Genomic DNA, 72,089 nt, shown 5'->3' on the forward strand with positions numbered 1-72,089 from the left:
CTTCTTTAAGCCCATTTTAAAGGCTTAAACTATAGTTGCCATGTCGATGTTGGGGATACTTAGAGCATCCCTGCCAAACATGTTCACAAAAGTCCTAAGTGATTCCTTAGGATCCTGGACCACTCGATAGAGATCACTAGTGATCTTTTCCAATGTTATGCTACAAGAAAATTGATTGTTAAATAAATTAATTAAATGAGCAAACGATGTAATAGAGTAAGGAAGAACGTTAAAAAGCCATTTTAGAGCTGATCCTGTGAGGGTTGAACCAAAACCCTTGCATACGCAAGCTTCTTTAAAGTGAGTTGGGATAGGAATGGTCTCCAACTTTTCCCGGTATTATGCCATGTGCTCCTCAGGATCTGTTGTCCCGTCATAAGGCTTCATGTTGGGGGTCTGAAAGCGCTTTGGGACTTCGGTATCAACTATCGCCGAAATGAATCTGGAGATCCTGTGGCTTGTGGGGGATACTTCCGGTACATGTTGAACTACTCCAAGCACGCTTGAGATCTTTTTCCTTAATTGCTGAAGCTCCTTATCCATGATCGGGCTTAAACCTGTATCAAGGTCCATAGAGTTAGTGGTAAAGATATTATTATTGACGAGGTTACCAGAATCCTTGTTTTTGGGAGTAACAAAGGCTTCGTTGGGATCCTGGGTCGTATGGGCTTGTTCTCTTGGAGTCGCACCCCAGACAGGAACAGAGGCCGGTATTGAGGATCCTATCTCGCGGAGAATCACTGAAAATCACGTTTTGTCAAAGTTCAGGATCTTGGGATGCAAGATCGAGGGTTCTGCTTCTTGAGGCTTATGGATTTCTGTCCTCATTCTCTCCACTTCCTTGAGAATTGTCCTTTTATCATCCTGTTGTTGGGTGACTTGTCGTTCTAGTCTCTTCATCGTGGCGAATATTTCATTGTTGGAAATCAGCACAGGGGGATCCTGGAGTCCTTGGGTAACGACCAGAGAAGTGTTTTTCTTCAGTGCTTATGAGGCTTTCTTGGGAGCTCCAGCTGGAGGTGGTGGAAGGTTTTTGGAGGAAATGGGAGCAATTGAGGAAGAGGACAGGGTCGATTGTGTAGACATGATTTTAAAAAAAAAAATTAAACACCACTGCCCCACGGTGGGCGCCAAGTCGAAAAATGAACAATCAATAATCAACCAAATTGTATGAGAGGCTGTGATGTTCAAGGTAAAGCAAGTAAGAGATGATAATCAAAGTGACTCAAGTGATTTACAAGGAAATCCCTTGATCCTTGTTACGATCTCCGGCATAAAACCTTGGGAGGTGATAATGATCACCTGCCTTGATGATTTTATTAATTGAAGAAGTTGATTATAGAGAAATGTAAAGAATGTAAGTACAAGTACCGTACATAAGCTAAGTGTGTCTGTAGTGTGATGAATACATGTGTTATTTATAGTCTAAAACTAATAACAAGAAGTCCGATAATTTTGGGATCCTCCGATATCAGCTTATAGACGTTATTTGACTTCGTATTCCGGGTCTTTTGCATGGTCAAGATGATTCTTTGTTGAGAATAAGTCTTTAGCTGACTATTTCATGCGCATGTGAGAAAAATAAAGAAGCATATAACTGTTATATATGTTAGGAAAATAAATGATAATAATCAGTATCCTGAAGTATGTTTAAAGATCCTGAGCTTTGACGATCCTGAATGTAATTCTGGGATCCCAACCCTAACATGAACCAAGATCAACAATAAAATCACAAGCACTAGTAGACTTTATGGCTAATTTCAGTGATGATCTGCAACCCGAAGCATAACTGGAAAGCAAGGAACTACAAAAAGAAGAAAGCATGGGAAGATGGACACTCTTCTCTGATGGAGCTTCCAATTTTTGAGGAACATACCTAGGGATCATACTAAAATTGTCAGAGGGGGCATCCTACCCCCAAGCAGTCAGTTGTGAATTTGATGCAACCAACAACGAGGTTGAATATGAAGCACTATTCATGGGATTACAGGCCAAAGATCTTCAAATCAAGGATCTTCAGGTATTTGTTGATTCTTTATTATGCAGTAAAAGGCAAAAAACTAGCACTATACCTCTAGATCCTCAAAAAATTAGCCTCCAAATTCGAAGCTTTTAGCCTAAGTCAAGTTCCTATAGAAGAAAACGCCGAGGCATACGTATTGGCCAACCTAGGATATTCCCTCAAGATCCCACTAGAATTCAGGATCCCTATAACCCATATATTAATCCCAACAATAGAAGATCCCTCCAAGAAACCAGACAATCCCAATGACCATGATCAAACAACCAACATAGCAACAATCGAAGATCTCGATCCTCAATCACTTCCTTAAGATCCTAATCGTTAGGATCCCGACATTCAGGATCCTCCGCAAAGCTCGAGATCCTAGACTCAGCCCATTGTGGAGTATCTCCAGAATGACACGACTCCCAAAGAAGAGAAAAGCGATAAAGCATTCCAGATAAGGTTCTCACAGTTTGTGATGATTCGAGGGAAATTTTATAAGAAATACATGGTTGGACCATACTTAAGATGCTTGGAAATTCATGAAGCTATCGAAGCACTAAAGGACATACACGAAGGAGATTGTGGTAATCATGCGCGAGGCAGATGCTTATGCTCCAAAGTGCTAAGGACGAGATACTACTGGCCAACGATTAAGAAAGATGCATTCTTATACACACAAAGATGTGATGCTTGTCAAAGTCATAGTAATATCCTTCATCAACCTGAAGAACCATTACATCCTATCATTTCCCCTTGGCCATTCATGAAATGGGGAATGAATATATCTGACAAGTTACCAAAAGCTCCTGGTGGAAAGGTCTTCATGCTAGTAATGACTGACCATTTCTCAAAATGGATAGAAGCTGAAGCCTTTGTTCAAATACGAGACAAGGAGGTATTCTTATTTATCAAACATAATATCCTGACCAGGTTCGGGATCCCTGCCGAGATCATATGCGACAATGGATCCCAATATATAAGCAAAAGGACTAGAGGCTGTGATGTTCAAGGTAAAGCAAGTAAGAGATGATAATCAAAGTGACTCAAGTGATTTACAAGGAAATCCCTTGATCCTTGTTACGATCTCCGGCATAAAACCTTGGGAGGTGATAATGATCACCTGCCTTGATGATTTTATTAATTGAAGAAGTTGATTATAGAGAAATGTAAAGAATGTAAGTACAAGTACCGTACATAAGCTAAGTGTGTCTGTAGTGTGATGAATACATGTGTTATTTATAGTCTAAAACTAATAACAAGAAGTCCGATAATTTTGGGATCCTCCGATATCAGCTTATAGACGTTATTTGACTTCGTATTCCGGGTCTTTTGCATGGTCAAGATGATTCTTTGTTGAGAATAAGTCTTTAGCTGACTATTTCATGCGCATGTGAGAAAAATAAAGAAGCATATAACTGTTATATATGTTAGGAAAATAAATGATAATAATCAGTATCCTGAAGTATGTTTAAAGATCCTGAGCTTTGACGATCCTGAATGTAATTCTGGGATCCCAACCCTAACATGAACCAAGATCAACAATAAAATCACAAGCACTAGTAGACTTTATGGCTAATTTCAGTGATGATCTGCAACCCGAAGCATAACTGGAAAGCAAGGAACTACAAAAAGAAGAAAGCATGGGAAGATGGACACTCTTCTCTGATGGAGCTTCCAATTTTTGAGGAACATACCTAGGGATCATACTAAAATTGTCAGAGGGGGCATCCTACCCCCAAGCAGTCAGTTGTGAATTTGATGCAACCAACAACGAGGTTGAATATGAAGCACTATTCATGGGATTACAGGCCAAAGATCTTCAAATCAAGGATCTTCAGGTATTTGTTGATTCTTTATTATGCAGTAAAAGGCAAAAAACTAGCACTATACCTCTAGATCCTCAAAAAATTAGCCTCCAAATTCGAAGCTTTTAGCCTAAGTCAAGTTCCTATAGAAGAAAACGCCGAGGCATACGTATTGGCCAACCTAGGATATTCCCTCAAGATCCCACTAGAATTCAGGATCCCTATAACCCATATATTAATCCCAACAATAGAAGATCCCTCCAAGAAACCAGACAATCCCAATGACCATGATCAAACAACCAACATAGCAACAATCGAAGATCTCGATCCTCAATCACTTCCTTAAGATCCTAATCGTTAGGATCCCGACATTCAGGATCCTCCGCAAAGCTCGAGATCCTAGACTCAGCCCATTGTGGAGTATCTCCAGAATGACACGACTCCCAAAGAAGAGAAAAGCGATAAAGCATTCCAGATAAGGTTCTCACAGTTTGTGATGATTCGAGGGAAATTTTATAAGAAATACATGGTTGGACCATACTTAAGATGCTTGGAAATTCATGAAGCTATCGAAGCACTAAAGGACATACACGAAGGAGATTGTGGTAATCATGCGCGAGGCAGATGCTTATGCTCCAAAGTGCTAAGGACGAGATACTACTGGCCAACGATTAAGAAAGATGCATTCTTATACACACAAAGATGTGATGCTTGTCAAAGTCATAGTAATATCCTTCATCAACCTGAAGAACCATTACATCCTATCATTTCCCCTTGGCCATTCATGAAATGGGGAATGAATATATCTGACAAGTTACCAAAAGCTCCTGGTGGAAAGGTCTTCATGCTAGTAATGACTGACCATTTCTCAAAATGGATAGAAGCTGAAGCCTTTGTTCAAATACGAGACAAGGAGGTATTCTTATTTATCAAACATAATATCCTGACCAGGTTCGGGATCCCTGCCGAGATCATATGCGACAATGGATCCCAATATATAAGCAAAAGGACTAGAGACTTTTGCATGAGCTGGGGAGTTAAAATGATATTTTCCACTCTTATTCATCCTCAAGCTAATGGTCAAGCTAAATCCAACAACAAAATTATAGTCAGTAATTTGAAGAAAAGATTAGACGGAAATAAAGGAAGATGCGCAAAGGAACTCCCTTTCATCCTATAGGCGGATAGGACCATTTCAAAAACAGCCACTAGCCAAACTCCATACTCCTTGGTGTTTGGAACAGAAGCCATGATCACTACTGAAGTGGTGATCCCAACGGTAAGATAACAATTACAGGATCAAGAGAACAACGATAGGATCCTAGCCCAGGATCTGGACATTATCGATGAACTCAGGGATCTTGTTAGGATCAACATTATTGCTTATCAGTAGAGGATCATTAAAGCATACAATCAGAACATTAAAGTAAGAAGATTCCAAATAGGTGACTTGGTCCTTAGGAAGGCATTCCAAAATACCAAGGATCCCAATACATGTAAATTGGCACCTAAATAGGAAGGACCATATCTCATCAATTCAGAAGCAGGAAAGGGGGCATATTGGCTAGCTACACTTGAAGGAAACGTCTTTCCAAGATCCTAGAATGTTATACATCTAAAATCATACTTCATGTAAGTAGTTTTAATCATTTTCCAACAAACTCAAGGTACACACTCTCTACCTGTTACTTTTTTCTAATTCTTTCATTTAAGTTTTTTAAAGACCATTACTGACTTAAGAATTGGAGAGGTGTTAGACAAGCTAACGCCCACCCCAAGATAATGTTTGCAACGTGCAAGAATCTAAGGATCCTAATAACCACGAATAGAGACTGTTCATCTCTCCTACAATTAAGGGTACTTAATCCCTTCTAAGGTTTAAAGAGTTAATGACCTCTTTCACACGATTTAAGGTTTCTACACCTCACTTGAACGCACAATGTCTAACTATGGGATGTGATTAAAGGGTTCATTTCACGTTTTAGTGACTTGGCAACCCTCTTATTTCTAAACATATGCTAAGCTCCTAAAGTTTAAATCTATGGTTTATAACATTGGCATGTTATAATGACCCATTGACCAAAAAAACGCTTTCTCTCTCTACTTTTTCTCTCTCTTTAATTCTATCTGATCGACAATGCGTTTTCAGCTTGATTTCATCGTTGTTTCTTCGCCGGTGAGTTGTCCCATCTTAGGGCTGAAGGATTTTCTCATCTAATTCCATTGTTGTGATGGGAGCTTCACCCAAACAGGATTGATTGAAGGATGTTAAGGTGAAGCCTCCGGATAAGAGTGTTGCGATTCATTATGTTAGAACGGAAGTAGATGTGAATGAAGTTGTTCCTCCAGGGGTTGTGGAGCAGTCCTCAGCTACAATCTATTGGGATCGTCGTAAGCGTAGTACGACTGGAGGTGTAGCTACGGGAATTGGAAAAGCTGAGTGGAAATTGGAAGGGAAGGCATGAAGAGTGAAGAATAGGCGTAGAAATGATATTGATCGCATTTCCCCTATGGAAGCTGAAGGGTACTACGTCAATGATGTGACGGAAGAAGAAACGGAGGTGGAATCTGGGAGTGAAGGAGTGTGGGAATCGGATTCGAGTTTTCAAATGAGTGCTGGAAACGATTCAACTAAGGTGGTGTATCCAAATGCTGGGCAAATTCATACTGGAAGTAGAGCTATAGTTGTTCCTGATGTTCAAATTCCTACAGGTAACACTGCTTCCTTGTCTAAAAAATGGGGTGGTACTATGAGTGGTGAAGAGATCTTAAGTCCGAATGTTGAATTGAAACACATTACTAATCAGATGAGGTCTATTAATGTCACACCCCGCTAAAGCGGAAACACGAGGCGTGGCAGTATAAAGGGTCTCATAGCAAAAGCTTAAAGACAACACCAACCATAGTATTAAAAATCATTACAAATTTACAATGAGTTTGAACAAATTTTTAAAAGAAATTACAATGTATTTAAAAGTCAACACATGTAAATGTTCCTACAAGTGTTCTGTCTCTACGTGCCTCTTACTAGATGATTCCTGAAAAAGCATGTAAAACGAGCGTCAACTATAAAAATAGTTGGTGAGTACTCACAGATTAAAAATAATATTGGTTTCAAGAATCGAAATAAAAGTTTTGATAAAAGTTTCCATAAATAAAAGTATATTGCTAAAATGAGCTTTCACGAATCGAAATAATATTCGTTGTTACAAGGAGCAAACAATTTCATTGCTAAGACAAGTATATAAGTTTTTAGTAATAAAAGTTCGTTGCTATAATGAGAAACAAAGTTCGTTGCTATAATAAGCATAAAAGTTTCGCTGCTAAAATAAGTATACAAGTTTCATTGCTAAAATAAGTATACAAGTGTCATTGCTAACATGAGAATACAAGTTTCATATGTGCATAAAGATTCGTATGTGCATCAAGTTTCCATTCACGAGTTCACAACCCAAGCCTAATGACCGGATCGTGCCCTATTGACTACTATGTGTATCGTGTCACACCCCAAAACCGAGAACGGCGGAATACGTTCTGGGGTGGAGGACGTCATGTACAGTATCATAACAAAGCATAATAGTAAAGACAAGCAACAACATCCATTGCATTAAGATAATAATTGTAATACAAACGTGTTCAGTACAAATGTTAGACACCAAAAATACAATCAAAATAAAGTGGAGTCTTATGTGTGCTCCGTCTTCTCAACAGCGGCATCCGTACCTGTCTACTGATGACCTGAGAATACAAGTTATTTTGAAAACGTTTATCAGCATAAAGCTGGTGAGTTCATAAGTATTTAGTGTCATTTCCTGTATAAAAATATTCACATTTATACATTGTAAAAGAAAATTTCGGTGTTTGAAAATAGTATGAGCCCTAGAAAACCCTATGTTTTCCAGAAAAGTAGTCTTTTCCAAGACCCGATGGTTTGTTTGTTCCTTCGAAAATGTACAAGTTTTTCCTAGTAGTTATTAGTATGAAAATATAGTTTTCAACTTTATTCATGTATAGTAATGAGAAAAATGTTTTACCCCAACAGTATCACTGTCGGCCATATGTAATGAAATGCAGGCTCCAGGTAGTATTAAATGTACAATACTCCTCAGGGAGTCTGTTGCCTTTAATTTTTAAAGTATTAATTAAAGGTTTGAATGTGAACTCGTACGTAACCATGCTGATTGACGATCGAATCCCTTTGACCCTCCGAGTCATATGTAGATGTGACATTTTGTCACCCCTGGGCCTAGACGGCTCGGACTGTAGCTAGCAGTCGGGATGTGGGAGTGTCTGTCCCGTATAGATCTATACACATAATGCCCGCTCTCCCTCCAGGAGACTCTGGTTACGCGGTGATAGCACAAAGATGTGTTGTATCGAGAAATACTATGTCACATTCTATTTTAGTAAGTTCTCTTGTATAGTATGTAGTGTTCTCTTTGTATAGTATGTAATGTTCTTCTTGTATAGTATATAGTGTTCTCTTGTATAGTACATAGCATATATTGACTCACAACTGAACTGACTCTGGTAGTTGTCATGGCAATAGTAGCATTGAGTAGTATCCCTTAACTATACCTATTATAGTTAAATAGTGTTGTTGGTTGCATGTCTTTGATATCCAAAGGCATTGAACTGATATGTAAACTTTTATATCTGACACAAATATATAAGATATATAACTAAGAATTCAACGAGAGTCGGACTAATAACAAAATACCCTAAGCCCACAATCAAACAAGAACAGGAAATAAGGTGAGCTATTAGTCCTAAGTCCTTCAAGTCTTACTTATATAAATATATTGGTGTAGATACCTATTATAGTTAAATAGTATTGTTGGTTGCATGTCTTTGATATCCAAAGGCATTGAACTGATATGAAAACTTTTATATCTGACACAAATATATAAGATATATAACTAAGAATTCAACGAGAGTCGGACTAATAACAAAATACCCTAAGCCCACAATCAAACAAGAACAGGAAATAAGGTGAGCTATTAGTCCTAAGTCCTTCAAGTCTTACTTATATAAATATATTGGTGTAGATATGGTTTGAGACTAAAAATTTGTTTAAACGAATTTTGGAAAAATAGTTTTATAGTGATTTAACACGAAAATGAATTTAGTACGCATTTGAAAACAGTTTAAATGGGCAAGATAGTTAAAAATATAGAAAATCCCTTTTTGATGGTAAAAAGCAGTTAATAGTGTAGAAAATCCTTTTGGTTGCAAGTTATACTTCACATGCGATTGTGTACTATAACTTAGTTGGTTCAACTTGTATTCCCCCCCCCCACAAAACAGTTAAAAACATTTAAAAAGGTTCATTTAGGGGTATGAACTCACCTGTAGTGAGTGAAGTGAATGGAAACGCCGGGTAGGATGGTAGGTGTCAAGTGAGGACTTGAACACACACACGGATCCTATGTAACATGTAGTGATGTATAAAGTATCTAATTAGTTGTGTAATCACTAATTAAGTGAGTAAAGGTACTTTAATGTATGCAAACACTTTGTTTCAAGTGTTAGGAGTGCTAAAGGTGGCATCTAAGGAGTGTATGGCCTCACTATGGAGTTTACACTTCACTTGGCCACACTTAATCGTGTTTACGGTTGGGAGACCATTTCCCCCATGAGTTTACGGCCGTAAACTCATGGAAATGGTGAGTTTGTGTGTCTAAAGGTCTCATGCATCACAAGGAAGGCTTCTAGGATCAATTCGAAGGCTTGGGAAGTGATTAGGGTTCAATTGGGTACTCCCTTGGAGTTTACGGTCCTTGGACCACTCCTGGGGAGTTTACGGTCGTAAACTCCAGGAGTTTACGGTCGTAAACTCTAGGGTTTACGGCCGTAAACCCTTGACCACTTCAACCATTTCATGTTTCAAGGTCCTAAGCTCATTTACACTAGTTTCTAGTTCATCAAACAAGCTAAGGAAGGGTTTAGGGGCATCAAAACACCATTTGAGGTGTTTACGGTTTTTGGGTTTACGGTTTTTGAATGTTCAAGAACCGTAAACTCAAATTTATGGCCAAAAAGTCACGATCTTGGGTTCCTTTGTCCATGCATGCAAGTATCTAAGCTATATCTAAGCATTAGAGAAGGTTTGGAAGTGTTTTTGGGGCTTCTAAACCCGTTTTTTGGGAGTTCATAGTTTTGGGAGGCTCCCCAAACCGTAAACACATGCATGTTAAGGCATTTGGATGATTCAAACTTGAGATGGCATGAATACTAAGTTAAACAACAAGTTAGGAAGATTACCTTTGATTTTTGAGCTTGGATGAGGTGATCTTTTGGCCAAATCCGATTTTAGAGAGAGAAAGTAGAGAGAGAAAGCTCCAAGGTGGGAAAAGGCTCTAAAGGTGGACACTCCTCCCTTATATATGGCTGCCTAGTGGGAACCCACCATACACTGTCGTTTAATCGGAGCTAAATGTTTTTTACCGGGTAAACTAACCGTAACCCGACTTAGTTGTTTTTATTCCGTCATTATATATTATTTATTTTAATAACTCAAAATGAATTATTTTAATAAATAAAAGTTAACGGAAAATTTTAATAGGACTAACTTTTATTAACGGAAACGGGTTACAGTGACGGAGTAAATTTCGGGTTGTCACATCATCCCCCCGTTAGAGGGAATTTCGTCCCGAAATTCAAAATTCGAGTAGTTACGTTATTACAGCACAACTAAGCAAAGAGATGAGGATAGTTAAGTTTCATTTGATCCTCGCGCTCCCAAGTGAACTCTGGTCCTCGTTTGGCGTTCCAACGAACCTTCACAATCGGGATGCGGCTTTGCTTCGTTCGTTTGACCTCTCGGTCCATGATCTCCACAGGTTCTTCCACGAAGTTGAGGCTCTCATTGATCTCGATTTCATCGAGTGGAATTATGAGAGTCTCTTCGGATTGGCACTTTTTCAAGTTCGAGACGTGGAAGGTAGGATGCACATTACTAAGTTCGCGGGGTAGATTGAGTTCGTAAGCTACGGGGCCGATTCTAGCGAGAATCTCAAAAGGCCCTATGTATCTTGGATTCAGCTTTCCGCGCTTTCCGAAGCGTATCAAGCCTTTCCAGGGTGAGACTTTCAAAAGGACTCGGTCTCCCACCTGGAATTCCAAGGGTTTCCTCCGTTTGTCTGCGTAGCTTTTCTGTCGGTCTCTTGAGGCTTTAAGTCGTGCTCGGATTTGTACGATCTTTTCGGTGGTTTCGCGGATGATTTCTGGACCAGTGAGAGTGCTGTCAGGAAGTCGTCCCTTAGCTAATTGAGTGTCGCCTACCTCGGCCCAGCACAGAGGGGATCTGCACTTCCGGCCGTATAGGGCTTCGAATGGGGCAGCTTTGATGCTTGTGTGATAACTGTTGTTGTAGGAAAACTCGACTAGGGGTAAGTGGGTATCCCACGCCTTACCAAAGTCGATTACACAGGCTCGCAGCATATCCTCCAAGGTTTGAATAGTTCTCTCACTCTGTCCATCGGTTTGAGGATGGTATGCTGTGCTCGTATCCAGCTTAGTTCCAAGAGCCTTCTGTAGTGACTGCCAGAACCTCGAGGTGAACCTGCTATCCCGATCGGAAATAATGGACACAGGTACACCGTGCAGTCGGACTACCTCTTGGATGTAAATTCGCGTGAGTCTCTCCATTTTGAAATTTTCCTTGATAGGAAGGAAGTGGGCGGATTTGGTTAGCCGGTCGACAATTACCCAAATGGTGTCGTACCCACTCGGAGATTTGGGCAATTTGGTAATGAAATCCATAGTAATTCTCTCCCACTTCCATTCAGGTATCTCTGGCTGTTGGAGAAGACCCGAGGGTTTCTGGTATTCGGCCTTGACTTTAGCACAAGTAAGGCACTTATTCACGAAGGTAGCGATTTCCGCTTTCATGTTAGGCCACCAGTACGATCTCTTGAGATCCAGGTACATCTTATCTGAACCTGGGTGAATGGAATATCGAGTGTTGTGCGCTTCTTTCATGACCAAGTCTCTGAAGCCACAGTGTCCCGGTGTCCAGATCCGGTCCATGAGGTAGTAAGCTCCATCATCCTTGACTACCAGATTCTTATCCATTCCTCGCAGGGACTCTCCCGCCACATTTTCCGGTTTCAAAGCTTCAAGCTGTGCTCCCTTAATTTGTGCGGGTAGATGCGAATGGATAGTCATGGTTAGGGACTTGACTCTTCGCCCAGAATATTCCTTCCGACTTAGGGCATCTGCTACTACATTGGCTTTACCCGGGTGGTAGCGAATTTCACATTCGTAGTCATTGAGTAGCTCGACCCATCGTCGCTGTCTCATGTTGAGCTCTTTCTGGTTGAAGATGTGCTGGAGGCTTTTGTGGTCGGTATAGATGGTGCTCTTTGTACCATACAGATAGTGTCTCCATATTTTTAGGGCGAACACGACCGCTCCTAGCTCGAGGTCGTGCGTGGTGTAGTTGACTTCGTGTGTCTTCAGCTGCCTTGAGGCGTAGGCGATGACCTTACCTCGTTGCATCAGGACACAGCCGAGCCCCTGATTGGATGCATCGCAATATACTACGAAGTCTTCTGTCCCTTCGGGGAGGGACAGTATCGGAGCGGTGCACAGGGCTCGCTTCAGGGTTCGGAATGCCTTCTCTTGTTTTTCTCCCCAGTTAAAGGCCACGCCTTTCTGGGTCAATGCCGTAAGAGGCTTCGCAATCCGAGAGAAATTCTGAATGAATCTTCGGTAGTAGCCAGCGAGGCCTAGAAATTGGCGAATTTCTGTAGGCGTCTTTGGTGCTGACCAGTTCTCAATAGCTTTAATCTTGGATGGGTCCACGTGGATTCCTTCTTTGCTAACCACGTGTCCTAAGAATTCGACTCTTCGGATCCAAAATTCGCACTTTGAGAACTTTGCGTAAAGCTTCTCCGATCGTAGAGTTTCCAGGACCTGTCGCAGATGATCGCCATGCTCTTCCTCACTTCGCGAGTAGATAAGTATGTCATCGATAAAGACGATGACGAACTGATCCAAGTAAGGACGGCATACTCTATTCATCAAGTCCATGAACACTGCGGGTGCATTGGTCAGTCCGAACGGCATCACTACGAACTCGTAGTGACCGTAACGAGTCCGGAAGGCTGTTTTCGGAACATCTTCTTCGAGCACTCGCAATTGGTGATACCCGGACCTTAGATCAATTTTGGAAAAGTAACTCGCCCCTTGTAGTTGGTCAAATAAATCGTCTATCCGAGGAAGAGGATAACGGTTTTTGATTGTCAGCTTGTTGAGTTCTCTGTAGTCGATGCACATGCGGAACGATCCGTCTTTCTTCTTTACGAACAAGACTGGTGCTCCCCAGGGTGAGAAGCTTGGTCTTATAAAGCCCTTGCTGAGCAGTTCGTTAAGTTGGCCGGATAGTTCTTGCATCTCAGCAGGCGCTAGACGATAGGGCGATTTAGCTACGGGGGTAGCTCCTGGAATTAAATCGATTCTAAACTCGATTTGACGTTTGGGAGGTAGGCCTGGCAGTTCTTCTGGAAAGATGTCAGGAAAGTCGCACACGACGGGGAAATCTTTGAGTTCTTTCGTTTTCCGGCTCGTGTCGACAACGTGTGCAAGGAATGCGCGATATTCCTTGCGCAAGTATTTCTGAGCTTGAATGCTCGAGATGACGCGAAGGCTCGTACTGGATTTGTCTCCGTAGATCATCAATGTTTCGTTGTTGGGCAAGTTCAAATGGATGGCTTTGTCGAAACACAGGATGTCGGTACGGTGGAGACTCAACCAGTCCATGCCTATGATGACATCAAAGCTCTTGATCGCTACCGGTATGAGATCGATAGGAAACGAATGATTATCTAGTGTGAGGGTACAACCTATGTAGATTTCGTTAGAACTTTCCGTCTTGCCGTTAGCCATTTCTACGACGAAGGTTTCTTTCAGTGATTGCGGTGATTGTTTGAGTAAGTGTTTAAAGTTTTGATTTACGAAACTTCTTTCTGCCCCACTATCGAATAGAATACAAGCATAATAGTTATCGAGAAGGAACGTACCCGTGACTACGGTGGGGTCTGCTACAGCCTCATTATGGCCAATAGCAAGTAGTCTACCTGCTCCTCCCGCGTTGCCAGTCTTTGGACAATTTCTTTTGAAATGTCCGACTTCGCCACAGCCATAGCAGGCCTGGCTCGCTCCCGAACTGGGAATTTGGGAAATGGGTTTGGGAGGTGCTCTGCAGAACCAGATGGTGTGGCCCTTCCGGTCGCAATTGGCGCAATGCATTTCACGGCATGGGCCGTTATGATGGAAGGCGCACTTATCGCACTTGGGTAGATTCCCCGCATATGTTTTGGCGGGTACCGGGGCAGTAGGAGTAGTGGCAGCATGGACAGCCACTATTTGCTGGTTACTGGAAGAGGATTTGACTGATTTACCCTTCTTTCGATCTCCCCGCTTTCTCTTGTTGTCGGAGGCGTGAGTTGGAGCAGTAGTGATGGTTGTAGTTGTTGATGGAGCACGGGGAACTTCATGATCGATAAGCATTTGGGCCAACTCCTTGGCACTTTCAAAGGTCGTTGGTCTTGATGATAGAACGTTCCCACGATACGGAGGCACTAGGCCCCCGATGTATCGTTCAATCTTCTTGGCTTCCGAGGGGATCATGTTAGGGCATAGGGCTACCAGCTCGCAGTACCGGGTTGTGTAAGCTACTATATCGGAACCCTGCATTTTGAGACTCCAGAGTTCCTCCTCCAATTTCTGAATTTCTCCCTTTGGGCAGTACTCTGTCATCATTAGGTCTTTCAGTGTATCCCAACCCATGGCGTTAGCTGCTACCAGGGAGAGGGCTTTGACATGGCCATTCCACCATGTTAGGGCCCTTTGGGTAAGGGTACAAGTAGCAAACTTTATCTTGCTCCCTTCGGGGCAGGAGCACATTTCGAATACTGCTTCGGTTCTTTCGAACCATTGGGTTAGGGCGAGGATTCCCCCGGTCCCGTTGAAGTAGGTAGGCTTGCAACTGATGAAATCTTTGTAGGTGCATTCCCGAGCACGGGGGTGGGTTTCACCCTGGCTAGAGTTAGTTCCCAGTCCACCTCCACTGGCACCACCAGAATTGACTTGCGCCAGAGCGGCGGTCACGGCTGCAGTCATGGCTGTTTGGAACAACACCGGGTCGAACTGCGGAGGAACCGACGGTGTAGGTGGTGGGGGTGGAGTTCGAGTTGCGGGAGTTCTCCTGGTTGGACGCTTGCGAGGCGGCATCCTGTACTGAAAGATTACGAAAACGATGACAATAGTAAGAATCGATTTGTAAACATGATAAGAGTGTTTCTTGGACTAACTCTCTATAGTCTAACAAGCAAAGGGAAATGTACTGCTAGGTTAGGGGCACCCAAAAGTACAACTTTCCCATCGATTAGACCCTGCCAATAGTACTGGTATTACTGATGTGTAATGAGTTCGAGAAAGATAATGACCTAGCAGTAGGTCTTACATCAAACCATCAGGGAAAATGTTGGCAGTTTAGTAGTCTAGCTCGAGTACTTCCAAAGTTAGGAATGTTTACAGGCATGTACTCTATTGACTATAGAAAGAAAGCTATTCCTTAATCAAAAGAGAGGGATGAGTTGGCATCTTTTACTGGCGACGGGGATCCTTTGGGGCAAACCCTAAGATCAGCCGGTTGGCGCACAACTCCCTGAAGATGTCGCTCGTGCGTCCTCTGACGTGTTCGGAGTTCCATGACTTCCGCTCGGGATGCGGTTATGCCATTTACGCGAGAATGGGAAAAGAAAATTGATAGGCGCGCTAATCTATGATACTTATAAGATGATCGTTATTAGTCGACCCAATATTTGCATAGTGCATACCAATTACATGTAATCGAAGCAGAATAGACCTTCGAATAAGTGACCCTAACTCCAAGCCCACAATCAAACAAGAACAGGAAATGAAGCAAAGGTCACAGATTCTAAGTCTATAACGCCTTAGTCACATGTAACCGTGGTGTATCCACTCAGCAACTATTGCCCTACTAGTAACGACCCTTTTAGTTCTCACATATGTTGTAACTAGAATGCAGAATACTCCTATAGTATTCTTGTTCTGATGTTCTTGTAGCAGTATTGGTAAGTTTTAGACTTGTTGCAACACCACAACCATTCTTAGGCACATGCTAGCCACTCCTAGGAAAAATGTAGTTGATCAGGCTACATCCGCCTAGTTTTGGCCATATGTCTCTAAGCCTAACTGTGCTGTTCAACAATCTTAATACTTTTGTTCTGTTCTAGTATGATACTGACCCTTTGTATGAATGAATGTATATATATACTTAGTTAAATATTTTATTATTTAAAAGTATATATTCTTGTTCAGAGTGTTTTAGTCCCGATGTGTTTATAGTTTGTATATCTTTTATGGGTTGATATACTTGATTCACTATAAACAGTGCTCTGATACCAATCTGTCACACCCCAAAACCGAGAACGGCGGAATACGTTCTGGGGTGGAGGACGTCATGTACAGTATCATAACAAAGCATAATAGTAAAGACAAGCAACAACATCCATTGCATTAAGATAATAATTGTAATACAAACGTGTTCAGTACAAATGTTAGACACCAAAAATACAATCAAAATAAAGTGGAGTCTTATGTGTGCTCCGTCTTCTCAACATCGGCATCCGTACCTGTCTACTGATGACCTGAGAATACAAGTTATTTTGAAAACGTTTATCAGCATAAAGCTGGTGAGTTCATAAGTATTTAGTGTCATTTCCTGTATAAAAATATTCACATTTATACATTGTAAAAGAAAATTTCGGTGTTTGAAAATAGTATGAGCCCTAGAAAACCCTATGTTTTCTAGAAAAGTAGTCTTTTCCAAGACCCGATGGTTTGTTTGTTCCTTCGAAAATGTACAAGTTTTTCCTAGTAGTTATTAGTATGAAAATATAGTTTTCAACTTTATTCATGTATAGTAATGAGAAAAATGTTTTACCCCAACAGTATCACTGTCGGCCATATGTAATGAAATGCAGGCTCCAGGTAGTATTAAATGTACAATACTCCTCAGGGAGTCTGTTGCCTTTAATTTTTAAAGTATTAATTAAAGGTTTGAATGTGAACTCGTACGTAACCATGCTGATTGACGATCGAATCCCTTTGACCCTCCGAGTCATATGTAGATGTGACATTTTGTCACCCCTGGGCCTAGACGGCTCGGACTGTAGCTAGCAGTCGGGATGTGGGAGTGTCTGTCCCGTATAGATCTATACACATAATGCCCGCTCTCCCTCCAGGACACTCTGGTTACGCGGTGATAGAACAAAGATGTGTCGTATCGAGAAATAGTATGTCACATTCTATTTTAGTAAGTTCTCTTGTATAGTATGTAGTGTTCTCTTTGTATAGTATGTAATGTTCTTCTTGTATAGTATATAGTGTTCTCTTGTATAGTACATAGCATATATTGACTCACAACTGAACTGACTCTGGTAGTTGTCATGGCAATAGTAGCATTGAGTAGTATCCCTTAACTATACCTATTATAGTTAAATAGTGTTGTTGGTTGCATGTCTTTGATATCCAAAGGCATTGAACTGATATGTAAACTTTTATATCTGACACAAATATATAAGATATATAACTAAGAATTCAACGAGAGTCGGACTAATAACAAAATACCCTAAGCCCACAATCAAACAAGAACAGGAAATAAGGTGAGCTATTAGTCCTAAGTCCTTCAAGTCTTACTTATATAAATATATTGGTGTAGATACCTATTATAGTTAAATAGTATTGTTGGTTGCATGTCTTTGATATCCAAAGGCATTGAACTGATATGAAAACTTTTATATCTGACACAAATATATAAGATATATAACTAAGAATTCAACGAGAGTCGGACTAATAACAAAATACCCTAAGCCCACAATCAAACAAGAACAGGAAATAAGGTGAGCTATTAGTCCTAAGTCCTTCAAGTCTTACTTATATAAATATATTGGTGTAGATATGGTTTGAGACTAAAAATTTGTTTAAACGAATTTTGGAAAAATAGTTTTATAGTGATTTAACACGAAAATGAATTTAGTACGCATTTGAAAACAGTTTAAATGGGCAAGATAGTTAAAAATATAGAAAATCCCTTTTTGATGGTAAAAAGCAGTTAATAGTGTAGAAAATCCTTTTGGTTGCAAGTTATACTTCACATGCGATTGTGTACTATAACTTAGTTGGTTCAACTTGTATTCCCCCCCCCCCCCACAAAACAGTTAAAAACGTTTAAAAAGGTTCATTTAGGGGTATGAACTCACCTGTAGTGAGTGAAGTGAATGGAAACGCCGGGTAGGATGCTAGGTGTCAAGTGAGGACTTGAACACACACACGGATCCTATGTAACATGTAGTGATGTATAAAGTATCTAATTAGTTGTGTAATCACTAATTAAGTGAGTAAAGGTACTTTAATGTATGCAAACACTTTGTTTCAAGTGTTAGGAGTGCTAAAGGTGGCATCTAAGGAGTGTATGGCCTCACTATGGAGTTTACACTTCACTTGGCCACACTTAAGTGTGTTTACGGTTGGGAGACCATTTCCCCCATGAGTTTACGGCCGTAAACTCATGGAAATGGTGAGTTTGTGTGTCTAAAGGTCTCATGCATCACAAGGAAGGCTTCTAGGATCAATTCGAAGGCTTGGGAAGTGATTAGGGTTCAATTGGGTACTCCCTTGGAGTTTACGGTCCTTGGACCACTCCTGGGGAGTTTACGGTCGTAAACTCCAGGAGTTTACGGTCGTAAACTCTAGGGTTTACGGCCGTAAACCCTTGACCACTTCAACCATTTCATGTTTCAAGGTCCTAAGCTCATTTACACTAGTTTCTAGTTCATCAAACAAGCTAAGGAAGGGTTTAGGGGCAGCAAAACACCATTTGAGGTGTTTACGGTTTTTGGGTTTACGGTTTTTGAATGTTCAAGAACCGTAAACTCAAATTTATGGCCAAAAAGTCACGATCTTGGGTTCCTTTGTCCATGCATGCAAGTATCTAAGCTATATCCAAGCATTAGAGAAGGTTTGGAAGTGTTTTTGGGGCTTCTAAACCCGTTTTTTGGGAGTTCACGGTTTTGGGAGGCTCCCCAAACCGTAAACACATGCATGTTAAGGCATTTGGATGATTCAAACTTGAGATGGCATGAATACTAAGTTAAACAACAAGTTAGGAAGATTACCTTTGATTTTTGAGCTTGAATGAGGTGATCTTTTGGCCAAACCCGATTTTAGAGAGAGAAAGTAGAGAGAGAAAGCTCCAAGGTGGGAAAAGGCTCTAAAGGTGGACACTCCTCCCTTATATATGGCTGCCTAGTGGGAACCCACCATACACTGTCGTTTAATCGGAGCTAAATGTTTTTTACCGGGTAAACTAACCGTAACCCGACTTAGTTGTTTTTATTCCGTCATTATATATTATTTATTTTAATAACTCAAAATGAATTATTTTAATAAATAAAAGTTAACGGAAAATTTTAATAGGACTAACTTTTATTAACGGAAACGGGTTACAGTGACGGAGTAAATTTCGGGTTGTCACATATCGCAAACATAGTGTATAGAATGGTAAAATGCACTCAAGCGAATCGTGCGAGTGAGGAGTTGTCTACCTCCTGATAGCGCTATCCATAATAACCATAGGCTCAAAAGAGTTAATGAGTTGTGTCTAGAGATTCCAGGGACTTAACCACGATACAGTCCTCATGAATTAAAGTAACATACACATACATACGAAATATAGCAACCAAGTTTCATACGAGTCAAAATAAATACAACGAACATAAAAAAAGTTTAGGACATGCTTTTCCACCCCAAAACATTTAAAAACCGAAAATAGGGGAGTGGTGAATACTCACAATGTATTGAGATGATGCAAATGATGCATTGATCTAAGTTCCACTTGTACCACTACCGAATCCTACAATAATGATATACGCTAGTGAGTCTCTAATCGAAATCTGACACTAGTATACTTACTACTACAATAGAATTATGCCAATATTGTGTCAAAATTACTATTGATAAATTACAAACATATTTCTGTGAAAATTAAATTTCAATGAATCAATTGTTATATAACAATTTAAGTGGAAAATTCCCATTATTGAAATGTTAATATTTAACATTTTAAGAGGTGTTCCAATGATTAAATATTCAAAAACTAAATCAATTTACTTCTAAACTTTCTCAAACTTTGCATTTCAGTTTTAATTGAAGTCAAAGACCTTAAGATAAATTTTCTTGAATTTTTGATTTGTCTAACTATTTTTCACCATTTAATTCCTTGAATAATCATAAAATCATGGAAAAATAGTAAACAGTTAATCAAAAAATTACCAAACTTCAGATTTTGGTTCTAACTACATTAAAATACTTCCAGATAAATTTTCATGGTTTGTAGATATGTATAACCATTTTTCTTATATTTAATTCTCTAAATAGATAAAAATTCATGAAAAATAGCAATCAGTTAAGAAAATTCCCCAAACTTTTTATATTACTGCCATTACACATACTTAAGCTGGGAAAAATATAAAAATGTATTTATAAACTGTTTAATGCAATTTTATGATTTTTGTGCATTTATTCTAATAAAAATGGAGATAAATAGAAAACAGTTTCCAAAATTACCAAAACGTTTTATATTACTGTTATTAAACATTCTTAAGTTGGGAAAAATATAAATATGGATTTATAAACCGTTTAACCCAATTTTATGATTTTTGTGCATTTATTCTAATAAAAATGGAGATAAATAGAAAACAGTTTCCAAAATTACCCAAACTTTTTGTATTACCGTTATTAAACATTCTTAAGTTGGGAAAAATATAAAAATGGATTTATAATCTGTTTAACCCAATGTTATGAGTTTTGTGCATTTATTCTAATAAAAATAGAGATAAATAGAAAACAGTTTCCAAAATTACCCAAACTTTTTGTATTACTTTTACTAAAAATTCTTAAGTTGGGAAAAATATAAAAATGGATTTATAAGCTGTTTAACCTAATTTTATGATTTTTGTGCATTTATTCTAATAAAAATGGAGATAAATAGAAAACAGTTTCCAAAATTACCCAAACTTTTTGTATTACTGTTATTAAACATTCTTAAGTTGGGAAAAATATAAAAATGGAGTTATAAACTGTTTAACCCAATTTTATGATTTTTTTTGCATTTATTCTAATAAAAATGGATTTAAGTGTATTTAATCTTGGGAAAATAGAAGAAAAATAGCATACAGAGGAGAAAAATCATCAAAAATTTTATGTAGCATCTTAATATATTATAAGGTGTTCTGGTAAATTCTCATTAATTTTGTATGAGTAAAAATATTTTTCCCATTATTAGTCCATTATAAATACAAAAATCGGGGAAAAATAGGAATGCATTATGACAAATTCTGAAAATATTTGTCTAAGTCTTACACATTGGGTATGAGCTGCGAAATATGTTATATAGCCTTTTCAAATTGTCTAAAGTGGTTTTATGATTTATTGGGGCTAAACAAAAAGAAAATTTAAAACCACGTTAAACAGTAACAAAAATGATGAAACTTGATGAGAAGTCATTAGTTATCATATAGGTTATCCACAAATTTACCTAGGATTTATAGACCTCATAAAGTATTTTATATGATTTATTGCCCTATATTATTGCAATAATTATAATAATTCGAGAAAAATGAATTATTTTCTGAAAATTTGTAGAACATCTCATTTTGTTGGTGGGAATATGGGAAAAATCGGATGTGGTCAGAAAATGAGTTTTAGATATTTATTTGGAAATAAATCCTTCATGAACATATTTGAAAGCTTTTAACAACATACTTTGATGATCTAGCTTCTAAGCTTGAAGATAATCACATGAATGTTTGTTTGAAGACCATTCATGAGTTTGAAATGTTCAAAATTCGTTTTTGAAAGAAAACTTTGGATGCATGTGGTGTTTTTCCACCAAAACATGTAGAAAAGTGCATTTCCTTGATTTTGACTTAGGTTTAGGTCATGGGACTTCACCATCTACAACATGCATGTTGTTTTCGGATGAAATCCTACCAGCATCATCATCAAAACCGTTTGTAGGTGCAAGTGTTCATGATTTTACAATAGAATGGAGTAGAAGATGGAGAAAATCCATGAAAAACAAGTAGAACTTGAAGGAATGGTGAAGTAGAAATCGATTTTTACCTTTAAGAACACCACATGATGATGAAGATTTTGAGTTTAAGGTGTGTTCTTGGACTCATTTTCTGGAATAAAATTCGTGAGTTTGAGAGAGAGGAAGAATAGAGAGAAGATGAAGTGAAGGAGTGTGAGAGAGAAAGTGAAGTATGGAGAAATGGAGAGGAATTGATTGAGTGTGTTGGGAGGAGGAGAGAGAGGAGAGAGAGAGAGAGAGAGGAATCCGACTTTTCAATGGAGAGAGGGTCTCCCTCATTTAAATTTTATAAATATAACTTTATTTTATAAAAATATCAAGTTTTTTTATAAAATATGCACCTTATCCTAATTTTCATTCACAAAACCTTGACTTTTGGCTTAGAAAATAAAGTTAAATACTAATGACTTAAATTTTATTTCTCCTTGGTTATATTTTACTAATTTGAGTTATTTTAAATTGATATTATAAAGTCCATACCAAATTTTATGGATTTTTAGGTGTTAGAGTTTATAAATTTGAGTTTTTAGGGTTTTTAGGGTCTTGAGATTTAATGAATATTTAGATATCAAAATGAATTGAATTATTTGAGATTTCAATTTATGTTAGAGTTTCATAACTCTTTTCTAGTTAAAAATAATGTTTGTAATTTATTTTTATCGATTTATTGTCATTCTATGTAGTGGTTTCGAGATTCAAGCGAAATTGAGGAATCGAGTATACTAGTCCTAGTCTTGAACTTTGACTTAAGTTTCTATAAGACTTTGACCTAATTTCTACTTTTAAGTCAAGTGCATGATGTGTGTATATGATTCATGAAAATGTGTTTGAGTCAAAGAGTGACCCGAATATGGATAGTCTCTACAGTTAAGTAGTTATAGAATTCACATATCAATGTGAAATCTAAGTATACTATCCATTGATTCTAATTGTTTCCAAGTTTCTAGTAGGTTATAACTTAGTTTCTAGTTACTAAGTCTAGTATGTGTCGTGCCTACATGTACAACTAAGTTTATTCAAATCTAGAACCGACTCGAATTTTGACGGTTGTCACAATTAATCCATCGATTGCAGTTAGTGATGTTATTGACCTTAAATCATCTGGTAGTGTTGAGTGTCATGATGATGCTACTATAATTAGTAATGTGGAAATTGGATCTAATGACCGAAGTGTGATGGATAAGAAGAAGAACAACATAGTTTTTGAGATATTTGTGCCTGGAGTGAGATTTTCCTTTTTAAAGGACTATAATCTGAATCAAGAGGAGAAGGAAAATAAGTTTAAATCTGATGAAGTTATTTTGGGTAATGGAGGATGCTAGTAATGGTTCTAATATGTATTGGGATGAAAATAGGAATCTGATTAATACTAAGGAAGGCGTATCAGAGTCTGAAAATGAAAGTGTTGATAGGATTCTTGATCCAATGCAGAATAAAGACACAAGTAGGGTGAGAATTGTTATTAATAACATTAATTTGGAACCATCCTTGTTGGGTACTGCTGGAAAGGGGAATGGTAATGTTGTAATTGATAATAATGGGAAAGGGAAACAAAAAATGTCATATGCTGGTGCTTTAAGGGGAGCAATGCATAAAGGGAAGATAGAAGTTAAGTATATAGCTACAGGGGATGGAAAGGATGATGGGCCTGCTATTATTCCAATTGAGAATCTACAAAAAGCTAGTATCCCTTATTCCAATACTCTGTATGGTTATTTGATAGATAAGAAGATTTCTTTTCCCGCTATCCAAAAGGAATTAAAACGTATGTGGAAGAATGTGGGATTGGAGGATATGTTTCTGAATAGCAAGGGATTTCTGTTTTTTAAATTTTCAAATGAATAAGAGATGCAAGCTATTTTGGAGGGTACCCTTGGTTAATGTTTAATAACATTCCTATATTTTTGCAGAGATGGAGACCTGGTCTTACACTTACTAAAAACAGTCATAACAAGGTACCAATATGTATTAAAATTTATGATCTTCCTTTGGAAGTGTGGAGTGGAGAGAATCTATGTATAATTGCTAGTAAGTTGGGAATTCCTTTGGCTTTTGATTCTTATACGGAGGAAATGTGTCTTGAACATAAAGGTAGGAATGCTTATGCTAGGATCCTAGTTGAAATGTCAGCTGAGAAGGAATGGAAAAAGAGTATAGAGGTGACAACTTGGGATTTTGTGCTGAATTGTGTTGTTACGCCTTTATAGTGGAATATGTTTGGTATCCTTCTCGATGCTCACACAGTAAAGTTTATGGACATTCTGAGAAGATTTGTGTGGCTGCTATGAGTGAAAGGAAGATTGTTAAGGAGTTGAAGGATAAAGAGAATAATCAAAATTCTAAAGGGAAAGGAGTTATGGATAATGAGGGGTTTATTGAAGTGTTAAGAAAAGGTGGTAATGGTGGAGCTAATTCAGCAAGTACTAGTGGGGTGAATGGAATTGGGGGGAATAAACAATATCAAAATAACTAGGTTAATTATGGGAATACTAGTAAAAGGAATGTCAATAGAGGCAATGGGGGAAATAAGGGTAGCTATGGGAAAGGGCAAACTAGGAAATGGGTGAATAGAAGTGTTAGCCATTGGAATAAGGATAAGAAATTGGCATTTAAAGCTGCTAATAGTACTGTTCAAGTGGAATTGAAGAGTGGACAGAATGGTAATAGTAAAATTGATGTTGTCATTACTGGGAAAGAAAAAATAGAAATAAAAAAGAAGTAGAAAGGTGATAATTCAATGAATACATAAGCAGAAGATAAGAAAAGCAACATGAATAGATTTGAAGTTTTGGGATCAGTTGTTGAAGATTTTGTAGAAAAAATGGAGGAAGATACTATTAATGGTAGTTTGGGTGGGTCTAGATCACTGGGTGGACCAGTTGATGATGATATACTTGTAACTATTGATAAGGAAAAGGTTGGTAAATTAAATAATGAAGGGAATGAAGTTGGGTTGGGTAACATATGAGATTCGATTCTTGATGGATCCCATCAGAACATGGGGGAATATAGTAAGGCTCTAAATAAGGATGGAGTTATAGTATCTCAGGCATTTGAGGGGAGGAATGCCAAAACCTCCAATATTATCCAATGATGAATATAGGTGCTTGGAATATTAGGGGTATGAATAAAGGTATTAAGAAAACTGAGGTGGTTGAGGTGATTAGGGGTAATAAGCTTGGTTTATGTGCTATTTTGGAATCTCATGTTAGAGATTTGAAGCTGGCTAGAATTTGTTCTAGGGTGTTTGGGAATTGGGAATAGGTTTCCAGTAATTCTTCTTGTGTTTGTGGAGCTAGAATAATTATTGGTTGGAATCCCAACATTTTTGATCTGACAGTGTTATCTCATACCAATCAGGTTATGCATTGTGTGACACCAGTCAAATTTAGGTCAAAAATAAATTGATCAATAATCGTAATTGGGATGAACAAAGTAGTAGAGATTGTAACAAGGTTTCCAAAAATATAAAGAACACTGAAATCCGAGTTATAACGAAGAAGTTATGACCAATCGAAGATCCGCGACAAAACCGGCAAAACACTGTTCAGTGTAAAATGTTAATTTTCGATAAACGGATTTTTAGCCTTAACAATCTAAATGAAAGTTGTAGAATATGTTAAACCGAGAACGTTCATAAAAAGAACGAAAAAAATCTGACTTCGTATGAGGAAGTTATGATTTTTCTAAGTTTCGGTTTAGCAGTAGACAGCTAAAAATTCGAAATATAAATCGATCGATATTTAGCCGACACAACTTAAACGAGAATCGAAGGTCTCGTCAAAATTAGTACAATGGTAAAAAGACAGACGAAAACGGACGTCGGATGAAGAAGTTATGAATTTTTAACGGATTTCCTGTCCCGGTCTGTTAAAAATAATAATATTAAAAATAAATCAAAATTAGCCGACGAAGTCTAAACGAAAGTCGTAGAGTATAATTTACCTACACGTGCATATAAAGAACGCCAAAAACGGAGCTCGTATGCGAAAGTTATGAATTTCGCAAGTTTTTGGCACGAAAATTAAAAAAATCTAGAAAACTGGGAAATTTCGCATGGACCCTCTTCGGCCACGTCACCCTCGCATGCGAGGCTTCCACGTGTCCGCTACGTGTCGTCTGCTGATTGGACCGAAGTCTCGCGTGGCATCTCCTGATTGGACCAAAGCTCGGTCCACTCCTGATCCGACACCATTGAGGAAGCTTCCGAGACCGCCTCCAGCTTCGCTTCTCCTTCTGACGTGTGCCCTCCTCGCATGCGAGACACCTGTCCGAGCCCTCGCCACCTGTCCGATGACTCACCTCCTCGGCCGAGCCCTCGCACCCCTATATAAAGGGTGCGAGACTTCTCGGATTTGAGAGGTTTTTCACCCCATTTTTCACCCTTTTTCACCTTTTCACCCCTAAACTTTCTTACGACTCCCCAAGGCCCCGATATCGTATCTAAAATCCGAAGCAAGCCCCGAATCCCCGGAATTCTCGAGAAGATAACCTCTTTCCAGTCGAAGTGCTGCCCGCATAAAGCCCGATTTTTACTCAAAAACTCGCGGTTTCTTTGAGACAGATCATCTATAGAAACGAAACGCTGCCCAAATCACCACTTATCAAGTGAGTTCATACCCCTATAATTTACCTTTTTAATGGTTTTTAAATGCTTTTTAGGGGGGAATATAAGTTGAACACAATATAAATTGTGTTAATAACTGTATGTAATAATAATCACACAAAGGCTTTCCTTATGCTTTTAAGGATTACCAAATATTTCCAAAATGACTTAAAGCCATGTTAAATATTTAAAGTCATGTAACTCCATTAAATTCTTTGAAAAAGGTTTTATAAATTATTTCAAATTATAATCGTCAAAATCATGTTTATATATGTATAAATATATAAATAAGATTTGAAGGGCTTAGGACTAATGAATTATCTTATTTCCTTTTCCTTGTTTGGATGTGGAATTAAGGTGGTGTTATTTGTCCGAAGGTCGTTTCCTTCTTAATTATATATATTATACATATATGAATATAAAAGGTTACTTCATTCGGTATCATTACCTTTGTATCATGCTGAGCAAATGTGTTCATCCATGAGAAATCATGCTAATCAGATAGAACATATAAAGTATAATAAGTATAATTTATGATTCAAAACTAAATATACAAGTATGATTCACGATTGTATACTTTCCAAGGAAATTACCAACAATTCATTTATCTATACCAGGATATGTATAATACTTTTAATATATGAACAACATATTAAAAAAGTAATAATACATCATACCAGATTTGCATTAACAAAGGTACAATACAGAGTACCAGGGTTAGAAAACACGGGGTAATAATACATCATACCGGGTTGCATTAACAAAGGTACAATACAGAGTACCAGGGTTAGCAATCACAGGGTAATAATACATCGTAAATCTCGTTGAAACAATAAATTTGTGAGACTCTTCATGGTGTACTTATACTAAGTACGACCTTAAGTCCTGACTTATTAACCAGAATCTCCTGTAGGGAGGGCGTGAATTTGTGTATAGATCTATATGGGACTGACAATCCCGCACCTTTACTGTTCGCTACAGTTTGGCCGGCAGGCCTAGGGTGTCAAATATCATATCGTTTCCGACGCCTGAAGAACGTCGCAGCAGGCACATCAGTCATATCAGTATCGTTAATAGAACTCACATGGATAAAACAACGAGTAAATTACTAAGTAATATACTTCTCTTAAAACAGTAAGAAAAGATAATTACATCCTGACCAAATATACCTTCGGTTAGTTTTTACTTACAGTAAAAACTACGTATCATGAAATCAAGTATGATAAATATACTTGTACTTCTGGTTTTGGAACATTTAAAACCACCAAGCAGTATTATGGATAATATAATATTTTCCAGGATTAATACTAATGTTTTACTATAGAACAAATATAACTAAGAATACTTTTACAAAGGAAACGGTTTATGGGATTAAACCACTTTTAAATATGAAACGGTTTATGGAATTAAACTACCTTTACAATTGGAACTTAGTCAACTAATATAACATAAAGGACCTTTAGTGGTTAATTCTATAATTCCTTAGTTATTACATCAGAGTTATACATAAGTAATATCCGATTGATAGTGAAATGTGTGACTTCCGCCTTACTTCCTGTTCCTTGTTTGGTTGTGGGCTTAGGGCAGATACACCCATTTAACTGTCCATTTGATATTGGGTTATATATAATTAGTATAAACTAAGTAATTACAGAGGGAAACTATTGAGGTTATCAGTCTATCACCTCAGGAGATATAGGATTTTCTGGAGGAACCAGTGAACTTTTCCAAAGAACTTAGAGTATACTTAACAGAACTAAAATACTTATGAACTCACCAGCTTAAATGCTGATCTACTCTTTCAAAATAACTTGTATTCTCAGGAATCCAGTAGACAGGTACACTCCCGAAGCTTTTGAGAAGACTACCTAGTACCGTACCGCGGCTCTTGTCTTCTGCTGTACCTACTTTAGTGTTTGAATATGTATTGTTTAAACACTTATGTAAAAATTATACTTATTAATGCAATGGTTGTTTGTACTCTGATTACTATATTGCATGTGTTGTGATACTTACCTGAAGTCCTCCGCCCCCGAACGTTTCCGCCGTTCTGGCTTGGGGGTGTGACACATTGCCTTATTAGATTCTTAGAAACAAATTGTGAATTTTATATTTCTTTTGTTTATGCTGCTTCGCAGTATATTGATAGAAGAAGTCTTTTCGATAATTTGGGTAAACACAAATTGTGGTTGACAATAAAGCTTGGGCTTTATTGGGTGATTTTAATGTTGCTATGAAGCTCTCAGAATGCTCCATTAGCTCTTCAAAAATCCCTGAAGGAGTTGCTGATTTCCTGGATTGCATTAATTTGATAGAAGTTGATGATGTTAACTGTTCTGGACTTCAATTTACTTGGTACAAGTCTCCTAATGGGGTGAATGGTATTCTTAAAAAGTTGGATAGGGTGATGGCTAATTTGAAATTCTTGGAGGAATTTCCTTTAGCTCATGCTATATTTAAACCCTATCGGATTTCGAATCATAGTCCTGCTATTCTGACTATTCCTTTGAATATGTCTAGAAGAACACATCCGTTTAAGTTTGTGAATTATGTTCTTGATAAAGGGGAGTTTTTGCCGGTGCTTAAAGATGTTTGGGATAGTAATATTGAAGGAGGATTCATGTATAGAGTTACTCAGAAGCTCAAATTGTTAAAGAAGCCTTGTCGAAATCTGTTTAATGTCTTTAAATGTTCTAGGAAGAGGTTGCATGATTTAAGGAATTCGTTGGATGCTTTACAAGTTGAATTAGATAAGGATCCTCTTAATCCTGGAATTAGAGAAGATCACGCTAATATTTTGTTTGAGTTTTTTGAAGCTTGTGAGGATGAGGAGAAGTTTCTTCTCCAGAGGTCTAAAATTAAATGGCTGGAGGAGGGTGATAAGAACACTAATTTTTTTCATAAAACTGTTAAAAGTCGAATGACCAAGAATCGTATTTATGTGGTTCTTGATGAATAGGGTAGATGGGTTCGGGGTAAAGCCATGAATGGGAGATTTCTAGATCACTTTAGAGCTTTCTTGGGTTCTGAGCATGCCGTTGATGTTGACAGATTTGATGTTGATCTCTTTAACAATAGGTTGGACCCTAGAGATGCTCTTGACATGATTAGAGTTATTACGGATGATGAAATTAAATTGGCTATGTTTGATATTAATGACAACCGTGCTCTAGGACATGGTGGATATTCTTCAAAGTGTTTTAAAGCTTCTTGGAGGGTTGTTGGGCCTGAGGTGTGCAAAGAAGTTAGAGAAGTTTTTTGGACATGGAAAATGGTGAAGTGTGTTAATGCTACTAGAATTGTTTTGGTCCCAAAAGTTGATTGTCCTAGGAAAGTCACTGACTTTTGTTCGATTTCATGTTGTAATACGATCTATAAATGTATTAGCAAGGTGATTGTTAATCGGATTAGAAGTTGTTTGGGGGAAATAGTTGATATTAATTAGTCAACCTTTATTCATGGGAGATCCATTTTGGATAACATTCTGCTTGTTCAGGAGTTGATGGTGGGATATAACAAGAAGGTTGGTGCTCCTAACTGTGCTTTAAAAATTGACATCCAAAAGGCCTATGACACGGTTAATTGGAGTTTCCTTGAGAAAGCTTTGATTGGGTTTGGATTTCAACCCATTATGGTCCAATGGATTATGATGTGTGTCTCCACTCCTTGGTTCACAATAAGCATTAATGAAGAGGATAATGGATTTTTTGAGGGTAAACGGGGGTTAAGACAGGGTGACCCCTTATCCCCATATTTGTTCACGCTTGTTATGGAGATTTTTAATCTGATTGTTAAAAGGAATATTGAGAATTGCCCTCCATTCAAATATCATAGCAAATGCAGGAATCAAAAAAAATTACTCATTTATGCTTTGTTGATGATTTGTTGGTTTTTTGTAGTGGGCATTGCAGTTCTGCTAGGGTGATTAAAAACTCGCTGGATTTGTTTAGGGATATTTCGGGCCTTAATGCTAGTATGACCAAAAGCCATATATTCTTCAGCTGTGTCAAACCGGAGATGAAGAGAACTTTGATTGGTATACTTCCTTTTGAGATTGGTAAGTTTCCTTTTAAATACTTGGGCGTTCCTCTGTCAGTAAATAAATTGTTTATACCGGATTGTAAATTGCTGGTAGATAGAATTAAACTGCGAATTTTAAGTTGGAAGTGCAAAACATTGTCTTTTGTTGGCAGGCTTCAACTTATTATTTCTGTGTTGAATTCTATGAGTGTATATTGGGCATCGGTCTTTATAATCTCGGTGGCTACCATTAAGGAAATTGATAAAGTTTGTCGTGGTTATCTGTGGTGTGGTGGTGAGATGGCTAGGGGTAAGGCTAAAGTTAACTGGAAAGTTGTTTGCACTCCTAAATGCTATGGTGGTTTGGGGCTGAAAGATTTAAGAAAGTGGGATGATGCTTTAGTGTCAAAACATGTGTGGAACATTGTGAATAACCGAAATTTTTTGTGGGTGAGGTGGATTTATCAATTCCATATTAAAGATAGAAGTTTTTGGGACATTTTTTTAAGGATAATCTGAATTGGACTTGGAAGAGATTTTTAAATGTCCGGAAAAGTTTAAGACCTCATATTGTTTCGAGTATTGGAAATGGTGAAAATACGTCTCTATGGCATGATTGGTGGCATCCCATTGGCATTATCAGTATGTTGATTCCTAGAAGGAAATGGATTAGTAAGGGGTTTAATGACCAATCCAAAGTTGTGGACATTTTAGTGAATGGTCAATACTGTTGGCCTAATGATTGGTTGGAATGTTTTCCAGGTTTGGAGGATGGTCCTATGTTTAAAAATAATGGAAATCAAGAAGATAGTATTATTTGGAGAGATAAGAATGGGTTTAGTCAACATTTCTCTTGTAATCAGGTTTGGAGGGATTTGAATTTCTTTGGAACGAAAGATCCTTGGTATAAAGTTGTGTGGTTTAGTAATAACATTCCAAGGAATTCTTTTATCCTTTGGATGGCTTTTTTGGGAGAATTGAAAACGCAGGATCGAGTCAAAGTGTAGGAAACCAGAGGAAGTCTTCTATGTCCTTTCTGCCTTAATGAGAGTGATTCCCATGATCATTTATTTTTTAGGTGTGATTATCCCAAGCAGGTTTGGAAGCATTTTTGTAATAAGACAGGGATTAGTTTTAACTATGAAAACTAGAAGGATTTAATTAGTAAGTTTTGTTGTTATGCTAATGGGAAATCAATTGGTGCTGTAATAAGGAAACTTGTTCTGACTAGTTGTGTGGCTCATTTATGGCAAGTGAGAAATGCTAGACTTTTTAGAGATGTGAGTAGACCTTGTAATGATGTGATATGTTGTATAGAGAAGGAGATTCAGTTAAAATTGTTGGGGATGAAGATTCAGGATAATTTGATGTATGTTGATGTATGTAAGGATATGGGTATCAATGGAATGGATAGGAGGAATAAGGAAAATGAATACAGTAATAATAAGTAGTAGCATGGGGGTTGTTGATTGCTTTTGGCTCTGGGTGGCTATAAGGTTGTTTCCTTGGAAATTTTGGATTGGGTTTTGGATGAAGTATATGGTTGGCAGTTATATGTTTAAAGGAATTGACGGATTTTGTTACTTATTTGAAATCTTTCTTTCAAATATAGTGACTTGTACCATAGGGGATCTTTATTTGGATATGATCATTATTGAGATTATTCAAATAGGGTTCCCTAGACATGTGATTGATGCCATGTCTAGTCTAAAACTTCTTGGGTTCTTTTTTTGGCTTATGGGTTGGATTGTCTATCTTTGGATTTGTTTGATGTACAGGTTTCTGGTTCAGCAGATGGTGATCACTAATTTGAGCAGATGGCTATTTAAATAGGTGGATAGACTGATGAGTGTATGGTGGTGGATTGAAGGCTGACAGGATCGAAGAAGGTGCAGGATTGAGATTTTTTGTCATATCTTAATTCTTAGGGCTGATTGGATGTTTAGTAGAGTCTTTAATTTTTGTTTGATTGACAATGTTTTAATAAACTGGGGGTTGCTGGATTGGTTTTTAGATTAGTCTGATGGGCTGTGGGTTTTTTTAAGGGCCTTCCCCCTTGCTTTGGTATCAATGACTTAATGTGGTTATGGTATAGCAAGGGGTTGAAGTTACCTTTTTTCCCATGTCAAATAAGCACGTGGACTAGTTTGTGGGTTAGTAAGTTTGTTTGGGGTAGTATTGTGGATTATATTTTGGTTAGGAAATGGTTAGGCAGTTGGTTATGGATAGGCTGGAGAACTGTGGGATAGTTGGTTTGTTGTTGTTTTGGTTGCTTTGTATTCTTTTATTCTTTTTTAATAAAGTTTGCTGAGATTTGGCTCTTTAAAAAAAACATTGGCATGTTATCATAAGTTGGGATCCTACCCAGTAATATTCTAAGGTTTATAACATTGTCATGTTACCTAAGTTGGGATCATCCCCAATAAAAGTTATAACATTATCATGTTATCCTAAGTTGGGATACTCCCCAGTAAAATTCTAAGGTTTATAACATTATCATGTTATCCTAAGTTGGGATTTTCCCCTGTTATTATCTAAAGTGGGATTTTCCCTAGTTATTATTTAAAGTGGGATTTTCCTCAAGTATTATCTGAAGTGGGATCTTCCCCAGTAGGGATCTTCAAAAATCTCCCAACATGGATCCTTCTCTGCACAAACTCTAAAGATCATATGGAACTAAAGAGATCATAACTCAATACTTCTGTGAAAGCAAAAGGTTATAAAGCCTAAGGATCACCAAGTTCTATCTATCCTTATTCCTTAAGAACTACTTCCATAATTATAACTAAAGGTTTATTTTTATAAGGATCCTAACTGCTCTAAAATATTTAGCAGATAACTAACTATTGCAGATCATTGAGATCCCAAGAGTTCTTGTAAAACCTGAACTCCTTAGGATCCTAACCATCCAAAAATCCTCAAAAATCCTACTGCTGAAATAACATCAAACACGCAACCAAGGAGATATAAACATCAACAAGCAACATACATGAAATAAAAAGGGGTTGCCCACCAACCCCCAAAAAAAGTGAAACATTGTCTACAAACCAAAATATTAAAAAATTGTTTTTAAAACATCAAACCTACGCTTTGGTTTGATCATCCACTGTTGGGGATATCTCTATCTCTCCTTATTCTCCCTTCTTCTTCTTTACAGGACCCTGACCAACATCAATAGACTTGCCAATCAACTTAGCCAAGGCTTCACGCCATACAACTACATTCCAGGATCCTGCAATCTCTACATCTTCTGCCAGCTTGAGCTTAGCCTCCCAGACGACCACGACAACACTAGCCTTCGTTTCATTAATCACCTCATCCATCTCAGCCGAATACTCCTCCTCATTTTCAACCTTCTCCTTGCTCAGCAGTTCCACCCTCCTTAAGATATCCTCATTAGTCACCCTCCATATCTTCTCCTGCTCCTTTAAGGCTAATTCAACCCTTTCTACCCAGATCTTCAAGTCAACGGAGACATGATCGGAGACATGAAACAAGAATGACATCAGAAAAAATGGAAGGAAAAATATGAAAAGCAAAGTTACACTGGCACTTACAGCCTGAGAGAAAAAAACCAAATTCAAAAGTGTGTCCTCGGCTCCGAGATTTTCCAAGCTTAAATCAGTGACCTCATCAATTTTTCTCTTCCGGGATCCTGGAGTTTTCACCGTTAAATCTATGGAGGTTCTCTTGGGAGGGAGAGAATATGAGGTATTCTCCTTCTTTACTACCAGCTGGCCACTAGACATAGCCGTGTCAAGATCGGCGAGGGTAAAGCGATCACCGGAGCGTGTAACCTTCGATCCTAAATAAAAATCCCTATGAGTTCAGGATCCTTCACATTAGAAAAGAAGAAGATGAACTAAGGATCCTTACTTATCAACATTGGGTTTAGTAGCAGAAGAACTTTCTTGAAGACTAGGTGGATCGAATCGAAAAGATCTATTAACCTCATACAAAGCAAGAAAACTTGCTATCTTATCTTCCGTATCTTCAGCAGCAGGAACAAGATCCTCAAACTTTAACGCTGCATCACAACAAATAAAATAAGAAAGTAAATCCCAGGATCCCTAAAAGATAACAAAAAATCCTACCCTTTGTAACCTATCTCTCTGGCAAGGAACTTCCATTTGGAATGGAATTGCGTCTCACAAAGAAAAAACTTTCCTTCCAAGCGACGTCGTTATGCTTGGAATTTAGAACAAGAAGTGGTTTGTTTGGTTTTACCTTGAACAAAAAATGAGAAGAGGCAAAGGTGGAAAGATCATAAATAGAAGCCAACTCGGATAAACCAATGTCCAACTTCTCAGACTGATTTAGATAATTGACCCAATAAAGGATCCTCCAAACCATTGATATAACCTGGATGCATGAGAGTTGGGTAACCTCAAAGAATTCAGAGATGATACCAGAGAAAGGATAAGTTAAACCTAGAGAAAAAGGGTATTCCAAGAGGCAAACCCAGGTGGGTGAAACAAAGTCTGGCTGGACCGAAGCATCAAAGGTTTTGAAAACAACACCATCAGCAAAAGCACCTTTAGTCTTCAAAGATTGAATATCCTCATTATTGAAAGAGCATGACTCGTCATGAGTCAAGATATTTTGATCAGTAAAATCATCATCAGAAGGAGGAAGTATGCTAGCACGAGAACGAGCAATTTTCTTGTCCATGATCAGAAAAGGAAGAAAGAGAAAGGAAAAAGGGAAAAGAAATTACCTCTGAAAGTAACCGATGGTGATCGAGAGAAAAGCTGGGGAAGTTAAAGGAAATATTTAACTGATTAACCCTATTTATTCTAGTGACAGAGGAGAGAGAATATGATTTGACTGGGGAATGATGATCTTGGAAGGGATAAATTTTATTTGTTTGGGTTTGAAATTCAAATCCCCTATCTTTATTTACTTCAAATTATACCTTTAATATTTAAGAATGACCTAAATATCCTGCAAGTGTAAATTGGGGGCAATTTTTAGGGCGAGGGTCCTGAACCCTATTCAGGATCCCAGATCTTCAACATCTTTCAGGATCCCGAAACTTTCTTAGGATCCTGACCACTGTTATTATTATTTCCTAACACACTTAATGGTCATATTTCTATTTCGTTTACTCATATCTGTAGAAATGGTCAATATGAAACTCATTCTGAATGAAGATTCGCTTCAACCAAGCTTAAGACCCAGGAATACCAAGTCAAACAACGTGCATATGCTCATTCAAGAGGATCCCGGAATTATCGAACTTATTTTTATTTAGTCTAGACTAAAAATACACTTGTAACACATACACTATAGACATGATTAGCTCTATTACTACATTTGTACTCGTATTATCTTCATCATTTCTATAACCTCACAATGAAATCAATAAAAATAATAAGGCATGTGATTATTATCACCTCCTAAGGTTTTATGTCGGAGATCCTAAAAAGGATTAAGGGCTTTTGTGACACCAGTCAAATTTAGGTCAAAAATAAATTGATCAATAATCGTAATTGGTATGAACACAGTGGTAGAGATTGTAACAAGGTTTCCAAAAATATAAAGAACACTGAAATCCGAGTTATAACGAAGAAGTTATGACCAATTGAAGATCCGCGACAAAACCGGCAAAACATTGTTCAGTGTAAAAAGTGAATTTTCGATAAAAGGTTTTTTAGCCTTAACAATCTAAATGAAAGTTGTAGAATATGTTAAACTGAGAACTTTCATAAAACGAACGTAAAAATCTGACTTCGTATGAGGAAATTATGATTTTTCTAAGTTTCGGTTTAGTAGTAGACATCTAAAAATTCGAAATATAAATCGATCGATATTTAGCCGACACAACTTAAACGAGAATCGAAGGTCTCGTCAAAATTAGTACAACGGTAAAAAGACAGAAGAAAACGGACGTCGGATGAAGAAGTTATGAATTTTTAACGGATTTCCTGTCCCGGTCTGTTAAAAATAATAATATTAAAAATAAAGTCAAAATTAGCCGACGAAGTCTAAACAAAAGTCGTAGAGTATAATTTTACCTACGCTTGCATAAAAAGAACGCCAAAAACAGAGCTCGTATGCGAAAGTTATGAATTTCGCAAGTTTTTGGCACGAAAATCGAGAAATGTTGAAAACCGGGAAAAATCGCATGGACCCTCTTCGGCCACGTCACCCTCGCATGCGAGGCTTCCCTATGTCCTCCACGTGTTCGCTTCTGATTGGACCGAAGTTGTCATGGCATCTCCTGATTGGACCGAAGTTCGGTCCACTCCTGATCCGACACCACCGAGGAACCTTCCGAACCTTGGCCTCGTGGCCTTCGCCGAACCGAAGCCACCCCCTCGCCACCTGTCTGAGACACGCGTCTCCTCCCCCTTGCTTCGGATCCGAGGCTTCGGACTATAAATAGCTCGCGAGACTCTCCAGATTTTTACACTTTTTCACCCCATTTTTGGTCCTTTTTCACCCCTTTCACTTCCATAACCTCACAAACAACCCCCAAGGCCCCGATATCGTATCTAAAACCCGAAGCAAGCCCCGAAGCCCCAAAATTCTCAAGAAGATAACCTCTTTCCAGTCGAAGTGCTGCCCGCATAAAGCCCGGTTTTTACCCAAAACTCGTGGTTTCTTCGAGAAAGATCATCTATAGAAACGAAACGCTGCCCAAATCACCACTTATCAAGTGAGTTCATACCCCTATAATCTACCTTTTTAATGGTTTTTAAATGCTTTTTAGGGGGGGAATACAAGTTGAACACAATATAAATTGTGTTAATAATTGTATGTGATAATAATCACACAAAGGGTTTCCTTATGCTTTTAAGGATTACCAAATACTTCCAAAATGACTTAAAGCCATGTTAAATCTTTAAAGTCATGTAAAGTCCATTAAATTCTTTGAAAAAGGTTTTATGAACTATTTCAAATTATAATTGCCAAAATCATGTTTATATATGTATAAATATATAAATAAGATTTGAAGGGCTTAGGACTAATGAATTATCTTATTTCCTTTTCCTTGTTTGGATGTGAAATTAAGGTGGTGTTATTTGTCCGAAGATCGTTTCCTTCTTAATTATATATATATATATATATATATATATATATATTATACATATATGAATATAAAAGGTTACATCATTCGATATCATACCTTTGTATCATGCTGAGCAAAGGTGTCCATCCATGAGAAATCATGCTAATCAGATAGAACATATAAATTATAATAGGTATAATTTATGATTCAAAACTAAATATACAAGTATGATTCACGATTCTATACTTTCCAAGGAAATTACCAACAATTCATTTATCTATACCAGGATATGTATAATACCATTAGTATATGGATAACATATTAAAGAAGTAATAATACATCATACCGGGTTTGCATTAACAGGGGTACAATACAACGTACCAGGGTTAGCAATCACGGGGTAATAATACATCATACCGGGTTTGCATTAACAAGGGTACAATACAACGTACGAGGGTTAGCAATCACATGGTAATAATACATCATACCGGGTTTGCATTAACACGGGTACAAATACAATGTACCAGGGTTAGCAATCACGGGGTAATAATACATCGTAAATCTCGTTGAAACAATAAATTTGTGAGACTCTTCATGGTGTACTTATCTAAGTACGACCTTAAGTCCTGACTTATTAACCAGAATCTCCTGTAGGGAGGGCCTGAATTTGTGTATAGATCTATATGGGACTGACAATCCCGCACCTTCACTGTTTGCTACAGTTTGGCTGGCAGGCCTAGGGTGTCAAATATCATATCGTTTCCGACGCCTGAAGAACGTTGCATCAGGCACATCAGTCATATTAGTATGGTTAATAGAACTTACATGGATAAAACAACGAGTAAATTACTTAGTAATATACTTCTTTCTTAAAACAGTAAGAAAAGATAATTACATCCTGACCAAATATACCTTCTGTTAGTTTTTACTTTCAGTAAAAACTACGTATCATGAAATCAAGTATGACAAATATACTTGTACTTCTGGTTTTGGAACATTTAAAACGACAAAGCAGTATTATGGATAATATAATATTTTCCAGGATTAATACTAATGTTTTACTGTAGAACGGATATAACTAAGAATACTTTTACAAATGAAACGGTTTATGGGATTAAACTACTTTTACAAAAGAAACGGTTTATGGGATTAAACTACTTTTACAAACGAAACGGTTTATGGGATTAAACTACTTTTACAAATGAAACGGTTTATGGGATTAAACTACTTTTACAAATGAAACGGTTTATGGGATTAAACTACTTTTACAAAAGAAACGATTTATGGGATTAAACTACTTTTACAAACGAAATGGTTTATGGGATTAAACTACTTTTACAAATGAAACGGTTTATGAGATTAAACTACTTTTACAAATGAAACGTTTTATGGGATTAAACTACTTTTACAAATGAAACGGTTTATGGAATTAAACTACTTTTACAATTGGAACTTAGTCATTCACTCTCTGTAAACTAGTATAACATAAATGACCTTTGGTGGTTAGTTCTATAATTCCCTAGTTTTTACATCAGAGTTATACATAAGTAATATCCGATTGACAGTGAAATGTGTGACTTCCGCCTTACTTCCTGTTCCTTGTTTGGTTGTGGGCTTAGGGCAGATTCACCCATTTAACTATCCATTCGATATTAGGTTATATATAATTAGTATAAACTAAGTAATTGCAGAGGGAACTATTGAGGTTATCAGTTTATCACCTCAGGAAATATAGGATTTTCTGGAGGAACCAGCGAACTTTTCCAAGAACTTAGAATATACTTTATAGAACTAAAATACTTATGAACTCACCAGCTTAAATGCTGATCTACTCTTTCAAAATAACTTGTATTCTCAGGAATCCAGTAGACAGGTACACTCCTGAAGCTTTTGAGAAGACTACCTAGTACCGTACCGCGAGTCTTGTCTTCTACTGTACCTACTTTGGTGTTTGAATATGTAATGTTTAAACACTTATGTAAAACTTATACTTATTAATGCAATGGTTGTTTGTACTTTGATTACTATATTGCATGTGTTGTGATACTTACCTGAAGTCCCCCGCCCCCGAACGTTTCCGCCGTTCTGGTTTGGGGGTGTGACAGATTGGTAACAGAGTAGTGTTTATAGTGAACTCAGTATATCAGTCATAAAAGATATACAACTACAAACCCATTGGGATAAAAACACTCTGACCAAGAGTTATACTTTAAAAATATAACAATATTTTATAAAAGTATAAGTACATGCAGAATATATATACTAGAATGAGTATCACAAGAAGAACAAAACAAAAGTATTTGGATATTGGACATTACAGTTAAACCTAGACAGTGACGTAATCATATCTGGGATCAATATAGCCTGATCAACTATATTCATTTGAGATATGACCAACATGTGTTTAGGAGTGATTGTAGTGTTGCAACAAGTCTAAAACTTACCTAGGTACCAGAAGAATTCTAGAACCAAACATAAAGGTTAAAATACTATAGGAGTATTTTAGGATGCTATAACAAGAAAACTGAAAATTTATCAACTTCTTATATCTAGAAGTCCAAGAATCAAACTTATAATTAAAATACCATGGAGGTATTTTAGATACCATAAATAACTTTGGGGAAATGTTAAAAAGATCTTTTCTGATAAGTCTATAATTACTAAATGGATATGGTAAGGTTATATATAGTTGAGATTTTATAGACTTAGAATATGTGATTTTCACTCTACTTCCTTTTCCTTGTTTGGATGTGGTTTTAGAGTAGGATTACTTATTCGAAGGTCTATTTGATCTGGATTATATATAATCGGTACACACCATGTGATTATAGAAGGACCAGAAAGGATCACCTTCGTAAAAATTTAAATTTTCTCATAGACATTCCCATTCTCGTATAAACCCCTTAGATAGATGTAATTACTCCAGCAATCAATAGAAGAGTCAAGGAGGATCCAACATAATTTCATGAGGAGAATTCCGAGAAAGAAACAGATAATAAGTAAATAAACTATAGAAATCATTTAGTGCCCTTACCCTATTAAGGACACCAATGAGAGATTCGCATGAACTTCTGAGATTCAAAATCTTCATTACGAAGTAATGGGGATCAGTGTCAGAATCGGAAGTAAGACAGCTTAGGAATTCAATATACCTACGGAGGAGAAGGACACCCTATAGATACCACGAGAGAACAAATCATTACCACCCAGAGTAGAACTAAGAACAGAGGAAAACCACGCATGATTCATGTGAAGGGTTTGGGCACCTTTTCATCTAAGTAATAACTAGTAAATCGATTCAACCTAGTGAGTTAGTGATTACATTACTCACATTAGGTTTTGAGCTTGTCCTCTTTTTCTGTCACGACTAATAACAATAAATCAGATCACGAAATCTCAATTGATAGTGATTACTTCTCAAATTCATAAGTCTATTTTATGTAGACCTTATTATGAATTGTTTTCAAATCATTTCGAAAGTTGGAAAACGATATCCACCAATCGAAGGTAACTTAGTTCGGATGATACTCGATTCATAACCATTCTAGAAAATTTTTTCTGTTCCTTACCAGGACTGCATCATAGGGATGCAGGTCGAATCATTGAGAACAATATAACAAAACGAAAGATTTATACGTAGATACAAATGGTTAGAATACATCTAGAGACAACGATAGTCGCTCACGAGCTCATTTTCTTATCATGAAACAGAATCATGCCTCTGAAGGAACGTAACCAACCCACCAGCAAAACACCAATCCTTCAAATAAATGCGGCTACGTTTCAAGCTGCAGTCACAGCAGCTGTAGCAGCTGTCATGGCACACCTTAATGCTAACAATGCAAATGTTAGTGGTAATGCTATCGGTAACCCCGATCGTGGTGATGGCCAAGTACAGCAACGAGCACCTACTTGTAAGGACACTTTGAACCTTAAGCCTAATATCCTGAAACGAAAGTTCGAGAACAAGAAAGGGAGTTGTTCAACTCAAGAACCTAACAGAGGGCAACGAACTGGGGCAGTCAATACCCCCATCAGCCCTGCTATTCCAGCATCGACCATGCCGTACTTAGGAAACCTCCCCCACTGCAACAAGTGCAACTACCATCATCATGGAGGTTGCCGAGAGCTGCATTGCAATAGATGCAACATGAAGGGGCATACCGCCCGCATCTGTAGAACTCCGGTTGAGTTCATCACTTCAACTACCAATGTTGGAACCATTCCCATATGTCACCTTCGTGGTGAAATAGGACATTACAAGAGGCACTGTCCAACATAGAAGAACGACGGGGGAGCAGGAGGGGTTTGACCCTAATACATGGGAAGGCATCAAAGATCCCTGCTATATTTTGGTACGCTTCCAAACCCCGATAATTATCTATAATTATGATTACTCTCCTGTTTAAATTAAATCACAGCATTCGTATAAAATTTGAAACCCTAACAGGTAAGCTATGATGACTTAGTGTATACGTAAGGGTCATTTACAATTAAGATTTGTAGACTTAGAGTGAGTAATCCCGCCTCATTTCATGTTCCTTGTTTGGTTGTGGATTTAGGGCAGGGTTGCTTAGTCAAAGGTCCTACCAATCTTAATTATACATGACTTGTATACACCAAGCGATTATAGAGAGACCTAGTAAGGATCATTTCATGAAAGTTCATAATTTCAAATTATCAGAACCCTCGTATTGGTAGTACCCATGCGAAGGGTACCACACCCTTCTAGCCTACTCAGTAGACAGTAAACTTCAAACGAAAAGCACCGAAGTAGTCTTAGAAGTCAGTAACCACCAAAGTACCCCAATAGATCTCATAGGAAAATCATTGTACCGCAGGTCAAGTTCAAGAACAGAGACTAAGAACTCATTAGGTTAATCTATCGCTGCTAAGTGTATACACGAGAGTGGTATATAATTTAGACTTAACAAGATTTAGGATGTGTAATTCCGCCCTATCTCCTGTTCCTTGTTTGGTTGTGGACCTGGGGCAGAGTCACCCATTCGAACGTTTTGTGAAATCTAAATTATATACGACTTATATACACGAGGTGATGGTGGATGAGCCAAGTATGAGTCTTATCATGAACTTCGGAGCAAAAGCCTTCATCATATATTCTACCAGGAGGAATTCAACGTGAGACCACGACAGTGGGTCGAGCTACTAAATGACTACGAATTTGAAATTCGTTATCATCCCGACAAAGCCAATATAGTAGCTGACACCCTAAGTCGGAAAGAGTACTCAGGTCGTAGAGCCAATCATTGACTATGATAACCCATTCAAATATGTCCACACAAAGTAAGGAGGTTCAACAGGAATCCTTGAAACCTGAAAATGTGGCAGGTGAAACCTTGGGAAGAATGGATAAGAACGTATGTGATCGACCTTGGTAAAGCATGGGATACCCATTTACCAATCAGTCGAGTCCTTTATCATGCTAGCAATTAAAGTTGCTCCATTCGAAACCTTCTATGGTCACAAGTGCAGATCCTATCTGCACTGGACTGAAGTTGGTGACACCCAACTAGCTAGAGGTCAAATTTCCACACAGCACCTTTGTTGGTCCAGAATTCATCCGAGAAACTACCGAAAAGAGAATACGAATCAGGAAGCAACATAAAGCTTCCAGAGTTAATCAGAGAAGCTACGGCTTCAATAAAAGAAAACCCTTGGAATTCCAGGTTGATGACCTTGTTATATGAAAGTCTCACCCTGGAAGGACAAGATACGCTTGAGAAAGCGTGGAATACTAAATCCAAGGTACATAGGACCATTTGAGATTCTTACCAGAATCGGTCTTGTAGCTTATAAACTTAAACTACCACAAAAACTTAAAAACATTCATCCCACCTTTCACATATCTAATCTAAAGAGGTGTCTATCCGATGAAACACTTGTTATTTCACTCGATGAAATCAAGTTAAATAAAAGTCTACACTTTGTTGAAGAACCAATGGAAATCATGGATAGGGAAATCAAAAGAACCAAGCAAAGTCTTATCCCGATAGTGAAGGTTCGCTGTATTGGAAACCGGGGACCTAAATTCACTTGGGAAAAGGGAAGATTAGATAAAACGAAAATATCCACATCTTTCCCCTAGTCCATGAGTATCACTTTTAGACTTAATTTCGGGACGAAATTCCCTCTAACGGGGATAATGTGACACAAGTCAAATTTAGGTCAAAAATAAATTGATCAATAATCGTAATTGGGATGAACAAATTGGTAGAGATTGTAAGAAGGTTTCCAAAAATATAAAGAACACTGAAATCCAAGTTATAACGAAGAAGTTATGACCAATCGAAGATCCGCGACAAAACCGGCAAAACACTGTTCAGTGTAAAAAGTGAATTTTCGATAAAAGGCTTTTTAGCCTTAACAATCTAAATGAAAGTTGTAGAATATGTTAAACCGAGAACTTTCATAAAAAGAACATAAAAATCTGACTGCGTATGACGAAGTTATGATTTTTCTAAGTTTCGGTTTAGCAGTAAACAGCTAAAAATTTGAAATATAAATTGATCGATATGTAGCCGACACAACTTAAACGAGAATCGAAGGTCTCATCAAAAGTAGTAGAATGGTAAAAAGACAGACGAAAACGGACGTCGGATGAATTTCGCAAGTTTATGGCACGGAAATCGAGAAATGTTGAAAACCGGGAAAAATCGCATGGACCCTCTTCGGCCACGTCACCCTCGCATGCGAGGCTTCCCCGTGTCCTCCACGTGTTCGCTTCTGATTGGACCGAAGTTGTCGTGGCATCTCCTGATTGGACCGAAGTTCGGTCCACTCCTGATCTGACACCACCGAGGAAGCTTCCAAACCTCGGCCTCGTGGCCTTCGCTGCTGATGACGCGTGGCTGCTGACTCCCTTTCGCATTTGCCAGGTGTCCGAACCGAAGCCACCCCCTCGCCACCTGTCCGAGATACGCGTCTCCTCCCCCTTGCTTCGGATCCGAGGCTTCAGACTATAAATAGCCCGCGAGACTCTCCGGATTTTTACACTTTTTCACCCCATTTTTGGTCCTTTTTCACCCCTTTCACTTCCATAACCTCACAAACAACCCCCAAGGCCCCGATATCGTATCTAAAACCCGAAGCAAGCCCCGAAGCCCCAGAATTCTCAAGAAGATAACCTCTTTCCAGTGGAAGTGCTGCCCGCATAAAGCCCGGTTTTTACTCAAAACTCGCGGTTTCTTCGAGAAAGATCATCTATAGAAACGAAACGCTGCCCAAATCACCACTTATCAAGTGAGTTCATACCCCTATAATCTACCTTTTTAATGGTTTTTAAATGATTTTTAGAGGGGTAATACAAGTTGAACACAATATAAATTGTGTTAATAATTGTATGTGATAATAATCACACAAAGGGTTTCCTTATGCTTTTAAGGATTACCAAATACTTCCAAAATGACTTAAAGCCATGTTAAATCTTTAAAGTCATGTAAACTCCGTTAAATTCTTTGAAAAAGGTTTTATGAACTATTTCAAATTATAATTGCCAAAATCATGTTTATATATGTATAAATATATAAATAAGATTTGAAGGGCTTGAGACTAATGAATGATCTTATTTCCTTTTCCTTGTTTGGATGTGGAATTAAGGTGGTGTTATTTGTCCGAAGGTCGTTTCCTTCTTAATTATATATATATATATATATATATATATATATATATATATATATATATATATATATATATATATATATATATATATATATATATATGAATATAAAAGGTTACGTCATTCGGTATCATTACCTTTGTATCATGCTGAGCAAAGGTGTTCATCCATGAGAAATCATGCTAATCAGATAGAACATATAAATTATAATAGGTATAATTTATGATTCAAAACTAAATATACAAGTATGATTCACGATTCTATACTTTCCAAGGAAATTACCAACAATTCATTTATCTATACCAGGATATGTATAATACCTTTAGTATATGGATAACATATTAAAGAAGTAATAATACATCATACCGGGTTTACATTAACAAGGGTACAATACAACGTACCAGGGTTAGCAATCACGAGGTAATAATACATCATACCGAGTTTGCATTAACAAGGGTACAATACAACGCACCAGGGTTAGCAATCACGGGGTAATAATACATCATACCGGGTTTGCATTAACACGGGTACAAATACAATGTACCAGGGTTAGCAATCACGGGGTAATAATACATCGTAAATCTCGTTGAAACAATAAATTTGTGAGACTCTTCATGGTGTACTTATCTAAGTACGACCTTAAGTCCTGACTTATTAACCAGAATCTCCTGTAGGGAGGGCCTGAATTTGTGTATAGATCTATATGGGACTGACAATCCCGCACCTTCACTGTTTGCTACAGTTTGGCTGGCAGGCCTAGGGTGTCAAATATCATATCGTTTCCAACGCCTGAAGAACGTCGCATCAGGCACATCAGTCATATTAGTATGGTTAATAGAACTTACATGGATAAAACAACGAGTAAATTAATTAGTAATATACTTCTTTCTTAAAAACAGTAAGAAAAGATAATTACATCCTGACCAAATATACCTTCTGTTAGTTTTTACTTTCAGTAAAAACTACGTATCATGAAATCAAGTATGACAAATATACTTGTACTTCTGGTTTTTGAACATTTAAAACCACAAAGCAGTATTATGGATAATATAATATTTTCTAGGATTAATACTAATGTTTTACTGTAGAACGGATATAACTAAGAGTACTTTTACAAATGAAACTGTTTATGGGATTAAACTACTTTTACAAAAGAAACGGTTTATGGGAATAAACTACTTTTACAAACGAAACGGTTTATGGGATTAAACTACTTTTACAAATGAAACGGTTTATGGGATTAAACTACTTTTACAAATGAAACGGTTTATGGGATTAAACTACTTTTACAAATGAAACGGTTTATGGAATTAAACTACTTTTACAATTGGAACTTAGTCATTCACTCTCTGTAAACTCAACATAAAGGACCTTTAGTGGTTAATTCTATAATTCCTTAGTTTTTACATCAGAGTTATACATAAGTAATATCCGATTGACGGTGAAATGTGTGACTTCCGCCTTACTTCCTGTTCCTTGTTTGGTTGTGGGCTTAGGGCAGATACACCCATTTAACTGTCCATTCGATATTAGGTTATATATAATTAGTATAAACTAAGTAATTGCAGAGGGAACTATTGAGGTTATCAGTTTATCACCTCAGGAAATATAGGATTTTCTGGAGGAACCAGCGAACTTTTCCAAGAACTTAGAACATACTTTATAGAACTAAAATACTTATGAACTCACTAGCTTAAATGCTGATCTACTCTTTCAAAATAACTTGTATTCTCAGGAATCCAATAGACAGGTACACTCCTGAAGCTTTTAAGAAGACTACCTAGTACCGTACCGCGACTCTTGTCTTCTAATGTACCTACTTTGGTGTTTGAATATGTAATGTTTAAACACTTATGTAAAACTTATACTTATTAATGCAATGGTTGTTTGTACTTTGATTACTATATTGCATGTGTTGTGATACTTACCTGAAGTCCTCCGCCCCCGAACGTTTCCGCCGTTCTGGTTTGGGGGTGTGACAGCTTTCCTTGTAACTCACTTGTCTCTCTATGATCAATATTCGATACCTTCATTAACTCAAACACCACAAACTCTTATACAATTTGGTTGAATATTATTTGATTAATTTTTTACCAAAACAGTTGGTATGCCCAAAGAAACAAGAAAAAGATAGATAAAGTCTATCTTAGAAAGACATGAGGGTCAAAGAGTGTATAGAGTACAAGAACAGATTGACATTGCTTATGAGAAAGTTGTCATGTAGAAGAGAAAGTATATTGCTATATGGGAAAGAGTATGCGATATGTGGGTAGAGCTTGCACCATATTGTTCGATGATATGGTGACAACATTAACCAAAGATAACTCAGAATGGAAATGAAGTAGATATGTAGATAGAGATAAAGTGGTACAACAAGGGTCATGATTGAAAATTAAGACAAAGTTAGAAAGAATGTTCCAATGTTACGATATAGGAACTAAGTTTTGGGTTTTGAGCATTCTAACACTTCCTAAGTGTACATGCAACCCTATTAAACCTTGGATCTATGTTTGTCTAAGATACATGCAAAATATAATTTTCCAAGGTTTATAACCTATCTAGCATGGCATGGGGTACTTTTAACCATAAAAGAACTAGATGGATTACATACCTTTTGTTGATTGTTGATTCCTTGGAGTTTGAGAGCCAAACACCAATAATGTGAATGCCTCAAATGGAAATCACAAATCACCACAAACTTGGAAAATGTATGAGAGAGTATACTAACTCTTGATTTTGGCTACCACACTTACACACACATTAGTGTCTTTTTCATGCAACATAAGCTTGTTTATATAGTGTACATGGTTAGGGTGAAACCCTAATAACCCATGTCTTTTCCTCTTCCAAGGATCCATGGGTAAAAGCTCCATGGATCATGCATTGACTTCCATATAAGCTTAGCCCATTCCCAAATGAGTGTTAGCCCACACCATATAAATATAATAGCCCATGATTTAATTAGTCTTCCTTTTAATCACTAAATTAATTCATAATTAATTCAAGATTAAAACTAATTAAGTAACATGACTTTATATTAATATATTATAACTTATAATATATTAATAAATCGTAAGTATACAACTCTTATAAAATTATCCATAACTAGTTTGGGTGAAGTGCAACCCAAATGGACCATGCCGGGTCGGGTCAAGTATATACCAAATAAGTTATGGACTTAGACACCTTATCCAACAGACTGCCACTTGGATAAGTCTAATAACTGTATTTGCCTATATTACTTCAGGAACCAACCGGCAATCGTAGCTCTCGAAAACTCTTGTGAACTATGAAGTGCCATTTTAGATAAGTGATCATATAATCCTCTGCTCTCATGATATCAGCCGGACAAATACATGGAACAATGTCTTACTTATTGTCTAGCAGTTGTTTCTCGATTTCCGATTTGTTTGACAAAGAACTTAACTAAACACATCAATTTAGTTCTGACCGGGCCCGGTACATGGGTCAACACAAAATCATCGAGGGGCCCAGATATCGCTTCTATTTCTAGAAGGAACAGATAAACTTCGACTCATATGCTTGTTCTACTACTTATTGAATTGCACGTAAAGGCACGTTTTATAACATCAAGTTACTGATGCGTTTACGTGCAATCAATGCACAACCAACTCATAGGTAACAACTCATATCTCTAGGTTTGAAGACTTATATGATATTACCGTCTCACGATCACTCGAGATAAATTCCATGAAGTGATACAAGTGAGCGTGGGTTTATTCCAATACTCATAACTTATGAGTACTCATGAATGTTATAGCAACCATTGCTATGGCTAAACACCTTTAGTCATCTACAATCCCAATTCATGACAGTCTTGATTCATACCTACTTCCGACATATGACCGACTGTGGAGAGTTTGAATAAATTAATTATTCTGGAAGTCAAAACATGCAAAACTGAAAAAATAGTAAATAATTGACAATGATAGCAACACTTTACTCATAAATAAATCACAAATTTTATTCATCATCAAACGTCGATTACATTTTACAAGTTTCAGAAAAGGCTATCTAATCTGTAAAACTAATATCGTCCCTCAGCCCGATGCGCCTCGCATGCTGCAAATGCTTCACCCTCGTCAGTCCCTTCGTAAGGGGATCCGTAGGGTTCTCATCTGACGATACCCTCTTTTCCACGAGGAGTCTCTCTTCTATCTTGTGTCTTATGAAGTGATATTTTCTGTCAATGTGTCGGGATCTGCCATGATCTCTTGGTTCCTTGGCTAAGGCAACCGCACTATTGCTGTCACAGAAAATCTCCATAGGCTCCTTAATAGCTGGTACAACTCCAAGGTCTCCGATGAAGTTCCTCAGCCATATCGCCTCCTTTGCCGCTTCACTCGTTGCTATGTACTCTGATTCACAAGTCGAATCAGCTACAGTCTCCTGTTTGGAACTCTTCCAAGTGATTGCCCCTCCATTTAAGGTAAAGACCCAGCCCGACTGAGAGCGGAAGTTATCCCTATCAGTCTGAAAGCTAGCATCACTATACCCTACTACTCTCAAGTCATCACTCCCACCAAGGGTAAGGATCCAATCCTTAGTCCTCCGCAGGTACTTGAGAATATTCCTTACCGCAGTCCAATGAGCCTTGCCAGGGTTCCCTTGATATCTGCTGACCATGCTCAAAGCGAAGGCCACATCAGGACAGGTACAAGTCATAGCATACATGATCGAACCAACAGCGGAAGCATAAGGTAATCGACTCATCTCAGCTATCTCATCTTCTGTACTCGGGCTCTGAGCCTTGCTCAGTTTGGCATTGCCTTGGATCGGTAATTCTCCTTTCTTGGAATTCTGCATGTTGAACCTTTTCAACACCTTATCCAAGTAGATACTCTGACTAAGTCCAATTAGTCTTTTACTCCTTTCTCTTAATATCCTTATCCCTAGGATATAGGTAGCTTCTCCAAGGTCCTTCATAGCAAAGCACTTCCCAAGCCAGGACTTAACCTCCTGCAAGGTTGGGATGTCATTTCCTATGAGTAGTATGTCATCCACATACAATACCAAAAAACTAACTATACTCCCACTAGCTCTGACATACACGCAGGACTCATCTTCACTTCTTGAGAAACCAAACTCTTTGACCTTCTCATCGAAACAAAGATTCCAACTTCGAGATGCTTGTTTCAATCCATAAATGGATTTCTCAAGCTTGCACACTCTATTGGGGTACTCTGCACTGACAAAACCTTCTGGCTGATTCATGTAAACATCCTCAGCCAACTTTTCGTTAAGGAAAGCGGTTTTGACATCCATTTGCCATATTTCATAATCATGAAATGTAGAATGGCTAGCATAACCCTAATAGACTTAATCTTTGCTACTGGTGAAAAGGTTTCATCATAATCAATACCCTAAGTCTGAGTAAACCCCTTCGCAACCAGTCGAGCCTTATAAGTGTGCACCTTCCCATCCATGTCGGTCTTCTTCTTGAAGATCCATTTGCACCCGACTGTCTTACGGCCTGGTACATTGTCAACCAAGTTCCAAACTTGATTGTCATACATGGACTGTATCTCGCTGTCCATAGCCTCCTTCCATTTAGCAGACTCTGGGCCTGCCATGGCTTCCTTAACACTGTTAGGTTCATCCAGATTTACCAGTGTACTGTCACTGATAAATGTATCACCTTCCGTAGTAATATGAAATCCATAATAAAACTCAGGTGTGTTCCTAACCCTTGTGGAACGCCTCGGAAGTATAGACTCGTCAGCTGGATCAACAGGAATTTCCTCCTCAAGTTGATTGCTAGTGTCTGAGGTTCCTTCACCAATTGAGTCTTGAATTTCTTCAAGGTCAATTTGCCTCCCACTGTTTCCTTGGCTTATAAACTCTCTCTCTCGAAAGACCCCTCTCCTAGCCACAAAGACCACATTCTCACTGGGTCTGTAGAAGAGGTAACCAAAGGATTTTTGTGGGTAGCCGATGAAAATACACCTTTCACTTTGAGGTTCGAGCTTGTCATGAGTCTCGCGCCTCAAGAAAGCCTCGCAACCCCAAATCTTGATGTGGTCCAAATTGGGAACTTTCCCAGTCCACATCTCATGAGGTGTTTTGGCAACCTTCTTTGTAGGGACTAGATTAAGGATGTGGGTGACAGTCTCTAAGGCATACCCCCAAAAAGAGATTGGTAGCGAAGCTCGACTCATCATAGAGCGAACCATGTCCAACAAAGTTCGATTGCGCCTCTCAGCTACACCATTCAGCTGTGGTGTCCTGGGAGGTGTCAATTGTGAGACAATCCCACACTCCTTAAGATAGTCGAGGAACTCAGTACTAAGATACTCACCACCTCGATCGGATCGAAGCATCTTAATGTTCCTGCCCAATTGATTTTCTACTTCCTGTTTAAACTCTTTAAACCTTTCAAAAGTTTCTGACTTATGTTTGATTAAGTAGACATAACCATATCTACTAAAATCATCAATAAAAGTCACATAATAGCGATTAGCATCCCTTGTGGCGGTTTTGAATGGTCCACATACATCAGTATGTATAAGGTCCAACAAACCCTCACCCCTTGCACAAGTACCAGTGAAGGGTGATTTTGTCATTTTTCCAAGTAGACAAGACTCACAACTATCATCCGACTTGAGGTCGAACGACTCCAAGACTCCATCCTTTTGGAGCTGGCCTATGCGTTTCTTGCTTACATGTCCAAGACGACAATGCCACAAAGATGCTTTATCCAAGCTAGTAGAAGAATCAATATATAATACATTATTTCCTAAATTATCTACAACCGATACAGCTTCATACACACCATCACAAGGTAATGCTTTAAAATAAAGAACATTATTAAAGAAAGCATTAATACTACCAACTTCATTATCAAAAGAAAAGGTAAAACCTTGTTTGTACAAAGCATGAAAGGAAATAATATTCCTCGCCATTTCAGACGAGTACACACATTTATTCAAATCTAACTTTAACCCACTATCTAGCAACAAAGTATAAACTCCAATCTTGGTAACAGGTGCAACCTTCTTGTTCCCCATGATTAAGTTTATCTTTCCGTGCTCCACATCCTCACTTCTTCTTAGGCCCTGCATGGGATGGTTTCACCTTCCCATCCTTGACATCCTGCAAGTACTTTGGGCAGTTTCGCTTCCAGTGCCCCTTATTTTGACAGTAGAAGCATTCAGCATCCTTAGGGATGGCAGAAGGAGTGATAGAACCACCTTTGGTTCCAGATGAGGAGCCTTCAAGGGACTTTCCCTTGGTACCCTTTGAAGGGTGCTTCCTCTTCTTCCCTTTGCCTTGCCCGATAGCCAAAACAGGGGTAGTAGTAGGAGTAGGAGTAGCAACCGACTTACTCTTAAGACCACTTTCGGCAGTCTTCAGAAGTCCTTGAAGCTTACTGAGTGTGACTTCCTCCTTGTTCATGTGGTATGTCATACGAAATTGATCATAACACGATGGCAAGGAGTGCAAAATGATATCAATTGCCAACTCCTCAGGGAAGTTCACATTCAGTTTCATTAGACGGTCCACATACCTTTGCATTTTCTGCATGTGGCTCGTGATTGGTTCGCTATCCTTCATACGGGTAGTGATCATGGAGGAGATTATTTCATACCGCTCTTGACGAGCACTCTGATGGTACCTTTCCATCAGATCCTGATGCATCTCAAAAGGGTAATAGTCCTCATAGGACTTTTGGAGTTCAGCTGTCATGGTGGCCATCATGATGCATGCCACCTTGGTGGCATCTCTTTCATGTGCCTGATACTCAGCGACCTCCTCAGGAGTAGCAGTGGACTCATCAAGCTCCTTTAGCTCCTTATCGAGGACATATTCCTTGTCCTCGTAACGAGTAACCATCCTGATGTTCCGGATCCAATCCATGAAGTTGGAACCATCAAAGATGACCCTCCCACAAAGGTTCATGAGGGAAAAGGAGCCAGTAGGGTTAGAGCCCGAAGCTTTGTTGTTGGAAGACATCTGAAAAGAAGAAAACAAGTTCAGATTAGATATATCGAATCCTTAATAATACACCCAAATGTAATATTAAGGCTAGGATCCAACACAATATATTATAACTTAGAAGAGGGATGCCGTAATCTAAGCTATAATATATTTGAAGGTAGGTGAATGACGATTCACCAATTTCCACAACGAAAACGAAATGAATTATTAGGTTTAATTGGTTTTTGAAATTCCTAGATTCCTTTGAGATTCATTGAACTTTTCAATGGCATGTTTCAATCTCGATTGTGCCCTTCAAGTTTTGTGACTGGGATGCCGAGGATCACAAAACAAGGTGTGAATAACCATGCAAATTCACTTGGTACCCTTAATATTATCACCTAATCAATGTGCCGGTTAACCACACACGCTCCACCGATCTATGATAAACATTAAGTCACCCTTCGTGATCCTTACTAGTCCAAGTTAGTGTGCCGGTTAACCACACACGCTCCACCAACGACTTGGTAAGGTACAAAGTGTGAATTTCATGGGTTAGCACCATATTCACATTTTCCTAAAGTAACTAAGATTGGGAATTTATAAAAGGTTTAGTTACTTTATAATATTCATCATAGTTTTAATGAGAATTTATAAGTCCTTGTCCTACCCGTTCGGCTAACGACCCTCCACCAGTCAAGCAAGCGGTGGGTGAGAGTGGACACCCATTAAGTTGCCATTTTATAGGCAACAACCTTATACCCACCTTATAGACTGGCTTCGTGAATGAGGCGTACTAGCGGTAAGACGACTTTGATCTTATACATATATATAATAATTAACCATTAATGTTATAAATAGTATAAGGGTTGAATTTTAACTTTTAAAACTCTAAGGGTTTGGAATTAAAGTATATTAAAGTGTGTGTAACTTTACAAATTCCAAAACTTGAGGACAAGTTTTGAAACTATTCAAAACCTTTCATTTCATAACTTATGAATTAAAGGTTCATAAAAATGAAGACTCTTCATTTCCATGTAACTTATGTGTTTTAAGTGTGTGTTTAAAAGAAGTGACCTTTGGATATCCATAACTTGAGGACAAATTATGGACTCCATTAAAACACATAAATGATCAAGAATTAATCCTAAACAATTCAGCAAATAATTCCTATCATCTTCTAAATTCATAAGAACGTGAACATGATCATCAAAGTTTCAAGAATTATATGAACACATACAAAGCATGAAATTTTGATATAAGCTATTGTAAATGGATTAGAACAACCATTACACCAACTAAAACAAGTTTTAAAACACCAAAACAGTTTAGGGTAATGTTTCTAGTCCATTTCCAGCAGCAAAAGTCGAAAATCTGCATTCTGAGGCTCCTACTCGCCGAGTGCACGAACCTACTCGCCGAGTAGGATGAGTTTACTCATGAACTCGGCGAGTCCCCCCATGGACTCGGCGAGTTCATCAGGCAGACAGCAAAAAATTCGACCTTTTTCACTATTTTACATCAAGTATCAAACAAACAAGCCTAGGCTCTGATACCACTGTTGGGTTTTGAGCATTCTAACACTTCCTAAGTGTACATGCAACCCTATTAAACCTTGGATCTATGTTTGTCTAAGATACATGCAAAATATAATTTTCCAAGGTTTATAACCTATCTAGCATGGCATGGGGTACTTTTAACCATAAAAGAACTAGATGGATTACATACCTTTTGTTGATTGTTGATTCCTTGGAGTTTGAGAGCCAAGCACCAATAATATGAATGCCTCAAATGGAAATCACAAATCACCACAAACTTGGAAAATGTATGAGAGAGTATACTAACTCTTGATTTTGGCCACCGCACTTACACACACATTAGTGTCTTTTTCATGCAACATGAGCTTGTTTATATAGTGTACATGGTTAGGGTGAAACCCTAATAACCCATGTCTTTTCCTCTTCCAAGGATCCATGGGTAAAAGCTCTATGGATCATCCATGGACTTCCATATAAGCTTAGCCCATTCCCAAATGAGTGTTAGCCCACACCATATAAATATAATAGCCCATGATTTAATTAGTCTTCCTTTTAATCACTAAATTAATTCATAATTAATTCAAGATTAAAACTAATTAAGTAACATGACTTTATATTAATATATTATAACTTATAATATATTAATAAATCGTAAGTATACAACTCTCATAAAATTATCCATAACTAGTTTGGGTGAAGTGCAACCCAAATAGACCATGCCGGGTCGGGTCAAGTATATACCAAATAAGTTATGGACTTAGACACCTTATCCAACACTAAGGAACACAAGAAGACTGGTCAATACTTCTGTGGAAGTAAAATATGTATGCAGAGTAAGAGGACACTTTTGTAGAGTGTCCATAAGAGAGAAAGAAGAGAGGATGTATCTCCTAGGATGATAAGAGATAGACCTTTGGGGTTATGAAGATATGTATGTCTGTAATAGCTTACTTGTGAGTAACTGTTAGAAAAAGACAAAAGATTGAAGCGTATGTGTAATAAGGGACGATTAGAAAAAAATGTGAAGTGCTATAGAATGGTGAGAATATAGTGGACGCGTGAGAAGAGTCTAAGGCTAGGTGAGAGTCCTAGTAGAGGCATAAATGATCAAGTATCATATAGAAATGGGAAGTTAGAAACTTTGGGAGTGTCTGATATCCCAATGTAAGAGATGAGTAACTATGTGTAAACACATCTTTCTGATGTATCAAGTATAAAGTAGGTAAGAAGAAGTGTGAAAGTCATGACAATTGGCTTATGAGCAGTTGGGGACTAAAGAATATGAATACCCATGAAATTTTCATGTTGAAAATTTGGGTTGTGAAAAAAGAGATAAAAAAACTTGTGAACTACGGAATGGAACGGTGAGATTGAAACTATATAAGTATGGTGTGCATGAATTAGTATGAGAACTGTAGACACATGATACTTATTTTGATTCAATGGAATCATAAAGTTACATGAGGATCGAGTGCTTTGGGATGAGAATGGATAACATGGTACCTAGAAGAAATTTCCATGTCTAGCTTTGAGACTTGGGGTCTCAGAAGTAGTAGAATGATAGATGTCGAAGTTTTGTGCGCGAGCACTAAGAGAATTGTGAGCAAAAAGGAGTTGTGGTAGATACGACAATTTTGGAATAAATGTGAAGTGATTAGGTGTAATACTTCACTTAGAATCTAGGAGGAAGTTAGAAAAGTGGTGGTGTGGCCACCTATTGTGGAGGCAGAGTAGCGCAATGGCTAGTAACTTACCTTAGAGTAGATGGCTAAGAGTGTGTTGGTTTGAAACCACATTTGTGAGAAAAATAATGAAAAATGTAAGTTTATGCTTACAAGTGAGTAAAGTAGGATAAAATATGGGAAATGTTGTTAAGTATGCAATATGATTGCATAAGAGTAGATGATAGAGTATTGGATGTCCCTTAACAACCATTTTAAGTAGAAAGTTGAAGAAAGTTTGGTGATGGCATTAAAAAATGCAAAGAATTTAAAAGTATATCACTATTTTGGGTTATGAAGTTAAAGAGGAGAATAACCTTACAAACAATCCATTAAGTGAGAAAATGGCTAAGAAAGTTGAGAAAAAAATTCAAGGACGAAATCTCTTAAAGGAGGGGAGATTGTAAGAACCCAAAATTTAGGTAGAGTTGACTTTTACTGAACTATTGACCAAAAGGGAAAAATGGTCATTAATGAGGATTTTATAAGTTTTGACTTCATGAAAATGGCCATGATAAGTTTAAGTCACTAAGATAAGATTAGATAAGTAAGTTCAAGAGAAGAGATGAATAAGAAGATGCTTTTTGGCCAAAATGGTAAAATGGGAAATTTTATATTTTTGGGCCAACTTTGTGACTTAATAGATTAAGACCAATTTTAAGTTAGTGAGAAGTGATTTAACAAATTTGTAGAACGTATCCTCACTTTCGCAAAAATATAAAGATCATAAAATCGGGTTTAAGATGAAGAAGTTATGTGCGTTAGAAGTTGGAAGAAAAATTGTCCCGAAGGCTAGAATGGAATCAGTAATGTACTTTGCTGAAATGCAGCTACCACAGAATCATGAAGGCCTTGCCATGGCACGATGAGGGAATATGGTAATTCAGACAAAATCCTTCGTCGTAAGTGGTGGCCAATGTACTTTGCACCTTGGCACGGTGGCGAAAGTAGGATGATGTAAGGGGAACACATAGAGGCTTGGCAAAAGGCTGACCACAACCAACTTACGCACACCACGGTGTGGTAGGGACCTCATGACGGTGCTTTTTGAGGTCAGAACACGGGTTTAATCAAGTTAAGAACTCATTCTGATCATTCTTCATGGGATATTGATTGGGAGCAAATAGGTGGTGATTTTGATGCCAAAATCATGCCAAGAGTAGTTAGAGATGGAGCCTAACAAGGATTTTCATCCTTTCTCCATTAAGGTAAGGTTTCTCCATTTTGGTGAAATTTTTAGTTTGGTTAGATTGTTTAAATTGGTCAACCCATAACTTGATTGTGATGTAGTTGAGAGTGTTAAAAAGCTTTGATCGAGCTTGGGAAGTGATTTCCATGGTGAAATAAAAAAGCAATGAGAGTTAGGGTTTGGAACCCTAACTGGTGAAAGATTGATGCATTAGGGGTTAGATAATAATGAATTAGGTAGTATGGGATGCTTAATTCATTGGTTGGAATAGATTTAGAAGTAGAAGAAGAGAAAATATAATTATGATACATTGAGAGGTCATTTTGACAAAGAGAGTCATTAAGCTCTTAATAGGCTAAGACAAGTTCTAAGGGACATGATTATGTTGTATGAATAGGCCTTGATCAAGGAAGATGGATAAATATGCATGAATGGAAGAATTAAAGAAAAAGGGGTAGTTAGTATTCACTAACTAACAAGGTGAGTTGTCATTCACTCTCTCACTAGGTTATGTATGCATGTTTGTGTGTGTATATATATATATATATATATATATATATATATATATATATATATATATATAGGTGAGTTGTCATTCACTCTCTCACTAGGTTATGTATGCATGTTTGTGTGTGTGTGTGTATATATATATATATATATATATATATATATATATATATATATATATATATATATATAAGTGAATTATCTCAAGTTATTAGATGGAGATAAATTCTAGTTATACGTTTAAAAATCATGTATCTGAGCATGTATGTATAATTAGAGTATGTATGGATATTATGTGTTTAAAATCATGTATCTAAGCATGTATATATATTTAGAGTATGTATGTGTGGTGGAGAAGGGAGTATGTATGTGGAGTTGAAAATAATGTATGTAAACGAAGATGATACATTGAGAGGTCATTTTGACAAAGAGAGTCATTAAGCTCTTAATAGGCTAAGACAAGTTCTAAGGGACATGATTATGTTGTATGAATAGGCCTTGATCAAGGAAGATGGATAAATATGCATGAATGGAAGAATTAAAGAAAAATGGGTAGTTAGTATTCACTAACTAACAAGGTGAGTTGTCATTCACTCTCTCACTAGGTTATGTATGCATGTTTGTGTGTGTGTGTATATATATATATATATATATATATATATATATAAGTGAATTATCTCAAGTTATTAGATGGAGATAGATTTTAGTTATATGTTTAAAAATCATGTATCTGAGCATGTATGTATAATTAGAGTATGTATGGATATTATGTGTTTAAAATCATGTATCTAAGCATGTATGTATATTTAGAGTATGTATGTGTGGTGGAGAAGGGAGTATGTATGTGGAGTTGAAAATAATGTATGTAAGCGAAGATGATAATGGTATTGTGTAGAATAGCTATGTATACATGATGAAGATAGAGATTAAGTACTCAAAGAGTTAAGTACTAGATTAGTAGTAGAAAGTCTCTTGATAAGATAATGAAATAAACTGTCCATGGGACAAATGTTATGTAAGAATATAGTTAGACCATAGAATGTACAAAGAAGATTTTGAGAAGAGTAGGTAGATGATTCCAATGGGAACGAGATTATGGGGGTTAGAAGATGTACAAGAAGGGTTCCATGAGCGGAACAAGATAAAAGAGCTCTTTTAAGAACTTAGATATAATTTGTGATGGAGTTAGAGTAAAGAATTTGTGAAGGATTCAAAAGAAGAAGTATGTCTAAGTATCCACTAGGGATCTAAGGAAGGGGGTTAAGTCTAGATGAGTGTACTCGGTAGTGTTAGTGTGATGTTGTCCTTTAGATGGTAGGTGAGGTTATAATATGAGATTGGACCATTGGGTCTAGATGAGAATAGAATGCTAACGGATGAGAAGTTGAGAATAAAGAGGTAAGTGCAAGAAGAGTACGAGAAGGCATGTTAAGAGTAATAGGTACGAGACGAGTGTGCGTAGGATATGAAAAGAGCAAGGATATGAGATGAGATAAGAGTAAGAGACGAGAAAAGTGAAGAAGGAAAAAGAGTATGAGAGAGGTAAAGAAATGGAAGAATAGAATAAGAGAAGGGAAGAGACAAGATGATAAAAGGTAAGGATAAAGTATAAACAAAGTATGAGATGAGTCTAAGAAGAGGTTAAGAAAGGAGTATAAGATGAGAAGGCAAGAATAGAATATAAGCGTATGTAAAGAGAAAGAATAGTTGAGTAAGCTAACAGAAAGAAGAGATTAGATTTACAAAGTATGAGAAAGAAGAGAAAAGAATGTTAGACTATCTAAGGAAAAGAAATATGAGAAGAAGAAGATGATTGACATGAAAATAGATAGAATATAACTCACTAGACCTGTGATATGATGTAGTAGATGTTTTTCATGTTTTGCAAGTTCAGGTAGCAGCCGATGTATGTGAGATGATAAGAGCACAAAGACTTAGAATAAATTGTTATTTTAGTTGTATTTTCCTTTTTTCTTTAATTTATGTTTATGATTTTATTGTACACCCGAATATTGCTTGGGATGTAAAGTGTTTTTTGAAGTTACAGAATTCCGCAATTTTTTTATAAAAATTCTAATAATCCCTAGAAAATTAGATGAGAAAAGTTTGGGTCATTATGATAACATCCAAACATATATAGAATTCATATTGTATATATAGTATAGTGAGAAGATTCATCTGAATAGTTACTCAGACAACTATCGCTATCCAATTGGCGAAGAGGCACACCAAACATGTATTAACCTATAATGCTATAACTGATAAAAAAAAACTATGGAAATCTAGTAACTAGTATCTAGATCCTTCACCAATTCCATCAATACTGAAATGACTATCAAGTAAGGATTATCCAGTCAAGACAGTTGAGAGGTAGGATCATTTCGGCATATAGCCTTTCTGGAATCCAACAACCAGTCCAATGTGTCTAACATAGACACATCTCTGTAAGTAAATCAATCAGTATAATAACTTTGATTAATGACTAATCTAATACACGGGTTCATAATAATGACAATGGGTATGCTCTATATCAAGTTATACTTAAGCAAAAGTGTAACTTACTCGATTGACGAATAACACAGAAAACTGTTAGGATTAAAATCCTTAATGATCGATTAGATTCAAGAACAGGTAAATCAAGAACACAATAAAGATTCAAGAATGTTGAATGATTAAATGTCACGCCTCAGAAGAACTCGATAAGGAATTGCTACTGTAGAGGCGTGATTAGGGTTATAGCTTAATAATCAAAGTTAACTAAAATATGATGCATGCATGCATCTTAAATACTTTAACCCTATAATTAATAACGAGTGGACAGGCCCAACTCGATAATACAAAAGACTAAATAAAAGGCCCAATGACGCAACATCTAATACCCAACAATCTCCCCCTTTGCGTCAATTGAGGCACAAAACCATTAGCCTTGGATTCGCTTCTGCACTTCATAAACCTTTGGAATGATGCCAAAAATTGTCTGGCGAATCTCAATGTACCACAGGACCATATCTGAGAAGAACTTGAGGTCATACTTGCTGTTGCCTTTGTATTTGCCCACCAGATCCAAAATATACTCAAGGAAGGATGTGGTATATAAATGCTTATCAGAAAGAAAGAAGCATCCTTTGCGAAAGTCTGCTCCAGTTCGTTCCCTAACAGAATAGACCACGAACCATTCTCCACTATCTTCCCCAGCTTCAGCTTTTCAAAATCTTTAGGATTTTCCTTGCGAACAGCAGAAGGCTTCTTTCGCAGCACAACAGCAACCTCAACATCCATCTCCCCAATCTCTTGAATATTTGATTTTATCATTTGCTTGAGATGAGTCATGACAGGTTCGTATTATTCTTTGTCCTTCAGAAACATGTTGTAAAGAACGACCAATCATTGGGGTTAAAGCATGGTAAGTTTGCGAGAGTGAACTCGTAGCACTGGCTGGCTGAACCTCTTGCAACCTTGAACTTTGCATTCGGAAAGCTATCAGTCTCGATCGACCTTGTAACTTTCACAGCAGTAATTTTTCTCAACGACCAGGTTTCGTATTGTGGCTTCATATGCTTCAGATAAAACAAGAATAACATATGATCAGCCCCACTGTCTGTGAATGGAGCGTTCGCCACTTTTACAAAAGAACGGAACCTGAAGGCTTTTAGAGTGATTGGCAGATCCAGTTGCGAGTCTCGTGTGTTTTGAAGATCAAAAGACACAACTGGATCTAACCAATACTGACTTGGAAGATCAACAGCATCACGCTGGATTCGCTTCAAGCTCCATTTGGGAAACAAGAGCTTTTTTCTCTGAAGAGTAGCCTGAGCCTCTTTCTCAGCCCTTTCCTTTTCTTCAGCCTCACAGATGATTTGCTGGTGCTCATCCAGTTCGGCTTCACGAGCTTTTCTCCTTTTAAGTTCTTCTTTATCAGGCACTTCTTCTTCTTCATTATCAATAAAGGGCTCCTCACTAAACAACTTTTCCTTGCCCTTGGGTTCTTTCTTGACAACGGGCTTGACAGGAGCTTTGGGTTCTTCTTTTCGTGATCCACCAGACACACCTTCTCCCCTTGTTTCGGATGGAAGGATTGATCAGAAAGACCTTCAAGGCGGTGAAGCATTGCGAAGATTGGCCTTAACTTTTCTGCCAGATGCTTACGCATTGTGATGGTGATCATGGAGTCCCTGGTCTCAATGATATCCGAGAGCATGTCAGTAACATCAGTTATACAGCTTCGCATGACTGCGCTCTCAGATAACAGATCATTGGCATGTTTCTTCGAAGTGTTCAGCTTGACACTTAACTCTTTAACTTCTTTTGACTTGATGGCAAGAGATTCCTTGAGGTTACTCTCCTTTGCCAATTCTTCCTGAAGCTTTAAGATTTGAGACGAGATGGATGTTTGAAACGCTTCATGGTTAGTTTTCATACCAGTGTGAATCTCTTGCAACTTCGTCTTCTCAGTTTTGAAGAGTGATCCCAGACTCTTCAAAGCTTCATTGGCTGTCGTGGTGTTGGAGTTGAAAGTGGTTTGGAAGTTCTCCATGAAATCAGTGGTGTCAGCAATTAGTTTATCGACTTTTTTGGTTGTAGACTTGCAAACTGCAGCCGAATCAGCAACTGCCTTGGTCATCTTCTCAGCATTAGCAGAATGCTCTTTCGTGATCCTTTCGAAGAGAGACTCAACCGCAGCTTTAGAGTATGCATTTGAAGACGAAGCCTGGGATGCGAGAAACAGTTGATAAATCTTCTCATGAAGGGACTGAAGTTGCCCTTTCACAACAGGCACATTATCTTCACTCTCAGTCCGTATTTGGAAAGGATTGTAGGTGAAACCCCCAAGATCTTCGTCATCACCATCATTGAAGAGCATCTCCGGGTCATCTAGGTTGAGAGGGGAAACAGTAGGTGAAATATGGGTGGAGAAACCTAAAGTTTGAGCCCCCGTATCAGATACGTTGACTGAAACAAAAGGTGGGGTAGAGGTAGTCAGAGGAACTGTTGAATCAGTGAACAGTGGGATGGTGAGAGGAATACTGGTTTGTTTTTGTGAAGAAACTGGTGGAGGGCATGGGGCAATGGTAATTGGGATGGAGGTGTTTTTGGGTGAAGGAGGTGGAGAAGGAATAGAATCATTGAAAGTTTGAGTTACCTCAGGATTGGATGTCTCCTCTGTATTGTGAATGATTTCATCTTTGTTGCAAGCTGTATCATCATCCTCGTTGCGAATGTCTGACGGAGTGTCAGACTCCGAACCTTCGCTTTCACTTGGTGTGGGAGCCTTTCGCTTGCGAGCCGGCTGCTTTCGCCTTTTGGGAGCAGCAGTAGAAGTGGTCATTTGTGCCTTTCGTTTGGAATGTGGTTTCGTAGTGACAGATGGTCCTTCCTTGTCAGTAGATTTCTTCTCTACCTTATTCAAACCTTTTTGCGCCCCTTTTTGCTTTAGATTCAGAACTTGACTTCTCCATGTTATCTCCACCTCCATCTGATGTTCTTCCTCTGCATGCGAACAAACGTGAACCGAAAACATCTTCTCCAACTAAAAATTTTCTTTTCACTTCCTTGGACATCAAAGAACCCTTCACATCATTCACAATGATCGTTGTCCTACCATACAACATGGTATCAACAAAATTCTCATAAGAATTCGACAGTGAATATAAGACTATAAGTTCTTGTTCTTCATCTTCAATCTTTACATTCACTCCTTGTAAATTCAATATGATCCCATTGAAGTTATCCAGATGATCCTTCACTTGGGTGTTTTTTTTTATCCTAAGAGTATACAAACGGTTCTTCTAATATAGTCTGTTCGTTATAAATCCTCCCAAAGCCTAGATGCACTCGTTTGATCCACAACCTCTATTAGTACTCCGTCTGTCAAACTTAACATAATAGCATTATGTACTCTTGCTAGGATATCCACCTTCCTTTCAGCGGCCATGACCTTTGGCAGTTTTGCTTCTCCTTCCAGTGCCGCTCCACATCCTTGTTGAACCAGAAGAGCATCTTCACCTTCCACAAAGTGAAATCATTCATGTAACATCCAAAAATTTTACGCAAAATTTAAACTTTTTCAATCATAAATAAAACCAAATAGTATTTGTTTACAAAATGTTTTCAATCATTATTCATCAGAGTGTCCCAATAACCAGATCATAAGGATGAGGAGCGGTACGGTCACGCCTTCGCCTTGCCATGATCTCCTGAAGTACCTGAAACAATAAACTGAAAGCTATAAGCCCGAGGGCTTAGTGAGCTACCCCCAAAATACCAATACCACACTGATAATACCATATCAGTAACAGACAATCAACAACATGCATACTGGGCCATCGGCCTGACTAGACCGCCCTGCAGGGCCTACAGTCTATCTGCATCTGTCCCGAGCCTTCGGCATAACTGGACCGCCACGTGGGCCTACAGTCTCCCCAGACCGCTCATAGGGTATGTTGGCCTTCAGCACAGAGCAGGACCGCCTCAACCCAAGCAACAAGCAAATAACCATGTGTGCATAACTAACATATACTGGCATATACAAACATCAAACATATCTATCTCACTGATCACCAATCATAGCAATCTCTCATAACTAGAGCACCGACCTAGCAGGTCACTAACATATCAATCCCTACGGATCATAAGAGCATAACATACTGTCTATCCTGGTTCCGATCTAACATGTCATAACCACATGTAGCATTCCATAACAGTAGCAACTAAAGGCCGACCTTGGTGCCTTAGACCCTATTGATATAGTGAGGATAACTCACCTTGCAGATGTCGACTCGGTAGATAAACTTCAACCCTCAGATCACTGCCACACTCCACCACCTATTACCATAGTATATCCGTGTATATAGTACATCGAACCCCATACAGAAAATGCCTCCAAATCTTGAGAGCGAATACCACCGCTCCCAACTCAAGATCGTGCGTAGGGTACCTCGTCTCATGCGGCTTCAGCTGCCGCGATGCATAGGCTATCACTCGTCCCCTCTGCATGAGGACTGCCCCCAGGCCTGTGATGGATGCATCACAAAATACTACAAAATCCTCGACTCCCTCGGGGAGCGTCAACACTGGAGCCTCACATAAACATCGTCGGAGGGTCTCAAATGCCCTTTGCTGCTCAGGGCCCCACCGGAAATCCACCCCTTCCTCGTTAGACGAGTGATGGGTACTGCAATCTTGGAGAAATCTCGAATGAATCTCCGGTAGTACCCTGCTAATCCCAAGAAACTCCTGATCTCTGAGGGAGATTTCGGAGTCTCCCACTGCATAACCGCCTCGACTTTGGCCGGGTCGACCAAAATCCCCTCCTGGTTAACGAGATGTCTGAGGAACTGGACCTCTCGTAACCAAAACTCACACTTCGAGAACTTGGCATACAGCCGTTCTCGTCGCAGAACTTCTAGCAGCTCCCTGAGATGCTCCTCGTGCTGCTCTCGGGTCTTGGAATACACCAAGATATCATCTATGAACATAATGACCGAGCGATCGAGCATCAGTCTGCAGACCCGATTCATGAAATCCATAAACACTGCCGGCGCGTTGGTGAGCCCAAACAGCATCACCACGAACTTGTAATGACCATAACGAGTTCGAAACGCGGTCTTCTCCATGTCTTCCTCCCTCACCCTTACCTGGTGATACCCGGATCTCAAATCGATCTTGGAAAACCAAGATGCACCCTGCAGCTAATCGAAAAGATCATCTATCCTTGGGAGTGGATAACGGTTCTTCACCGTTAACTTGTTCAACTCCCTACAGTCAATGCACATCCTGTGCGAACCATCCTTCTTCCCGACGAAGAGGATCGGTGCTCCCCAGGGTGAACTACTCGGGCGAATAAACTGCTTACCCAGCAGCTCCTGTAACTGAAATGCCAACTCCTGCATCTCTGGCGGTGCCAGACGGTACGACGCCTTAGCGATAGGGGCTGTACCCGGCACTAGATCAATCCTGAACTCTACCTGCCTCTCCGGAGGCACTCCAGGTAACTCCTTTGGAAACACAAAGCAAACTCCCTAACCACTGGAACCTCTGAAACTGAAGTATGATCCTCAATCCGCGTATCTATCACATACGCTAAATAACCGGCACACCCGTGCTGAATGAACTGCCGAGTCCTGGCGGTTGAACAAAACCCTGCTCCCACTCTGGTGCCCTCACCATACACTACCAGTTCTCCCCCACTTAGGGTTCGAACCACCACTCGCTGTCCCTCACAGTCGATCATGGTGCCTAACCGGCTAAGCCAATCCATCCCTACGATCACACATACTTCCCTCATGGGAATAGGAATCAAATCTATCGGGAATGATACCCCGAAAATCTCCAGCTCGCATCCCCGGTAGACCGAAGAAGCAGAAACCCCGTGCTCGTTGGCGATCAAAACTCGCAACGGACACTCAAGCTCATCTACTGACACACTGAACTCTCTACTGAAAGTCTGAGATACAAACGACCGACTTGCCCCCGAGTCGAATAAAACCAAAGAAGGCAAGGAGTTTACTAAAAACGTACCTAAACACAGGTACCACCGATAAGCATAACACAGATACAATAACTGAAACAGAAAATGGAAACATACTAGCAACCACATCCGGTGCTGCCTTGGCCTCCTCAGCCATGAGCTGGAAGGCGCGCCCCTGAGCCTTTGGAGGCTCCACCTTGACTGGCCTCCCATCTCCCATCCTCAAAGTAGTCGGTGCAGATCCCTGCGCCGACTTGGCGGCGAGCTGCGGACAGTTGGTCTTCACGTGACCAACCTGATGACAATGGTAACAAAAATCCTCATATCTGCTGGAGGGATGGACTAGCGACAATCCCTGACATAGTGCCCCTCCTTGCCACATTTGTGGCAACCACCTCCTGCTCAACAAACCCCAGAATGACCCTTGCCACACTTTCCACAAGTGCGGCTCTGCTGACCCCCGGTCCGAGTATCAGCGGTCTTGGACCGCTTAGGTGCCGGCTGAGACTGTGCCGGAACCTGACGCTGCTCCCTCAACTGCAGCTCTAACTCCAACTCGCGCCGCCTCGTGGCTTCCTGAAGATCCAAAAGAGTCTCACAACGTTGCGTAGCAACAAACTGTCGGATATCAGTCTTGAGCATAGTCAGATAACGAGTCATATGAGACTGCTCTGACGCAAACTCCAGGCAAAACATATCCCTCTCCGTGAACATACGAGTGATCTCCATCACTGATTCTCCATCCTGACTCAATGTCAAAAACTCCTGAGCAAGCCGCTCCCGCTCAACGCGTGGAACGTAGCGGGTGCGGAACATATCCCGAAACTGCTCCCAAGTGACATCAGCTCGTTGATCATCAGTGTACGACCCTGTCGTCAATCTCCACCAGTCCTTTGCCCCAAGCCTCAGCAGGTTCAGGGCACACCTGACCTTCTGGTCAGCAGGACATGAACACGTGAAGAAACAGCCCTCCACGTCAGATAACCACCTTATAGCCCTGATCGCATCCTGTGTACCATCAAACGTCGGGGGCTTCGTGTTATCGAAGTCCCGGTACTGGAAAGCCCTACCGGCTCCTCCTCCAACCCCTGCCGCGGTTACAGCCGATGTGGCTGCAGCGGCAGCTGTCTCTGCTAGAGTTACATATCGCTCATCAAAGTACTCAACCATCGCGGTCTTAATCGACCCAAACATCTCTGGCAGCTGCGCTCGGAACGCTGCAGCAATCTCGTCGGGCAGAATCTCCCGGATCCTGGCATCCAACTCCTCTGTCCCTATTAGTACCACGGGCTCAGGTGCTACTGGAACCTCCGACCCTCCGTCTCCCGATCCTGATCCTGATCCTGATCCTGACCCGGATCCAGTAGTAAAACGTCTCGTCACCACCATACGGAAAATATAACCAAGACATCATATAAGCAGCATATATCGGGAGACCAATTCCCACCACCCTAGGGGTTGTGACTTCCTTGCTACGCGTATGCGTCCTGTGCTTTCAGTAGTACTGTCCCATACTACCTTCCGCACCTACCCATATTTGTCTCAAGTATCACCACAACGCCCTAATACTATCATCAACATAATATGCGCTCAACCCTCACTCCTAGGGGAATATCGACTATCTCGCCACTGGTCTCACAGCTTCAACCCTCGGATCACTGCCACACTCCACCACCTATTACCATAGTATAACCATACTGTAAGTTCTCAACCTCTCAAGGTACCCCATTAGTAAACTAGTCAACCTTTGGTCAAAGTCATCAGTCAAGGTCAACAGTCCATGTTGACCCTAACTCGTCGAGTACCCTTAGCTACTCGTCGAGTTCCATGAAATACCTGACCACTCGCCGAGTCACCGGAGTGACTCGTCGAGTTTTAAGGCTCGCGATTGGAATCCTAAGGCCACTTGTCGAGTTTTCCTTGTTGCGACTCGATGGTTACACACGCATACATAAATTGGGGAAACCTCAACCGACTCGCCGAGTTGTTCATCCAACTCGTCGAGTCTACTGCGATCTTCATCGGACTCGCCGAGTTGTTCATCCAACTCGTCGAGTTCAATGCCTATCTTCATATGAATTGCCGAGTCAACTATGCGACTCGCCGAGTCTCTTCAGCCCTTTAACCATGCAGACACTTTCTAAGCCATGCCAAGGCCCCAAATTGCATATCCAACTTCCTTAGGCATGCTTATCACATAAAGTTGCAAACTTTACGTGCATGCAAGGCTTTAAGACCCTAAAATGGCACAACTAAGCTTGCAATGAAGTCACATCCTTAAGAGAAGGCTCATACAAGACAAGGCTGATGGCTTTATGAATCCAGAAGCCAAGGGGAGTCCAGATCTGAAGTTACAACTTCAGATCTTGGCTTAAACACAAGAATCCTTTTCTAAACTTATGCACAAAAGGGTTTAGAAAGCCAAGGGAAAAACGATTTAATACCTTCAAGAGAGCCCTTTCTGATGCAGAACTTGAAACCCACAAACTCTTGCTTCAACTAGCTTGCTTCCCAAGAGATTCCTTCACCAAAGATCTTCCTCCAAGCTTAAACTTCCAAAGAATACACACACACTCAAGTTAGGGTTCTTCTGGACTCTCAATGGACTGCAAAGAGGCCAAAGGGGGCTTATGATTCTTTAAATAGGGTGCAAAACCCCGGGATTAGGGTTTCATCTGCCAGCTCCTGCTCGTTGAGTCCCTTCGTGGACTCGGCGAGTAGGCCACTAAATACACGTCCTGACCCGTTGCTACTCGACGAGTAGGACAACCAACTCGTCGAGTAGACCTTGAAATCAGTTAAATTCTTATTTAAACAATACCTGAGAATTGGGGTGTTACAATTCTCCCCCACTTGAACTAGACTTCGCCCTCGAAGTCTGCTGGAATAAACAACGCCGGGTAATGCTCTCGCATCTCCGCCTCCGGCTCCCATGTCCACTCGGATCCCCTCCGATGCTCCCACTGCACTTTCACCAAAGCTATTTCTTTGTTCCGCAAAATCTTCTTCTTCCTTGCCAAGATGGCCACAGGCCTCTCTACGTAATTCAGGCGCTCATCGACCTGAATATCATCCATTGATACTACAGCCTCCTGATCCATAATACACTTTCGCAATTGCGAAACATGGAACGTGCTACGAATTCGGCTGAGCTCCTCCGGTAGCTCTAGCCTATAACCCACTTTGCCAAACCTGGCAATGATCCTGAATGGCCCAATATAACGGGGACCCAATTTTCCCCTCTTCCTGAAGCAGATCACACCCTTCCAGGGCGAGACCTACGTTCATGGGCAGGAGGGGGCTATTATTTATTCACAGAGTTCTCAAACAGATATTACAAGTACAACCAGCAGAGATTCCTCCTACTCACTAACGATACAAAAGACATGACACAGATGATTTAGCATACGTCCCTATTTATACTTGAGGGATCAAACCTAAAACCCTAATGGGCCAAACCTATTAGCCCATAGTCCCATGAATGGTGTCAACCAATCACAATCCCCCATGCAAAAACTTCTAGAACATTTATCCTTGCATGAGCATGAACAACACACAAGATGGAGCATCATGACCCTTAGTGTCACATTATAATGCAAGAGTGGAACATTAAGATCACAATTGCATATCGACCATCATGGTGGCGCATCAAGCAATAATCCTTGAACATATTCAACTTCTGAGCTTCCTTGAACAATTTTGAGTATCATAGGGGACTTCACAACATAAATGGCTTATCAGGGATACCATGGCACATCAAGGAACCAAGTGGCGCATCCTTGCATCAATATGGAGCATCAGGCATTAGGATGACACATCTTGTTCAAGGGATGATGAATCCTCTTCAAGGTTGGCACATCCTCTTCCAAGTTGGCATAGCTAGACTCCAAGTTGGTGCATCCTTTCCATAATGGAACATCCACGTCATGAATGGCATATCATGTCACTTGGTGGCATATCTAGTCACTTGGTGACATATCAAGTCACTTTGTGGCATATCATGTCACTTGGTCACTTGGTGATATATGAAGTCACTTGGTGGCATATCATGTCACTTGGTGGTATATTAAGTTTTAGTAGTGGCGCACCTTGACTTCTAAGTAGCGCATCCAAGCATAGGATGACACATCTTGATCACAGATGGCACATCCATGTATCAAGATGATCCATTCCACTTCCAGGTGCTCCATACCTCCTTTTAGAAGATCCGTTCCTTTGTCACTTGATCTGTTCCTTTTTTAGATGATTCATTCCCTTCAGATGATCTATTCCTTTATCACATGCTCCATGAACCCAAATGCTCCATGAAAATGCTCCAAATGCTCAAGTCACATTTAACAGATCTCATTATTAACAGATCTGCAAATTCATCTTGATCAAGGGATGGTGCATCCTCTCCAAGGTTGGCACATCCTCTTCCAAGTTGGCATATCTAGACTCCAAATTGGCGCATCCTTTCCACAATGGCACATCCACCTCATGAATGGCATATCATGTCACTTAGTGACATATCCAGTCACTTGGTGACATATCAAGTCAGTTCGGGGCATATCATGCCACTTTGATGCATATCAAGTCACTTGGTGGCATATCAACTTTTGGTAGTGGTACACCTTGACATCTAAGTGGCGAATCCAAGCATAGGATAGCGCATATTGATCATAGATGGTGCATCCATGCACCAAGATGCTCCATTCCACTTCTAAGTGCTCCATACCCCCTTTTAGAAGATCCGTTCATTTGTCACTTGATTCGTTCCTTTGTCAGATGATCCACTCCCTTCTAAGATGATCTGTTCCTTTGTCACATGCTCCATGAACCCAAACACTCCATGAAAATCCTCCAAATACTCAAGTCACATTTAACATATCTCCATATTAATAGATTTCCTTATTAACAGATCTACAAATGCATCTTGATCAAGGGATGGTGCATCCCCTCCAAGGTTGGCACATCCTCTTCCAAGTTGGCATATCTAGACTCCAAGTTGAAGCACCCTCTCTATAATGGCACATCCACCTCATGAATGGCATATCGTGTCACTTGGTGGCATATGCAATCACTTGGTGACATATCAAGTCACTTTGTGGCATATCATGTCACTTGGTGACATATCATGTCACTTGGTGGCATATCAAGTTTCAGTAGTGGCGCACCTTGACTTCTATGTGGCGCATCCAAGCATAGGATGGCGTATCTTGATCACATATGGAACATCAATTCACCAAGATACTCCATTTCTCTTCCAGGTGCTCCATACCCCCTTTTAGAAGATCCGTTCCATTGTCACTTGATCCGTTCCTTTGTCAGATGATCCATTCCCTTCTCAAATTATTCGTTCCTTTTCCACATGCTCCATGAACCCAAATGCTCCATGCAAATGCTCTGAATGCTCAAGTCACATTTAACAGATCTCCTTATTACGATATGGATATTCATGAGTTGATTTTTT

At 38.8% G+C, this 72,089-nt stretch overlaps 2 protein-coding genes across 2 annotated transcripts; both read left to right on the plus strand.

Annotated features, from left to right (window-relative positions):
* Positions 1-28,839: 28,839 nt before the first annotated feature.
* LOC145164698 (uncharacterized) lies at positions 28,840-29,565 on the plus strand. Its single transcript, XM_079083402.1, has one exon. It carries the CDS (start codon positions 28,840-28,842, stop codon positions 29,563-29,565), a length of 726 nt encoding a protein of 241 aa, XP_078939528.1.
* Positions 29,566-29,589: 24 nt separating this feature from the next.
* On the plus strand, positions 29,590-32,077 carry LOC145164699 (uncharacterized). Its single transcript, XM_079083403.1, has 7 exons — positions 29,590-29,997; positions 30,103-30,218; positions 30,506-30,663; positions 30,742-31,052; positions 31,136-31,268; positions 31,389-31,621; positions 31,778-32,077. Exons 1-7 carry the CDS (start codon positions 29,590-29,592, stop codon positions 32,075-32,077), a joined length of 1,659 nt encoding a protein of 552 aa, XP_078939529.1.
* The last annotated feature ends 40,012 nt before the right edge of the window (positions 32,078-72,089 follow it).

This window comes from Lactuca virosa, chromosome 3 (assembly GCF_052849685.1).
Source record: "Lactuca virosa cultivar CGN04683 chromosome 3, Lactuca_virosa_CGN04683_v6, whole genome shotgun sequence".
NCBI lineage: Eukaryota > Viridiplantae > Streptophyta > Magnoliopsida > Asterales > Asteraceae > Lactuca > Lactuca virosa.

Coding starts and splice junctions, on each gene's coding strand:
- LOC145164698 (XM_079083402.1), top strand. CDS start 28,840: ATGAAGCTCTCAGAATGCTCCATTAGCTCTTCAAAAATCCCTGAAGGA.
- LOC145164699 (XM_079083403.1), top strand. CDS start 29,590: ATGAATGGGAGATTTCTAGATCACTTTAGAGCTTTCTTGGGTTCTGAG. Junction 29,998..30,102: donor TCTATAAATGTATTAGCAAG/GTGATTGTTAAT, acceptor CTGCTTGTTCAG/GAGTTGATGGTGGGATATAA. Junction 31,269..31,388: donor GCATCCCATTGGCATTATCA/GTATGTTGATTC, acceptor AATGTTTTCCAG/GTTTGGAGGATGGTCCTATG.